This window comes from Narcine bancroftii, chromosome 8 (genome assembly GCF_036971445.1).
Source record: "Narcine bancroftii isolate sNarBan1 chromosome 8, sNarBan1.hap1, whole genome shotgun sequence".
Classification (NCBI taxonomy): Eukaryota; Metazoa; Chordata; class Chondrichthyes; order Torpediniformes; family Narcinidae; genus Narcine; species Narcine bancroftii.
The window spans coordinates 35,440,956-35,513,044 of NC_091476.1; the positions used below are offsets into that span (position 1 = coordinate 35,440,956).

General features: G+C 41.2%; 2 long non-coding RNA genes across 5 annotated transcripts; one reads left to right on the top strand and one right to left on the bottom strand.

Moving 5' to 3' along the window:
* Positions 1-23,656: 23,656 nt before the first annotated feature.
* On the bottom strand, positions 23,657-25,806 carry LOC138741711 (uncharacterized). Its single transcript, XR_011343691.1, has 3 exons — positions 25,761-25,806; positions 24,493-24,700; positions 23,657-23,743 (listed from the first exon to the last, which is right to left on the bottom strand). It is a non-coding gene; the product is annotated as an uncharacterized lncRNA (long non-coding RNA).
* Positions 25,807-25,899: 93 nt separating this feature from the next.
* On the top strand, positions 25,900-60,676 carry LOC138741712 (uncharacterized). Of its 4 annotated transcripts, XR_011343695.1 has the most exons (6): positions 25,900-25,989; positions 27,676-27,756; positions 30,536-30,633; positions 33,929-34,038; positions 49,299-49,375; positions 60,335-60,676. It is a non-coding gene; the product is annotated as an uncharacterized lncRNA (long non-coding RNA). The 4 variants fall into 4 exon arrangements; XR_011343694.1 differs by lacking the exon at positions 49,299-49,375 and having other exon boundaries at positions 25,900-26,072; positions 27,696-27,756; XR_011343692.1 differs by lacking the exon at positions 49,299-49,375.
* Positions 60,677-72,089: the final 11,413 nt, after the last annotated feature.

A 72,089-nucleotide genomic window follows, 5' to 3' on the forward strand; every position in this document is an offset into this window, starting at 1 on the left:
AGCTATTCCTTAATTTATGAAAAGCCTATATTCATAGAAAATATTTCAGAAAGTGAACAAACATTAGTTTCCATGTTTAAACTGGTTGCATCTCAGGCTCAAGAATTCTGTTCAAAATACACTTAAAAAGAGATTTCAATTATCTGAAATAATTAAAGCTAATTTTATTAACAATCAAGGATTAAAACAAAGTAAGCTCTGCAAGATCTTGGAGGGTCCTGAAGTGGTAGATTTTGAGAGGAATTCTCTGCCCACTAAATCAGTAGAGACTTTGTATCTGGCTTTGAAAATATAGTAGGGGGATAGCCAGGGAGATGGTGCTGAAACCATGGCCAGATCAGCCATTATTTTACTTCAGATTTCATATTGCAGATTTTTTGTCAGAGTACAAACATGATATCACCTACAACCCTGAGATTTTGTTCTTCTGCAGGCACAACAGAATTAGTGCAAAAAAATAAATAAATGGTGCACAGCGCCAACATAAAAACAAATAAAAGAACTGCACACAGATAATGAGTGTAAACAAATTGACTGTGCAATACAGAGAGAATAAAAAAAATCAATAAAGTGCGCAAGTAAGTATCCTTAAATGAGTCTCTGATTGAGTTTGTCATGAAGGAGTCTGATGGTGGAAGGGGGTAGCAGCTGTTCCTGTACCTGGTGGTGCGAGTCTTGTGGCACCTACACCTCTTTCCAGATGGCAGCAGTGAGAACAGAGAGTGTGCTTGTGGCGGGGGTCTTTGATGATTGCTGCTGCCTCCGACAGCAGCGTTCCCTGTGGATGTACTCAACAGTGGTGAGGGTTTGCCTGTGATGTCCTGGGCTATATCCACTACTTTTTGAAGGGATTTATGCTCAGGAGTGTTAGTGTTCCCATACATGCACCCAGACACCACACTTCTGTGGAAATTTGCCAGGGTTTTTCGAGTCATACCAAACCGCCGCAAAATCCTGAGTAAGTAGAGGCACTGACGTGCTTTCTTCACAAAACCATTGGTGTGTTGGGTCCAGGAAAGATCCTCCAAGATAGTGACTCCCGAGAACAAAATTTCTCACCCCCTCCACCTCCAATCCACCAATGATCTCTGGATTGAATACCTCTGGCTTTCCTTTCCTGTAGTCAACAATCAGCTCCTTAGTTTTGGTGGCATTAAGTGCAAGATTTTTGTTGGTGCACCATTTAGCCAAGTTTTCAATCTCCATCCTGTGTGCTGACTCATCCCCTTCCTTTATACAACCCATTACCATGGTTTCATCAGCAAGTTTGTAGATGGTGTTAATGTCATACTGTCGTAGGTATAAAATGAGTAGAGTAGAGGGCTCTGGTACCAATAGAGATTGTGGAGGAGAAGTTCTTACTGATTATGGTCTGGGGGTGAGGAAATCCATGATTCAATTACAGATTCGAGTGTTAACTCCCATTTCTTGGAGTTTGCTGATCAGCTTTGAGGGGATGATGGTGGTAAAATGCTGAAATATAATCGATAAAGAGCATCCTGATGTATTCATCTTTGTTGTCCAGGTGTCCCAGGGCTTTGGAATATTGAAAGAAGGGATATTGAGATGGCATACTGAAATGTATAGCAGGCTCGATGGGCCAGATATCCAACTCCTGCTCCTTATTCTTATGTTTTTATGTTTTCCTTGGTGGGAGAATCTATGTTGAAATAGAGGTAAGTATTTCAAAATAAACATCACCCATTTAAGACAGAGATGAGGTGAATTATCTCTTTCTCAAACTATCACTGACCTGGAACTCTCCTCCTCAAAGAATGATAGAGGCAGATTGTTCTTTAAGGCAGATTGTTAATTAGCCAGGGAACATGGCATTGAGGTTACAATCAGATTGATTAAAATCTAATTCAGTGATCGGACAATGTCGAGGGACCAACAGTGGGCTGATTCCTAATTTGTCTCGTCATATGCAACTTGTAATGGTGGCTCATTAAGCTGTGTGACAGCAGAGGACGTAAGAGGCAGAGATATCACTGACGTTCAAATGTGAATTGTGCTGGTGGTAAATCTGAGCATGATGGATTGTTAAAGACTGTATTGCCAAAGTTGCATGATTTCACAAATTTCGAAGGCCAGCAAACGCTCACCTTTTGCACCGATTATTTACATTCACAGCCGAGTATTAAAAATTCATCATAATTGATGATTTGCATAACATTAATTAATAGAAGACTTTGTGCTTAACTTTCGATATTTAGAAAGATATTGAGGTCAGTTAATATCTGAATGTTTTATTTCTGAACGTTATCTCTTTTAAACCAAGGAAACTTTTGCCATGTAATGAAGTATATTGGCTATGTATGAGTGAAGTGTAAAAGAGATGAAACAGCCTGTGAAAGTTCAAGATCAGCCAGAAATCAGATGCAGAATGGCTGGTAATGGCAAGTATACTTTATTTTTCATCTTTAGCTGAAAATTAATTGCTGATTAAATTTTTAGATGTGCTGAAAACACATCAAGCAAGTTGGTTTCCTGACACCAGGCAACTGATTTTCTAACAATAGGTATACCAAAATTTCTTTTTGTTGTGATAAGCTGAAGACAAATAGAAGATTTAACATTTTTTGTGCACATCATCTGGGTTTAATGTGACAAATGTACATAAAAAAAAAACATTTGGTACATGGTTTCTGTGACAATGGCCATTTCCAGTGGATGGCCCAGCTTTGGGAGATTAGATGGGGCTCTTCTGGGAATTCTCACCTTGGCAAGGCTATGCTTCTCCAATGCACGTTTTGTGATATAAGCAATTTATAATTTCCAGTAAAACAAGGACATGACAGGATAGGATATTTATACTCATGGGAGAATCTTCAACAAAGGAATAGAGTCACAAGATAAACTTGATTTGAGTGTATTAGCTGGAAGTGAAGGTTAGAAAAACTTGAATTGCTTTCTTTTGTGCGTTGAAAGTTGGGGTGGGGGAAGTGGTGCCGTGACAGAAGTATCGTGACGATAGTCAGATTTACAAGGTAAGTACTTTACACAGTGAGTGCTAGGAGCCTGAACACATGGCAGGGGAGGTGGTTGAAGCAGATATAGCAACACTGAAGAGGCAGAAAGGTAAACGTGAATGAACAGGGAAAAGACAAATAAAGACTGTGTAACGAGAGATGGCATTAGTTTAGATTGGCAATGTGGTCAGCATCGAGACATGAACCAAAGGGTCTGTTCCTGTGCTTTAATGTCCTACTCTTTTTTTTATTCAGGTATGGTCTTTTAAGATTGAGGTGCTTAGGAATGTTCCTCGCAGAGGCGAGTGAATCTGTGGAATTTTCTACTTTGGAAGTTGTGGAAGCTAACTCTATAGGGGTATTCAGAGAAGAAGCAAATACATTTTTGAAAGATCAAGGCAGTGGGATGGGTGCAAAAAAGGAGAAGATGCCTGGGGAAGATCAGTTATGGTCACATTGAATGGCAGGACAGGCTTGAGGTGCTGAATGACCCACTGCTGCACTTATTCCTTGTGTCTTGTAGTGTAGGATTTAATGGGAACAATGTGTGTGGTCGCATTCACTGTGGACATGTCCTCCCCCTCCCTATTAATTCCCCCCACCTCTGCACTGCAACTGCCAAAAGAAAGATTATTTTAGTCTGTGACTCATTTCCCATGCCATCCAGTGCTAAGGTGATGGCAGATGACAGATGATATTTAACCAACTCCTCAGGCGTGAAAACTACACTCATGATTTTTTTTGAAGGTACCTTTTCCAAATGTTACAATACTTTGTCAGTCCTCTCACCGAGAATGAGAACAACAGCAAGCCTTACTTGTTGTAGCAAATAGAAGTGAAACCCAATTTCTGGATAAAAGTGCTCTACATCGCCTGATTCTTCAAGTTAGAACTGCTGCCTTGTAAGCATCAGTGTGGCCACAAGTGGGTTATCGTCTGCATTCAACTAATTCAATGGTTTCCTGAATCCATCACAGTCACTCTTCAAGCATTAAGATTCTATATAATTGACTTAGCTCCCCCTAATGTGACTCCGAGGAATATGAAAAAAAACATATTTAAAAAATTGATAGCAAACAATATTTGGCCCCATGTGTGTTATTACATATAAAAATTGTTTTTCCATTTTTTTCCCACTGGCGAAGAAGTCAGATCCATACTTCTGCAAACAATAAAACAGGCCTTTTTATTGAAATTCAAGGAATAAAATAGAATTACTTACAGTCTCCTTCAAAAGAAGCATAATCAAGAAATTAATCAAGGAGGATTGTAGAGTCATTGAGTCATACAGCACAGAAACTGACCCTATGGCCAAATGAGTCTGCACTGATCCACCTACACTCATTCTGCATTATTCTCCCCACATCTCCATCAAATCCTCCCTGATTCAACCAATCACTTTCACACTAGGGGCAATTTACAGTGGTCAATTATCCTTCATATTGCACATCTATGGGAGGAAACCTGCACAGATCATGATGGAAAATGCACTCAGAGAGCATCAGATCTCAGGATTGAACCAGATATGTAGGCAGGTTCTAAAGTTAGGGGGAGCGAGCACATTAAAAAAAAGGAGCCATGATACATGCCAGAGGGTGAGTCAGTGATTGAATGGTGGGCGTTATCGGAGCGGGGGGATGACAACGGCGGTGAAGTTGGGAGGGGTGGCGTGGCTGGCAGCAGACCGAGTTGGGGGGGAAGTCACCACTTATGAAAATTGTGCTCAGGGAGAGCAGTCGCTTCTCCTGCACCTCCCTCCCCCACCCCTCGTTCCCAAATTACACCACTGGATTGAACCCAGGTCACCAGAGCTGTGAAGTAGCAAGTCTAGTTGTACTAATGTGACCTTCATAAAACACAAAATAGTACAGTACAGGCCCTTTGGCCACGATGTTGTGTTGGTCTGTATAAACCTACTCCGCAACAATCCAAGTGAAACATCTATTCTTGGTGATGTTGTTGAGTGTTTATTATCCGATGTGTTAATCAAATGTACAGACACAATGAAATTCTTCCTTGCTGCCGCTGGACAGATATATATAGCACATGAACAAACAATTAAAGTCAATTCAATTAACACAATGTGTAAGAGAATTAAAGATAATAAATATAAAAGGATAGATCAATATACACAGTGATGAAAAAAATTGATGATTCAATGATGCACAGAGATCCTTCATGGGCTTGGAATGATGTTCTGGTTCAGGTGGTTTAGGGAAGTTTCAGCTACTCTCTGAGGAATGCATATGAAGAGCTATCACATTGGTGTACTTTGATGGATGCATCAACTTTTCCAATATCTTGTCTACATAGCCATTCCACTCTTTGTGAGCAAGACCAGACAGTATTTTCAGGAAGGCTCTTCAATTATCACGCTTTCATGCAGGTGACAGAACCTGCACTCAGGCTAATAATGATCTAAAGTGAGAAGGTTGCTTATCTTGTAATGTGAAAACAGTGGTTATAATTTCTATCACCTGCCCCGTTATCAGATGCATTACAGTATTATGAGTGATCAACTAATAATGAAGTTCAGTGCTTGACCATTTTCTGGCCAGTTTATGTGATTCGGCAACACTGCGGATGTAACAGTATTGTTGACCCACCACCAAGAAGGAGGTACAAAAGCATCAAAATCAGGACTGCCAGGCTGGGAAATAGCTTCTTCCCGCAGGCTGTGAGATTAATGAACAGCATCCTGTAACCAAGTAAATCATACCAAAATATTTATACAGTATATATTTATTTTACATTATACCTTTATGTATATACACAATTATTATGTGAGTAAAACATGAAAGTCTGTAGAAACCATGATTGAAGTAAAAACATAAGGCTGGAGAAACTCAGTAGGTCAAACAGTGCACTTAATATACCAAAGATAAAGATACAAACCAACATTTCAGGCTCGAGCCCTTCATCATGAGCAAAAATAAAGTGCTATATAAAGTACACAGTTTAACCTGCTGAGTTTCTCCAGCATTGTGTTTTTACTGTAAATATTAAAATATTATGTGTGGTGTATTTTGTGTGTGTAGATGGTTCAGAGAAATACAGTTGCATCGAGTTGTATATCTACAGTTAGTTGTTAATCAACTTGAACAAGTCATGCACCACCCACAGATATGGTTTTGATATTTTTAAAGGAAATTCCTTGTTCATGTCCTAAGTAATTTCCTTTGGCACTGAGGTGCACAGCTGTCATCAGGGATAGTTTCCTTAATTATCTTTACAGCTGCAAAATATGGAGCCCTGACATCGCAATTATGTCTCAGTGCAAAAGCATGTGTACTCAATGGATTTTCTGAATTGTAGAATATAATAATTAGTAAACAACAGAACAAGAGTTATGATTTATGATAAATGAGAACCAAATTTAAAATGGCTGGCTCTCCATCACCCGAAGCACCTGATTTTCCTATTTGCATGCATGCGCTGCAATTTTTCTTCCACTATTTGAGTTGCAGAATAATTTTCACCAAGCCCAAATTAATTTTGAACACATCATATTCTTAAGAGTCCTTGTGTTGACTTGGGGCCCATTTTGTGGAGCACCTGCACTCTGTCCATAACAGCCATTTTGAGTTACCAGTTACATGTCATTTCAGCTTCCCATCTTCATTACCACTCCACAGCACCTTGTATTCCACTTTGGTGGGCTACAATCCAATGGTATGAAAATTGAATATTTCAAATTCAGGAAAGCCATGCATCTTGTATTCCTCAACCCCCACCCCCCTGCCACCTAGTTCCATTTTCCCATTACCCACATACGTATCCATCTGGTTTTATTCTCATTTGCCTCTGCAATTAACAGCTCCAGCAAGTAAGAATGTTAATGCATTTGTACATTGTGGAATGTTTTTGACAATAATCTCATTATCATTACATCATTTAAAAATGTAGCTTGGATAACATCTGTCTGCATCTAGCCATACTGTGGAGGATGCCTGTCTGCCTGCCTATCAATGTTTTGTTTGTCTGCTTTAAGTGCAGAAAGTGGAGAGAGTTTGGAGTCCAGGACTTCTAACCTCCCACTCAGTGCTCCACACAGTACTGAGTCCAGCAGTGGACTACCCTGAGCAGAGTAGTGTGTGGAGATCTGGTCGAGCTTCAGGGAAGGCTGGCTTATGAATGGGAATCCCATTCATTTGAATGGGGAGATTAATTCACTGGAAAATGCGAAGTAAATGCAAGGTTACATTTGACCTCACTTAATGTTTATCTTAATAACAACATCACTTTAAAATTATTTTATTTCTTTTACTAATTTAGAGAAATACAGAAGCAAAACAACTCAGAGCTGGAATCAATCTTCAGCCTTTTTATCTTTTCCATCGTTCTAGATGACAATGTTTGATTCCCATCTCCTTCCATAACCCTTGATGCCTTTTGTGTCTATAAATCTACCCACCAAATCCTTGTATCTATTCAGTGACTCAGTTTCAACAGCATCTGTGGAGGAGGACTCCACTGGTTCATCACCCTCAGACTGAAGGAAATTCTTCTCATTATATTCCAAGATAAGTTACACCTTGTCTTGAGACCAAGATCCACAGTGCTGGAGAAACAGACAAAGTTCTGGAGTTAACTGACTGGCAATATACCTGTTTTATGTGCCTGGCAGTGGACGCTTGTGGCGTGAAAGTTGGAGTATCCATTCAGGAATAACTGTTCAGGTCGATCATAGCAAAATTAGGCCCTAGTCCCAAATAAAAGAGAGTGAAGTCAGTTAGTGAATGATATATTGCATTACATAAAGCAATGTGTGAGGCTATTGTTACAGTTAAGCTCACATGAACATTAGAAATAGGAGCAGGAGTCAGGCATCTAGCTCATCGAGCCTGCTCGACCACTCAGTAAGATTGTCTGGTTGTAGAATCAGCTCCACCTACCTGCATTTTCCCTATAACCCTTAATTCACTTACTAAGCAAACATCTATCTAAATGTCACAAATAGAAACTTCTACCACTTCCTTAGGCAGAGATTTCTACAGATTAATTACTCTCTGCAATTGCTCCTTATCACCATCCTAAATTTACACCCATAATTCATGAGGCTATGTCCCCCGAGTTCTCGTCTCACCTACCAGTGGAAACAATTTTCCTGCCTCTATCTTATCTTACGGGGAGTCAGAATGTATTGACATCTTCACAGACTTTGATTATGAGGAGATACTTATTAAATGACAGCAATTTTTCTAAAGATAAAGGAAAGAGCTGGAGCTCAAATTCTTTTTGCCTGTGATGATGGACACTCTGGTCATATAATGACAAAGGACTTTATACACAATATGCCATGAACAGCACTGGTGGAGTTTGTACATGTCCCCAGTGGCCTTGTGAGTTCTCTTGGTGTGTTCCAGTTTCCCAAATATGTGCGCATTAGGTGGTCCACCAGCCATTGTAAATCGTCTTCAATGTGTTGGTAAAATGGGAGTTACAGTGTGATCTATAACCTGGCTCAAATGGATTTAATTTTCACACCAATGCACAACAAAATCGGAACACTAAACTAATAATTATTTATTTTGCCTTACTGCACTCAGGGGTGCAACCCCGAAGTAAATTTCCAATTGCATTACTAAGACTCCTAATTCTCCCTCCATAGTATATACAATTCTACCCGTGCAAAGTTATTAAAATCCAAACTTTGTTCTGTATAAGCTATAGACTTGACTATGGCATTGAACTCCTGCTTGGCCTATGATATTTAGCATGGGGTCATCCAAATCTCTGTTGCTGTAGTCCCAGTATACATCCAAACACCTCTGTACTTGTTGCCCTAACTTAAGTCCAAATAAAACTATACTTGAAATTTTAAATTCTTGACTTTATTTTCATGTCCAATCTTGGATGTATTCTATATTTATATAACCCATTCAAGGTGATACCCAACTGTTCAAAGTTCAAAATGTTCATATTTATAGATTGTTTAATAACAATAACATATTGTTGGAGTATACACTTGACACCACATACAGCCCTCTGATTCTTTTACCTGCAAGCCAGGCAGAATTTCTACTTATTGGTAACTGTAAACTGTTCTTGAGAAGAGAGATATGTATACAAAAGAGAAATGTAAACAAAGAAATGATGTAAACAGATCAACTGTGGAAATGCAGAAAAAAAATTCAGTATAAATATTGTGTAAAGTAAGAATCTTTAAACGAGTCTCTGATTGAGTCTTTTGTTCAGGAGTCTGATGGTTGAGGGGTAGCAACTGTTCCTGAACCTGGTGGTACAAGAATTGTAGCACCTACAGCTCTTTCCTGATGGCAGCAGAGAGAACAGAGCATGTCCTGGGTAGTATGGACTCTTGATGATTTCATAATTTCTGCTTCTCTCTGATGGCAGCATTCCATGTCGATGTTCTCAATGGTGTGGAAAATTTTGCTTGTGATGTCCTGGGCTGTGTCCATTACCTTTTACAAGGATTTCTGCTCAAATGTATTGGTGTCCCCTTAACAGGCCTTGATGCATTCGGTCAGCACATTTTCCACTACACATCTGTAGAAGTTTTCTATAATTTCCAATGACATATTGAAGATCCACAAACTTCTGAAGTAGAGGCACTGATGAGCTTCCTTCATGATAAAATTGGTACGATGTGTCCAGGTAAGGCCTTCAGAGATAGTGACTCCCAGGAATTTGCATTTACTCACACTCTCCACTTCTATCCCCCAGTGATCACTGGATTGTACACCTCTGGCTTTCCCTTCCTGAAATCCACAATCAGCACCTTGGTCTGATAATTAGTTCTGATCTTTTAAGTATTCTCTTTCTGCGTTTGTCAGTTCTGACACTCTTTTTCTTTCTTTGAGACTCTTCTTAAGATCTGCTAATCTTTGAGTCATCAGGCCTTACACTTTCTCCAGTTGTTTGGCATCAGGTTTTTGAGGAATATGACTTTTTGCAGTGTCTCAGAATGTTATTTTTGAAAATACAAAATGTTTCTTCTGTTGTCAGTTTGAGTGGACCTTTGACTGACAAACTTACTTGGTCTCTGAGCTATACACCATTTGATAAAATAGCTTCAATTCTTCTAATGTGAATAAAATTGTGTCAAAGGTTTATCTGATTTCATTGATGCAACTAATGCAATCTTCAGATCTCTGAGCTTCAACGATAAAATGAAGTGTCCCATTAAACCAAAATATTAGTACTTTGTTTCTGCCTGCACACTAGATCATTGCTGTCATATGCCTCCAAATGTTGGGCTGGCATTTAGGGACATGCCTATATGGAGCCATGCTTGTGTTTCCAGTTCACTTTAAAGTTATTTTCTTCATGTTTTGTATTGTTTTCTTTTCCTGATTCTCAGCCTCAGCTTTTTGAAATTACATTCACCAATCTATATTCCGATGTGGAGTATCAAGAGATAAGTCGTTAAATTGCCCATTTCATCACTAGAGATAGTTCATTTATTTTTGGATTGCAAAACAAAATTAACTTTTGGTTTGGACTTCCTGTAAAGCTGAGAATTAGATTAATTAGATAGTCCTTTCCCTGACTGTTTTTCACATTTGCTTTTACAGAACAGTTGGAACTCACCCAGTTAACCAAATATGACAATTTGTTTGTATTGTAAGCTTCCATTTCAAGATTTTTTTTTTTTATTTTGCTTCCCCTACCTTCAAATTCCAATCTTAAATCTAATTTAAACCCAAGATTTTTCTTTTTTTGTCCCAAAGGGCCTCAGGCACTGAAGGCTTCCTGATCGTGTTGGAGGTTTGGATCTGGAGTTCAGGTTACCAATGAATCTGTGTAGCTGCAGTGGTTGCGTGAGTGTTGGAGGAGAAACCACAGACACTCAGTTGCTCTGAAGAAGCTCTCATTTGTTCCATTTTCTCCAATTGTTAAGGGAACTGAGCTCATGATGACTCTTTCCCTAAGGGCATACAAAAGTTAAAGTCTATCATGTATGCTACATTTTCAGTGTATTATTACAAAACAATAAAATGAACCTTGAACTTTGTTCACTGGCTCACCCCAACTTGTCCAAATGACTTATCTTGATCTTTTCATTCACAGCACCCACCCGATCTCCCAATTCTACATTTTGATTATCATATCTCCATTGTGCCCTCTTAGCTCAAAGCAAAGTAATCCAGTTTCTTTAGTCTGCCTACATTATATCTCACACCTGAAATCATTATTTTATTTCTCCCTTGAAGAATATTGAAGGCTTCGACATCTCAGAATGTATTAAGACCAGTTGGGACAAACCAGTGGTTTAGCATCAAATCCTTGCTTTTTTTATACCTTAACCCTTTATTCATGACGCTTAGGATTTGGAGTGAATTTAACCCTTGTCAAATTGTTCTGTCAATATTGGAGATATTGAATTTATTTTTAAAATTTTTAATTTTGAGATACAGAACTATAATGGGCCCTACAAGCCCACAAGCCTGTGCCACCCAAATACACCAATTAGCCTAAAAGTCCTGTATCTTTTTAGAGGGAGGAAGGAAACTGGAGCAACCGGAGAAAACCCATGCAAATACGAGGAGAATGTATCTACTCATCACATACAACACCAGATCTGAATCCGGGTTACTGGCACGGTAACAGCGTTTCACTAGCCACAATTCTAACTGTGCCACCAAATACAATGATGTGGTTTTTTTTTCAGTCACTCTTGGAACAAGAGTTAAGAATCTCATTCTCTTGGTTGCCACTTGCTAATTGTCCTTTGCCTTTCTCACGATAGTTTAGTATTTACCGTTTCAAGCACTGAACTGCCAAACTTTGACCCAAGCCAACATTGAACAGCTGCTATTTACATCAGAAGATATTCATATTGTGCATCCATGATATACTGGCAGCATACATGTTAACTTGGCAGTTGCCCTAATTTGTGTTCTCAGTGGATTGTGTGCTACTGTTTTACAGCTGACCAGTGTGCTTAATGTATCTCAAGAATCTAAATGGCTGACTGGAGCTGCATAACAGCAATTCAACAACACCACTACCAGCAGAATACAGAAAGGAAAAATCCTGACACTGAACACAGGAGAGTAACTTCAGGAGACATGGTGCTGCTTTCAATACAATGTGCCTTACAAAGAAAAGCACATGAACTTATTTGATAAAAAAGGAGTTATATGCATTCTTCCTCCTTCCCCTCAGGAAATGTAGAAATGCATCGAAGCATATTGGTATTTCCAAAATCCTAACAGAATTACATTAAATTCCAATTTAATTGAAGTTGTGAAGACCTGAATTGAAGAGGAGACAACCCATGGGATGGTGACTATGACGGCAGATCAACGAGGGGGCTCTGCAGCTGAAAGGCGGGCTGCTGGAGACTATGGTTGGGGGAAGCGGACTGGTGGAGACTGCCTCAAAACTGGCTGAAGGGGTACCAGATATTGGAACCAGGATGCGAGAGGGTGCAAAAGGCACTGAAGGGTTCCTGAATGTGTCGGAAATTCAGTTCTGGAGCTCGGGTTGCCAATGTTTGGATTGGGCTCTGTGTGGTGGGAGAAGTACTGGAGGTGAATCTATGGACACTCGATGACTCAGGGAGACTATCTTTGCTTCTCTTTCTCTGACTGAAAGAGGCGCTTCAGGGAATTTTTGCCAATGGCGAATCTGTCTGCCTTACAGCAGGCAAAAACAATTTTGTGTAATATGACACTGTTTTATTACGTGACAATAAATTGCATCTTGAATCTTGACACTCTCAAGACTAATAGTGGGATATAAGAGCAGAGATCCTCCTATTTGTGAAATCCTGTGAGGCTCAACATTTTCCCAATCACATGGAGAGATTTGTAGGTCAACACTTTAATTCTACTGTGTTAGAAAGCACAAATAGAAACATAATGAACAATGTCAATAAGATGCATAGGTGTTAATTTGCTGAGTAAGTCATTACGTACCTGGAATAAAACAGGAAAACCAGGCCCTCAAAGCTATCCTGCCATTCAGTATGATCATGGTTGATTTCATAGGTCAGCACGACATGCTGAGCTGACGGACCTACACTGTGCTGTAAAGTTCCATGTTCTATGTTAATCTTGCTGGGATCAACCTTTCTCCTGATCCACTTCTCCCATAACTGTCAATTCTTCATTCTTTAATTTATCTCCACTTTAAATATTTCTAATGCTCTGGCCTCTATCACCCTTGGATTCGTTTTACACCAAGAACAGAATTTTCATGCAATTATAATACCAAGCCCTCTCTTTAAACATATCTCCTGTTCATGACTCTCCCACTAATGAAAATATCTCAATATCAAGCTCCTGTAGAATCATATATTCATTATATTAATCTTATTTGACTGAATAAGGTCAAACTATCCAAATTCTCTTTATAGGATAATCCCAGGAATTGGCCACGCAAATCTCTTATGGACTGTGTCCAAAATGCCATAGCTTTTTTTGGTGGGTGGTGGGGGGTGGGGGAGAGGGGGAAGGGCAGCAAAACTGTGCACCTGAGTTCAGTGCCCTGGCCAAGAAGAGAAAGAGAAACAAAAGAGAGTCCCTTCAGAGACATTGAGTGTCCTTAGATCTCTCCACCTTGCTGCCATCTCCTGTGCTCCCATGACCCCCACAGCCATATGGCTTCTCATGCAATCCAGCAATGAACCCAAGCACCAGGCTACCCTCCTTGGCCCAATGTTCTAAACCAAGGCCCTATGGCCTTCGACAGCCTCTCTGTCAAATCTCTGTCCCCATTATCTGGATTCCACAGGCTGGTCTCCAACACACTGCAGCCTGGTGCAAGGCTTTCAGCTGCTGAATGCCAAGCTCGTCCACTCTTTCAATTTTAGCCTTTGTGATTGGAATTTTTACATTTCTCCATATTATTTAAAATGAGCCCATTTATCAACTTGAGGATACTTTCAGTGACCTCCGTAACGAAGACAGATGCAGAAATATTTTATAACTGCCATTTTGTTGTTTCATTTTACTAATTCTCAAGCCTTATTCTCCAGATGTCCCACACTTACCTGAACTATTTTGTTCCTTTTTATATATTAATTGAAACTTTTACTCTTTATTTTGATATGACACATGAGATGCTTTTCTCAAAATCAACTTTGCCCTGTATGAGCTCTTTAGTTTTGCGCTGCTGGATCCTACAAATCAACCACCAGCACTTGCCACTTTATGTACCCTACTTTTCAATTGAATATTTCTACGGCCTCTATCAGCCTCCACTTTCTCTTGAATCCTCTTTCTAATTGGGTTAAATTCCTGCAGAGTGTTAAGATCCAGCTAAATGAATATCTGCTGTTGTTTACTGACTGACCTATCCCTTCGCTTAATTTCCCAACCTACTTTAGGCAATTCCCAGCTTCATTCTATTTTAACAGTCCTTACTTCAGTTGAAGATAGAAAGCTTTAGTCCTCTAGTGTTCACTCTCAAACAACTCGTGGAATTCTATCACATTACATCTACATCCCATAGAGAGTTTTAACTATGTTATTTTATTAATGCTTCCTCATTACACATGTCCAAATCTAAAATAGCCTCTTCCAAATTATGTTCCAGAACATACAGTACTGACACACTCCACAAATGCTTATCCCAGCAAGTTTAGATGAAGCTTCTCCCAGTGGAGCATAGAACATTACTGCACAGTATAGGCCCTTCAGCCCTCAATGTTGTGCCGATCTATATATTCATACCAAAAAATACTAAGCTCTTCATACCTTGCAACCCTCGATTTTTCTTCCATCTATGGGCCTGCCTAAGAGTAATTTAAATGCCTCTAATGGTTCAGCCTCCACCAACATTTCCTGGCAAGTCATTCCAGGCACCCACAACTCACTGTATAAAAAGCTTACCCCTGATGTCTTCCTTAAACTTTGTTTTCCTTTCACTTTGTACATAAACAGTATATCCTCTGGTGTTTGCTATTCCCACATTGGGGAAAAGGGGTTACTGTGTGCCTGATGCCTACTGTCTCAGAATCTTGTATGCCTCCATTAAGACTCCTCTCATCCTTCTTCACACCAAAGAGATACATAACTCTGCTAATCTTCCCTCATAAGACTTATTTTCCAATCCAGGCAATAGCCTTGAAAATCTCCTTTGCCCCCTCTCCTTAGCTTCTAATTACTTACTCTCCTTACAAGATTCAGTGTCATATTTCATGAAATTTCCCTGAACCAGGGACCTGAAATTAGCACACCATCCAGGAGCCTAGATCTCGTACACGAATCCTTCTATCTGTTTGCCTAACTAACAAGTCCCCAATTACCATAGCTTTCTTCTTCTCCCGCCTTCCTTCCTGAGTCAAAGGGCCACAACCTGTGCCAAAAACATGACCACTATGATTTGTCCCTGGTAGATCATTCCATCCAACAGTTTCCATAACATTATTCTTATGGTTGAGGGGATTGACATAGGGTACATTGTCTACCTGTTCCCTTTCTCTCTCTTAACAGTTACCCAGCTACCTACCTCTTGGCTTTGGAAAATGACTTTCTCCCTGATGCTCCCATCTATCATCCCCTCTGCCTCCCAAATGATCCAGAGTTCATTCAGCTCTTGCTCCATTCCCCTAACACTGTCTCTAAGGAGCTTCAGTGGATGGACTTCTTGCAGGTGTAGTCATCAGGGACAATTGTGCTCTCCCAGATTTCCTACATCCTGCAGTAGTGGCATTCCACTGCCCAAGCTGCTATCTCCATTACCTATTCTTGTTAATATACAAATATCTTAGCTGCCCTGAGCTTAGCTGAAAGAAGCTCGTCCTCAGACTCTCGAGCCAAAGCCTCATAGTCCCACTCCTGCATTGAGCTGTTGGGCTTCTCTCTATTTAGTGGAGCTATGGAGAGATTCAAAAGAACATTTACCACTCTCGCTGCCTTTTTATCTGCTTGGGACCTGCTTGCTCCGCCTCTCACTTGTAGCTTGTACCCTTAGTTCCCAGTGCTGGTGCCAAGTGTCACATGAACAAGAACCCATATCTCCCACACCACATTTCCAGACCCCTGCCAGTTTGCACAGGGCTCAATTAATAACCTGGAGATGATCAGATTTGAGGTTCTACATCTAGTTCCTTATCATCCCTCAGCCTGGACCAGACAACTGGATCCTCCTTGTCCTCCAAATTTTTCTACAGACCAGAATAATAAATGATAATAAGTTTCCTTTCTTATAAAATGTACATAAACAAAAAAATTATTTAACCTCACTTTAGCCTAGAATGATGGAGGGATGGGAAGAATGGGGGAAAAATGCTCTTCAGTTGCTTGCATTATTATCCAAAAGGAGGAGCTAGATTTTTCACCTCTTTGGACATCCATTCATCTGACAACAACTACTGATTAGAAGTAGACCTCAACATGCACCTGCTGTGTGATGGAAGATGAATTTTTACATCTGTCTACTGAATTATCAGAGCAGGCATTATCATGGAGGAAGGTAAATCTCCACTGCCAATTATTCATGTCTTTTCTTCAATCCACTCTGGATTCCTTCACAGATCTGTAGTCATGATTTTATCAACTGGCAGGTGTACAAGAGGGCTTGAAAAGTTCTATTTCTTAAGTTTGTAAGCCTGGGAAATTTCTACCACACTGTCACCAAGCTTAATCCATCATTTTTTATTAATACCCTTCACTCTTTTTCTCTTTTTATATTCATCTTTATTTTTTCCCCTTTCTTTTAAATATTTCAAATGTCTTTCTTCTCTGTGTTTATTATTCTGTTTTAGCCCTGCAGTCTCTATGCACAATTTATAAATGGTCCAAGATAATTGAGGGAAATGTTTAAGAAAAGCTATTGAGACAAACCTGAAGAGGATGTTTGTAAGCATGAAAGAAATACAGGTGAAAAAATATGAAATATTAAAAATTTAAAAATGCAGACAGTAAAATAAAATTTGAAGGATGGTGATAAAAATATTCTAAATTTTGGTTATAATGAGGTGAAAATTAGAAAGTGTTATACCCATGAGATTCCTTCTTATATTTCTGAAGGAAGGATCATCTCAGACTGATCAATCTATTCTCATGGGAAAATCTTCTAATCTAAGGGGTCAATCTACTCCAAATGCATCTTTCCTTTGGTAGGGACACAAGACCTGTGCTAACATTCTGATTCTTGCCTCAAAAGGGATCAAAATAATTTAAATAAAATGTCTTTATTCTGCTTCTCAAATCCACTTGCAAATAAAAGCCAACATGTCAACTTTCCAACCTCTCTTCTCATTTTTTTTAACCAAACTATATGTTCGCCAACCCCACTTTATATTCCATGTCACATTCATTGGCATGGACTTTTTCCAATCTTTTCACAATCCTTTCAACCTCCTATGCTTTATCATTCCCAAACTTGGATGTCACACATGATTGCCTTATAACTCATTGAAACCTTCTGTGCCAAAAATGATCAATTCATTTTTATTTTCTTCTGTTCATTGACTAGTCCATAAATGAGCCCAGTGTACTCCCTCCCAAACCTGTACTTCTATTTTATTCAATAATCTTCTCAATGTTCATTTATTAGATGACTTCTCAAAGTTCAAATGGGCTAAAACCGCTAGGTTTTCTTTATCTATATCAGGATTTCAAACAATTCCATTAAAACCATAAACATAGGAGCAGAAATAGGTTATTCAGTCCATTGAGTCACTACACTATTTACTCATGAACTGATCTATTTTCCCACAGCCCCCCTGACCTGCCTTCTCTTTCTTAACCTTTGATGCCCTAGCTAATCAAGAACCTGTCAATCTCTGCCTTAAAATACACCCAATATCCTGGCCACCACAACTGCCTGGGGCAACAAATGCCACAGATTCACCACCCTCTGGCTGAAGAAATTTTTCCACATCTCTGTTTTAAGTGACACCCTTCAATCCTGAAGTTATGCCCTCTTGTCCTAAATTCTCCCACCATGGGAAACAACCTTTCTGCATTTACTCTTTCCATGTCTTTCAACATTCAAAATATTTCAATGAGATCTCCCCCTCATTCTCTTAAATTCCAACAAATTAAATCCAGCATGACTTTTTTTACATAAATCCATTGCCAAATTTTCCCAATGTGATTAATATATTCTCTGTGAGTTCCTTATTTTTTCTTGCATTTTCCCTATTACTGATGTCTTGCTCACTTATCAACAGTTTTCCATTTTTGCATCTTCCCCCCCAACACCCCTTTCCATTCCATCATAAACAGCGGGGTCACATTTGTCAACTTACAATTGATAGGCCCTGTCCCAGAATCCAAATCATTTTAGAAGATGAAATCATCTTCTGTCCCCATTGCTAACTTTTCCAAAACCTGGAATGTTGGTTCACTAGGTTGCAAACATTTAATTTGTACCTTACTGCACTATCAATGGATTCAATAACTTTTTTAAAAAGTTAATGCTGCTTCCTTTCAGCTCCTCATTATTTTGATAAGGTTCGCTTGAAGACAGATGTAAATATTCAATTATTTACCATTTCCTTATTCCTTGACATATTTTTTTCCCCCTCAAAGAAACTGTGCACATCATTTCCTTTGATATTTTCACAAAAGCTGTTAAAATTTCATATTCTACTTTCTCCATCTATCCATTTTACTTCTTCTTTGGCCATTTTGAAAATGTTCCTACTATATAGGGTCAATGCTCTTTTTATCAATTCATACAACATTTCTGTTAATCCAATATTAAGTGGTACTAGATACTGGAACCGGGATGTGAGAGGGTGCCAAGGGCACTGAAAGATCCTGATTGTGTCAGAGGTTCAGATCTGGAGCTCGGATTGCCGATGTTTTGTACTGGACTATGTGGCTGGGAGGGTTATGGGAGCACTGGAGGCATATCCATGGACACTTGGTGACTCTGGGGAACTCTCTTTTGCTTCTCTTTTCTCTGACTTTAAGAAGCACTTCATGCAATTTCTGCTAAAGGAGAATCTACCTGCCTTACAGCAGACTAAAGCAAATTTGTGTAATATTGCACTGTTTTTGTAAGATGATGATAAATTGCATCTTGAATCTTGATCATGACCTTATTGAACAACACTTCCTGATGGGCTTTCTTAATCTAACTCTTCTACTTAAATTAGTTACAAAAAATGTACAAACGCTTCACATCTTAGCCATTATAAGCACAGGCCCAGGGTGCTCAGAGTTATCACATGAAAGTCTACATTCACCTACTAGTGTGTATCCCATCAAAGAAGATATCTGGAATCTGGTACAGATTCATGTCTGGGGGTGGAGGGGTCATAATAGAAGGAAGATCAGTATTCAGGAATCACATTTATGATGTGTCAATAGTTAAGAAGTTTGGAATCAGAGATTGAGTCAGTTGGGGTGGGTGAGGATGGCAGATGCCATTTGGGTTTTGGAGACGAGATTCATGGCTTTGTGAAGGTAGTTAGTGCTCATTGATGGGTGAACTGGAGTGAAGGGGTGGGTGGCATTTTCTCTTCAAAAAACTCACAGAAAACAAGGGAATCAACAAAGAGCGAATTGTCACTGAGCAGCATTACTAAAACCATATTTTTGTCAGATTGCCTATTTAAAATGCACCTCAGGACAACATGACCAAAATATTGTTCCAACAAAACTTTATCTCTGCAACTCCACTTGGATTTACGCAAGAACCATTTGCAAACTGAATCACAGGATGGTATTTCCTTAAGATGTCCCAGAAATTCTCATAATTGCATTCTACTCAAGGAAAAAAAAAGCAGAGCTTTATTTGAACTTCTGGGCTACTCCTTTTAATTTTGAGTGGCTTCCAGTGTAGTCAAGATTCAAATGTAATGTTATATGAAATTTCCTTCTGCCTCCTGACAGGTAAAGAGTCAACATTAGTATTACCTGGTGCCCCTTACAGTAAGAGAGAAAGAGTGGCAAAAGAGAGTTCCCTTCAGAGACACTGAGTGTCTGTGGATTTTCCTCCAGTGCTCCCACAGCTTCTGAAACACCACAGACCCCTGTTCGATCCATTGGCAAACCGACCTCCAGATCCAAAATGATATGGAAGATTTTAATGTCCAAGGCCCTTCAGAAGCCTTTTTTTTTCCCTCACCACCCTCATAAATCCTGATTCTGTGAGTCCTTCAACCATGTCGCTGATGGTCTGTGTGTGTGTGTCCTTCAGCTGCTGAACCCCTTGCTGATCGGCTGACGTGGTCACTGTCCTGTAAGCTCATCTCCTCAGCTTTCCTTTCTCTATGGATGATGTTCTCCCCATTGCTACTGCCCTGTGCTGGTCCACTGCTCCACCACAGTCTGCAAGCCCTCATGGGTGTTTCCAATTATATTCACCGCCATTTAGGATTTTAGTTTAAAGCACCATTGGCTCCTTCAATAGCCATTTAAAGCTTGTTCTGAGCAACCAGCATTTGAATCAGGTCTCTCTGTTCTCCCTGTCAGTCAATCATGCTTCACAACTCTCCAGGTCTCATGTTCAGCATCTCCCTTCCCAACATTCACCAAAGGGTTCCCGTCAGCAAGACAGGTGGGTCAAAATTGATATTTCTTGTGGAGTGATCTCCCTGTAAGGATTTACGATTGTGTAGCCAAGGCTTAGACGCTGACCCTTGGACATCTTCCATGCTTGTGTCATGAACACGTGCTAGGAAGGCAAGCTGTGTCTTTGGCAGCCTGAAACTCTGGGGATAATTGATCTTGGAATGAATGCCACACAATATTGCATTTTCCACATTGTTCCACTATTTACTGCAACGGGGAAATGGTAAGGCAGGATGCACAACAAGCATTGCACCTAATGCCACCAATTTCCCATTCACTGGGTAAAATTAAAATTACCCAAGTGAGTCTGGACTCAGCAAAGGATCTGATCATCTGGCAAGTTTAGTGGAGATCTCAACCCTGTACAGTTGGCAGCACTTGCTGCATCAAAAATGTTCCCAGTTATTATTTATGTCACCTCTGATCCCTCTTTTTCGATGCAGTAGCATATAACTAGTTGATGGGTGCTAAAGCTGGAAAATGAAAGACAGAGAAGATGATATCAAAGAAAGGATTGCTCCTCTGGAAGTTGTGGGCTGCTTGTGTATATGACGATGGTTGAATTCACAACTACGTACCTGGCAACTTCTGAAATGCCAGATCTTCCTGGATGGCTGTGGAAACACTTTGAGGAAGCTTTAAAGTAAACCCTAAGTTTTGAACTTTGGTATTCCAACCAGGATTGCATTCAATACTGTGAGTCAGAAAGGACAACTTTGAAATGCAATGGCAAGAACATCAATCAGAAATATAGTTGCTGTGGAAATAGCTTCAACACCATTTGCAGAAAGTACCAAGTAATTGCAGTGTCGGAGTACTGTGAGAAGCCCTTTTGTCTTATTTCTGGAGCTATGTAGCCACAAACAAGCATAAAGAATGATATTTACTTTCTCCAGCTCACCTTTGAGCACACTACAACACAAATCAATCATGAAGAAAATAACTAAAAAGGTATAGACAAAGGTGAAAGAACTGAAATGTTGCTAAAGACATGAAGGGTTGCACATTGCATGACATTTTATGATTGAGTGTTTAATATGTGTCTTTATCAAATCAGCTTGGAGTTGACTCCAGTTGCACAACTTTTATCAATTCAGTGTATCCCAATAATACTATTTTTCGAAAATATTCTTTTAAGATCATGGTTTTATATGCTCAGTTCATCCTCAATTAGCATAGTGATGGAAGGTATCATCAACAATGCTATTAAGTGATTCTTTAATTGGCCAATTTGGGATTTGCTAAGGCATTCAGCTCTGGATCTCATTACAGCTTGGTCCAAACATGGAAACTAAATATCTGCGATGAGTTCCTGGTGATATTCCCTGATATCAAGGAAAGACTTCATCATGAGCTGCTCCATGAAGCTTGGGCAAAACTGTTAGTAATCAGAGAGAAAGCATTCAAATAGTTGGAATTGTACCCCACTTGAATGGAGGTGGTTATTGTTGTTAGAGATCAATCATCCTAGCCACACGTCACCAAAAGAAACTCTTTGGGAAAAATGCTGGGTCTGTCCATTTACATCAATTACCTTCGTGAAGTCAGGAATGGTCTGTTTCCTGATAGCAGCTCTTCAGCAAATGAAATGGCTCACATAATCTTGTCTGCGTTCCTTGATGAGGTGGCGAATGGTGAGTCACAACAGCTTTGGATGACAGCCATCATTAATCGAAGAGAGTCAAAGCACTTATCATTGATATTCAATGATATTCAATGCAGTACCATTGTTAGGTTCCACATGTTCAGCATCCTGGTGGTTGGCATTGACCAGAAGTTCAGGTCAACCACATAAATACCAGGGTGATGAGAGCAGGTCAGGAGCTGGTTGTCCAGTCAGCTATTTCCAGATGCTCCTGAGCCTTTCTAGATTGCAATCAGGTCATGGAAAACTTTGCACTCATATGGATGAGTTTAGTTCCAGCAGCATCAAAGGCTGAATACCATCAGGAGAGAAGCATTCTATCATGCGAAGCATTATTTCCCTCAACCACTAGTGCACACCGTGTTCAAGTGTGTCTTCTGGAAAAGGTACTGCAGTGCGTTCTTAGGCTACTCCAAAGTCACCTCCCAGATTTTCCACCACTGAGGCAGATGCATGGGAGTCTTTGTACCTGTGAGTTCCTGCCAAATCTAACTCAGAAGTAGGTTAGTCTTTGATTGTTGTTGGATCCAAATCCTGGAAATAGCTCCACAACAGGAGTATGAAAATCCATTACTTCAGAGGATCGCTGCACTCCCAGAAGATGGGACACTACAAACCTTATTGACCCTTTGGACCCTGGTCATTTTTAACCTTGCATAATACATACAGGTCGAACCTCTATTATCCATTGCTCTATGGTCTGACAACTCCCATGGTCTGGCACGTTTTGAATCTGCCACCGTTAATACAAGCTCCTTACAGACAGTGTAGGATTCAAACCCCGGTCGCAATCAGTGGCACTGTAAAAGTATTGCACTAACTGCTACGCGAAACGGGGGTTGATTTGTGATATATTTGATTCTTTTAGCTCAGAAAATGGATCTGATCGAGACACTTTCTGCACCTTTGATAGCTTTTTTCTGTGTATTTTCTATTTTCCTGCATTTTTGATGGTCCAGCATTGGCCAGGTCTCGACGTCACCAGATTAAAGAGGTTCAACCTGTACTCGGGACTGGGTCCAGGGATAAACTACAGTATGACACCAGCACATACCAACTGGTGGTTGGATATAAAACCAATCCTGGAAAATGGGGACATGGAGTATAAGCACTTGTTGGTAGTCCCTGAAAACAGAGGCACGGAGTTCAAGGGTCAATTAAGGATAGGGCAATGGATGTCAATAATGTCCAGGTCCCCAAAGATGAAAAAAAAAGTTAAAATATCAAGACCATGCAATTTGCTCAAAGGCAAATGTGAAAGGGAATGAAACATTGGTTTGAGATATTTTCATGTGTGGCTTCAGGTCAAATGATGCCTTTGTCCATTGTGCTTTTTCCTCATGTATTTTCAAATCAAACTAAAAACTACATTGTGCCAAGTCAAATGCTTTCCTTTTGTGTCCACTTGCCTCATTTTATACGTGGTCTCATTGTGCAAGCTGTTCATCCTGATAGATGGAGATTGTGTTTGCCAGATGCTGCTGTTCACCATTGCGATGTGACCTGATTCCACTCAGCTGGAGGATCATTAAAACTTTGAAAATCCATTATTTACAAAGATACCAGCAGAGACATCAAATTAAAGTCATTTATTTTTAGGTAGAATCGGTATGCTTTTGTCTGTCCAGTGGTCTGGGATTTCATGTATCTTAACATGTGGTGAACAATGCTTCCTGAAACTTGTAAAAAAAAATGCTATCAACTTGCATTACTAAATCAAATCAAAATAACCTTTTAGATTCTGAGGCAAAATTGGTGATAAACCTAGTAACTATATGACAGACAAATGTTCAATTTAATATGAATAATTTTTTTTATGCTGCTTCAAATTAATTCACCAATTTAGCTTGCTCATAATACATTCAGAAAGCTTTCATTATGGTATACTATATTTACATGTAGGTTAACTACAATATATTTATTGTTTGGAAATTAAGTTGGATCGATTTGAACAAAAAAAGTCAAATTGATAATTTTGGCAGCTGCATAGATTTAACTGCATTCATTAATTGAAATATATTTTCAATGGAAATTGATTGGAGATTCTCATTCACATTAAAGTATGACTTCTTTTATCAAAGCTTCCTCATATAAAATTCTGTATCTACTAATTTGTTAACATTTCTCTGCTTTTTCATCAGTGATAAGTATTTGTGTCCATTATTTCTAACAGAACTTGTTTCTTTAGTTATAATGATAAATTTGCTGCAAAATAACATGTCTGCTGCATTGGAGGACAATTCTCACAGTGCTAATCTGATATCCTTCTAACAACACAATCAATGCTCATTGACAATGATGTGAACAAGAAAGTCTGCAGGTAGTGATTATAGTTAATACAGGTGTTCCCCAACTTGCGACCTATATGACTTGCGTCCATCCACACATACGACCAAAACGTTAAAAAAAAGAAAAATGTAAAATTTACGCCGTTATGGTGAAAATCGGGCCTATCCATGGAAAATAACGCTTCTTGCTAGAGCTGGCTGGTGGCCAACCTCTTGGTGGCCAGCATGTTGAAATAGTTTACTGCATTTTAACTCCTTGTGTCCTGTTTTTTTTCTGATTCTGTTGCTCAGTATTCTGACAGTCAGACAGATTTTAGAGGCCAGTCAAGTCCACAGGGTGCTCAGGGTCTGGAGTAAGAGAGAGAATGAGAAGGATTCTGAGATAGAGAACAGAAGGAAATCAATCGTTTTACTCTTCAGTATCACAGGTATGGCAATCCTGACAAACATCCATTCTGAGATATGACTGATCATCCAGAATGGAGCAAGGGCATATGTCAAGGAATACCTGCACACAAAAGTGCTAGAGAAACTCAGTGGGGCCTGCAGCATCCATAGGAAGCAAAGATGCGTAACCAACATTTCGGGCCTGAGATCTTCATCACGGTAAGTAGGTGCCTCAATAAAAAAAGATGGGAGCTGGAGGAGGAGCACAGACCTGGCTAAGAGAGCAGGACAGAAAAACTGAGAATTGATTGGGAGAGGGGGCAACTCCTTGAATTCAGAGCAACTGCAAAGGAGATGGAGAACAAGGGAAAGAGAGGGAGACAGGGCTGGAGGAAAGGATTACAGATATCAGATTTATTGTCAGAGTATATACATGACATCACGTACCACTCTGAGATGCTTTTACCTGTGGGTGAGGCAGAATTACTATTTTCTGCTCGTGCAAAAAAAAACGTACTCCAAGTACAGATGTAAACAAATAAAGAAATGTAAACAAAATGACTGTGCAATATAGAGAAAAAAAAAATCACTGAAGTCCAGAATTAAGAAGGAAGATGAGAAGCAGGACCTCCAGCATGGTAATCTCAGGAAAAATCAGCGAGATCAGACAGATAAATGCATGGCTGAGAACTTGGTACAGAGGTTAGGGCTTTTGATCCTTGGATTATTGGGATCTCTTTTGGGTAAAGTATGACCTATATGAAAAGGATGGAATGCGCCTGAACACAAAGGGGTCAAATCTCCTGCCAGGCAGGTTTAATATGGCTGTTAAGGAAGATTTAAATTCATTTTGCAAGGGGATGGTACCAAAGTGTCAGAGCTGATGAAGGACAAAATTGAAATAAAGAAAGAGTACAGCAAGGATAACAAGCAGGTGATGGGACAAAATATCTGCTGGAGGGATGGCAGAGATAAAATGCATTCAAAAACTGGTCTAAAGATATTATACTTAAATACACACAGCATTAGAAACAAGGTGGATGATCTTGCAAGTATAGTTTCAGATTGGAGGATGCAACATTATGGCCATTATTGAGTCGTGCCTAAAGGCTGTGTGTCATTGGGAGCTGAGCGTCCAATGATAAATGGTGTATCAGAAGGGTAGATAGGTAGGCAGAGGAGGTGGTGGGGCTCTGCTGGTAAACAACACTATCAAATCATTAGAAAGAAGTGACAAAGGATCAGAAGAGGTAGGATTTTTGTGCATTGAGTTAAGGAATGATAAAGGTAAAAGGATCCTAATGGCAGTCATATACAGGACTCCAAGCAGCAGGTGAGATGTGGTTGCAAAATACAACAGGAATAAAAAAGGCATGTCAGAAGGACAGCATTACAATAATCATGGGGGATTTTAACATGAAAGTAAACTGGGAAAGTCTAGTTGGTATAGGATCCCAGGAGGAAAAATGTGTGGAATGTTGGGAAGTGTACAAGAAATAGATGGGGAAACTATTATTTAGGTGGGGAGAAATTTCAAATTTCATAAGTACAAAGGGACTAGGGAGTTCTCGTGCAGGAGACCCTGAAGCTTAACCTCCAGGTTGAGTCAGCAGGTGAAGAAAGCAAATGCAATGTTGGCTTTCATTCCTAGAGGTTACAAGAATAGGGATACAATGTTTAGACTCTTTAGGGAGCTGGTGAGACCTCATTTGGAGTAATGTGTACAGTTTTTGGGGCCTTATTTGAGAAAGGATGTGCTAGCATTGGAGAGGGTTCAGAGAAGATCTACTAGCATAATATCAGGAATGAAAGGGTTAACATATGAGGCTCATTTGTTGGCTCTTAGACTGTACTCATTGGAGTACAATGAGAGGGGATCTCATAGAGACATTTTGAATGCTGAAAGCCATGGGCAGAGTAGATGTGACAAAGTGGTTTCCCCCAGTAGGGGAGTCTAGGACAAGAGGCCACAATTTCAAGATAAAAGGGCATCAATTTAAAAGAGAACCACAGAGAGATTTCTTTAGCCATAAGGTCATGAATCTGTGGAACTTATTGCCACAGGTGCCAGTGGAAGTGAGGTCATTGGGTGTATTTAAGACAGAAATTGACAGGTATTTGATTAGTCAGAGCATCAAGGGTTAGGGAGAAGGCTGGGTTATGGGGCTGAGTGATAAGGATCAGCTCATGATTAAATGGCAGAGCTGACCTGATGGGCCGACTGGCCTACTTCTGCACTTATATCTTGTGATCTTGTGAACTTTGGACCCAATTCATAATGGTTGAGCATTTTTCTTTGCTGTACTATATTAGATTTACTTCTTGCCAACCATAAAGCCTCTCACAATATTGGCTTCCTGTGATATGGCCATCCACAAACAGTACAACTGATGTTAGCTGAACACATAATTTATTCAAAGATAGAGTGCTGAGTTGGCATACTGTTTGTGTTGCAAACTTTGGGCATGACTTAATCATGTACTATAATCCCTTTGCTCACTTTTGAGACCATCCAATTTAAGCCCTATAACTCAGTGCTGCCACCTTACACTATTCAAATTTAGCTGCACCAGTTTGAAACTGGTAGCTGGAACACAATGGACATGCAATAAGCTTCAGGACATTGATCTCATACATGGGATTTACTATAAACAGTTTCTGAGCTGTTGTTATTCCAGACCAGCTTGCAGAGTGCTTTCAATGAATATTCCCCATTTAAGATGGACTTACATTTTCCATTTGCCAGATGTGTCAAAAGAAAATTACATTCAAGTCAGCTAAATGGCAGAATACATACATTATGGGTGATTCCATTTTGGATTTCCTACATAAAGCAGATCTATAAATTATATAAAACTGATTTCAAAATAAATTCTGGTGAAGTGTGGCAGACGCATTGAATGAAACTTTGCTATCCTGCCATCTTTCATTCACAGCTTTCTCTCCACAATCACAGAAAGAAAATCTTTCCTGTCTCTGAGAAAACCCACTGGTAAAAATAAATGTGAACTTACCAGGTAAGTAAGCTTTTTTATTTCACTCATGGTTTTGACACAGATAAGAATTAAGTTTTTGCGAAGAAATAAATATTTAAGACTTTATTAATCAGAGCTGAGTTTCCATAAAATGGATGAACAGAATTCAAAAGGGGATGTAGCCCAGCAAGCTCCAACTAGCCTCTCCGACTCTTGCTCCCACACATTAGTATTGGCAGTGTGTCCCAGCCGTTTGTTAGTCTTCGAACGTGAGAGAGCTTATTTCCCTTTGACTACTCTCTGTTGAATTACAAGGTCTCTGAAGATGTGAAACTGAGCAATTTGATTGGATAACTGCTCCACAATGATTTACTATGTCCAATTGCCTCCTTTTATATAGCATTGAAACCCTCAGAAGTCTTTTTTTAAGCAGGGCTCTGAAGTCTTGTCACTTCTCTCATTTACAAAGTAAAGGCATTTAAATTGATAATGTCTTGGTCTTGGAGGGTGATTTTTAATAGGAAAGCTTTTTGTTTCTGCATTTAAGGTCTACGTTGAAATATTTTGCTGATAAATCTTGGATGAAAGGCTTTAAATTGTTTGTTGGTTGAAAGTCATGGAGAGGGCAAATATCTGTCAAATCCCTGTATCATTTCCAGATATCATTACAGAGCGAACATTTAAATCTATGGAAGGATATCAGCAGACTATTATTTATACACAACGCCTCATATGCACTATATTGTGATATATATATATATATATATATATAACTGTATATAATATATGTATGGTATATGTATATATAAAATATATATTTTGTAATCATATAAAATGATTTTAGATTTGAAATATATATCAATGTATGCAAACCAATCTTTTTATCTTTTGAGGGATTTCACGTTTAGCAAGTGTATTGGTACGTGACCCACCATTACATATAAATCAAAGCATGATTCCACTCAAATTTTATTTTCATGAAGTACAAAAACATTTTTGAATACAGACTGAATTTTAATTACTTTTAATTACTTTTCAGTTACACTTTCTTAGATCTTGGCCTTGAGGTCACTGCAGCTTTGAATTTCCACATTTCCACCTGCAACTACACACCCACATCACAGGCAAAACCCTCCCCACTCTTGAGTACATCTACAGGGAGCACTGCCGTCAGAGAGCAACAGCAATCATAAAGAATCCACACCGCATAGCACACTCTCAGTTCTCACTGCTGCCATCAGGAAACAGGTATAAGTTCTACAAGACTTGCACCACTAGGTTCAGGAACCACCCCTCCACCATCAAACTCCTCAATGACAAACTCAGTCAGGGACTCATTTAAGGACTCTTACTTGTGGACTTAATTGATTTTTTTTTAATTATCTCGACATTGAACAGTCAGATTTTTAAAATTATTTTTAGGTAATGCTCATTGGTTCTCTAATATGAGATCCCATCTGCACATGTGCAGCCAATTCATCTGTTTGGCTTGCAACACTCAGCACAGGCACTATTTTGAGCACCAACAAAAGGTCGAAAAAAGTTGGTAAATCGTGTTTAAGACGATCCAACCAATGTATGGAGGCTGACTGCAAACCCCAGGGAGGCTCTCCCTCGAAGGAGGTGAGCAAAAAGCGATCCAGGGCAGCCAGCGGAAAGTTCCCTGGCCCTGAGATGGGGGAGGAGTGTAGCAAAAAGTCCTTGAGCTCACAGAGCTCCTACGGTGTGACCAAAATACCGAAGAACCAGTGCGGCTGGCAGAGAACAGTCAACTAATGCCGACCTACCTCCGTTGGGGATGGGGTCCGGCAACAGCGGCCTACCCTCATGGAGGTTGGGGCCCATGTCTAGCTGCACTGACCTAGCTTTGCTGAAGTTGGGGTCTGACATGTCTGGCAGTGATACAGAAACATTGCCACAGGAGGCGAACTAAATGAGGGCACATCTCCTCAGTTCTAGCGGCAGTGAAGAGGAGGTGCCTTCACTTAGTAAGACAAGGCCTGGCCACTCTACGATCTGCTCAATGGGCAAGGATGCCCACTAGCCACACTAAAAGCCTGAAGAAAGGCAACATAAGTGTCTCTAATCCACAGGCATCTGCTCAATCGGGGTCCATCACAAAAGCCTGGCAGAGTGCAGAGCCTATGACCAATGAGGAGATCTTGCTAAGATTGGACACGTTGGATGGCATGATATCAACAATCCTGAGTAAACCACAGGTGGCCTTCTGAGTAGGGGGAGGAATCATATTTCCAATATGAATGGGACAAGGTAGAGCCCAAGGGGCCAGACGTGGAAATTGAGTCCACTAACCCCCAATACACTATTCCCATTGGTCGGGATGAGAGAAAAGTTCCATCAATTGCAGCAAAATTTGCAGTATCAGAGGGCACTGGGAAACCCCTCAATGAAGAAATTGCGGGGTCAGTATCTTTTCTGGTATCTAATGTCTTCAAAGACATGGTGCTAGAGGACTCGATTAAAAAATACCCTGCCCAGCCAATTGCCCTCTGCTGGATGTACCAAAAGTAAACCCCACAATTTGAGACAATTTGAACGTCCCCACGAGAGCCAAGGGGTTGAAGCTGCAAAGATTACAGGGTTCTCTGGTTAAAGGTATCACTGTGTTTGCCCAAACACTGTCATCAGATATAACAGAGATGCAAAAAGGTGCGGTGGGGTTGCTCTCCCATGCCTATTATGAACATAATGGCTTATGGAAGGAATTGATGAAGCCAGATCTAAATGTTTGCTATGCTCATTTATGTGAACCCACAAATCTTGTCACTAAATTTCTCTTTGGTGATGATCTGATTAACAGGTGAAGGACCTGAATGAGCAGCTGAAGGCAGCGGCTGGAGCGGTTAGAGGCTCGGGAGTACAGGCAAGAGCAACTGCTATGTTTCATCCCTATTGCAGGTATGCAGGGGACTTTAAGAGAGAATATCCCTCTCAGGTGGCACCACCACACAAGCATATTTTAGGGCAGTGCCCTCTGTGGAGACAGCGGCAGCAGAATTTTCCAGCCCAAAGCTCTTCGCAGAGGTCGAGCCAGATTGCACAGCCATGCTGGCCAAGCACGCTGATAAATGAGCACCACTTATAGAGAACTGAGTGCATTTTCTAATTATGATGATAAGATTGTGGGCGATTGATTAACAATATTCTTTAGCCAATGATGTAATCTTACTACTGATGCTAATGTATGGCATACAGTGTCTCGGTATCAAATTGAGTTTGACCCACAGAAATTCCCTCTGGTTAGGAGAAAGGCCTTATAATATTATATACACAGCCCCCAGCTCATGGAAGTTACACAGAAAGAAATTATGGCTTTAGAATCCAAAAATGTAATAGAATGCTTCTGCCGGGAAGAGAATGAGTTAGACTCAAACTCATTCGCAAGACCTAAGAGAAGCGGGGGAACAAGAGTGAGCTTAGATTTATCTGACCTAAATGAGCATGTCTTATACTAACATTTTTAAATGGACACGATTCACTCCATTATGCCTTTATTATGTAAGGGCTATTTTATGGCATTCTTATTATTCAGTATCTATTCACCTGCTCTCCAGAAAGTACCTGAAGTTTATTCGGAAGGGCGAATTATGGCAATATAAGGCAACATGTTGGATTTAATTCGGTGCTCAGAATATTTACAGAATTGCTGAAACCGATTTTCTCCTGGCTCAGAAAGGAGGGACATATGGTGATTGGTTACTTTAAAAACACCACAGTGATCGGCAGGTCCATGGGCGAAATACAGAGAGTAGTCAACTATGGCGCTGCTACTGGAGCTGGGATTTATTATACATCCAGAAAAATCAGTCCTCAGCCCAACCAGAGAAATTAAATTCCTCGGGTTCCTCTTAAATATGGAATCTATGAGAATAACCCTGCCAGAAGGTATAAAAGGTGGAAATTCTTCAGGCTTGTCGTGCTTTGATTGCAGAATCATGTCCCTCAATACGGAAAGTAGCAAAAGTAATTGGAAAATTGGTGGCTGCTTTTCCAGCCGTTCAGTATGGTCCGCTAAAATATAGATTCCTGGAAAGAAATAAAGTACAAGCCTTAAAGGTCACCAGGGGTCATTTGATAGACCTATAAGCTTAATGCAAGAGGCTAGAGCAGAACTGTGTGGTAGATGACAAATGTATCAGAGGCTTATTGACATGATAGAGACTAGAAAGTTTGATATGGAACTCCATCAGATGCTAATGGTGAAGGATGGGCCGCCACAGACTTAACTACCTCTGCTGGTGGCAGATGGACTATTCAAGAAATTAGACTGGCATCAGCATTTGGCATTAACTTCCTAGAAATGTTGGCAGCTCAGTTGGCATTGAAGTCACTCTGTGCAGAGAAAAGTGTTTTACACGTGTTTATGAAATTAGACAACACCTCAGCAGTAGCATACTTGAATAAAATGGGAGGTTTGAAGTTCCCATCATGTAACTGGCTCGCAATACAAATGTGCAGTTGGTGCATCAAAAGGATTATCTGGATTACAGTTGCGTATTTGCTAGGATGGCTGAACGATCAGGCAGATTTGATGTCTAGAATGTTCAATGATAGAATGGATGTTGATAGTATAAAACTTTGGGTTGTCGGAAATCAATCTGTTTGCATCTCATTTAAATGCCCAAGTGCCAAGATATGTATCCTGGTTGCCAGACCCCCCAGGCAGAAGCTATAGATGCCTTTATGATTGATTGGGTAGAACTGAATTTCTATCCTTTTCCCACCCCCCGCCCCCTTCTCTTTAGTGGCCAAATGTCTACACAACGTTTAGGAGGATGGGGCCACTGGACTCCTGGTGGTACCAAATTGGCCTTCCCAGTCTTGATTCCCAATGCTGAATTGGATGCTGCCAGAACAGCCTTTAATGTTGAGAAGGAGCAAGGAACTGATAGTTCAACCAGTATCTCTCCTTCCTCATCCTCCCACTCAACTCAATCTCTTATGTTGCAGGATTGGCGTAAAAGGATTTCAGCTAAAAACAGTCGACATTATTTGTGCTTCATGGAAAAAGTCAACTCAGAATCAAAATGCCACTTATGTTAACAAATTACAACTGTTTTGTTTTAATGAGCGTTTGAGTGTTAATTATGTTTCAGTTTCAGATGTTTTGCATTTCTTCACTGATTTGTTTTATGTTCATGTAGCCAGTTATGGTGCTATCAATATGGTCAAGAGTGCTTTGGTGGCTTTTCTGACTCTACAAGACACCGAACACTCTGTTGGGAATCATCCCCTGATTTCAAGATTCATGAGGGGAGTATTTCACTTATGTCTGCCTACGCCACATTATCACGCTATCTGGGATGTTAAAGTTGTGTTGGATTTGTTGCGACATTTGTCGCCAACGTACACTTTAGACTTGCGTGACATTACGGAAATTGCTCATGCTTGTGGCCTTGACTTTGGCCCAAAGAATACAGACTTTAACTTGTTTACACTTGGACTACATCATTTGGGAAAATTTTTGTTTTTGAATTTCATGTTCATGATTTGTTGGAACATAATAAACCTAGTATTGTGGGAACAAGGTTTAAATTCCACGCTTATCAAGAGGATGAAAGATTATGTGTGGTGTGGTATCTGAGACAATATATTGAATGTACTCATGATATCAGAGGGGAAGAGAGATTCTTGTTTATATGTTACAGGAAACTGCATCAGCGGGCATCTTCTCAGACTTGGCCAGATGGCTAAAGAGGACCATGAGGTTGGCCAGAGTGAATACCACTTAGTTTGGGGCTCACTCAACCAGAGCAGCAGCTATATCTACTGCTAGAAGGGTGGAAGTCCCTATTTGGGATATCATCTATCAGGCAGGATGGTCAAATGAAAAAACATTTAACAGGTTTTACATTAAACCTCTGAAAACAGAAGGACAAAATTTCACTGCAGCAATTTTGTAGGCTGCCAATTGAATTGTACCACATACTGGAGGTCTATTGATCTACCCTATGGCCTTTCGGACCATACATAAAAGAGATCACTGAGCTTTGAAATCTCATATTAGCAAACCAACGAGCATTACGAAAAATAATGAAGCATTAAATGAGAACTTACCAGTTCGAAGTTTGATGATTATTATTTGAGTAATGGGAGTGGTGAGATAATATTCCCTTCCGTAATTACTTTGAACGTTGTTAAGGTAGTTTCTAGTGTTGCATGTATGCCTCACAAAAAAATGCTCTTTTGACAGAATTTTACCAGTGGTCATCTTTTTTGATATTCAAAGATTGGCTGCAGATGGGATCTCATATTATCTCACCACTCCCATTACTCAAATAATAATCATCAAACTTTGAACCGGTAAGTTCTCATTTAATGCTCCATTAAATATTGGTTTACTGTTCTTTATTTGTTTATACAGTACTTTTCTCAGTATCTGAAGTTCTGAAAACCGAAAAGATCCAAAAAACAGAACTAAACATTACGTCACAAGTTGAAAAAAAATCACCCAACTTGTCCATGTGGGGCCCTGTGCTCTGTTGGTGCCATTTTGACAATAGCAGAGCTCCCGTGCGTTGTACAAAGATATAGTTGCAAATGGCAAAAAGGTCTGCAGATAGTCTTCTTCGACAAAAACCGTTGTTAATGAGGCAAATGACACTGGAGGAAATATTTGAAAATGTCATTGAGGCGAATTTCTAACATTTGGTGCCGTATTTAACTTATTTTGTAAGCAGAGATCATTGTTTTTTGGTATGTATTGAACATAATTTCATTCTCGAAAAACCTGCCATTGTTTAACCACTGATACAAGTATTCTTCCTGATGGTACTGAGCTGCTTAAAGCCATTGTTTCAATAACAGAAAAAAACACAATAACTGAAAAATCTCCAGTCACATTGTTTGGGATATGGAGAAACATACTGTATATGTGGTGTGCGGTTTCTTTTGCACTTCCTGTAAGTGGTGATTCTGCCACTCCTGCAGGGAGAAAAAAAAATGTCTGGATTTTATGTAATGTCATGTATGAACTCTGAGAATAAATCTGAAATATGTTATCAGCAATAAAACTGATAAAAGCCCAGGCCAGCTAATCTGATGCTGGGTGGAGAACACATTGATCAGCATTCTTTATCCGGATTAAGATCTTTGTCATTTTCCAAGTGATTGTAGCTAGAACCTCCCTTTATCTTCATGACTTCTTTTTCATCAGATTCAGAGTTTACAGTTTTTTTTAAATTTTCCTTAATCTATAACCACTTTGATTTCTCTGAAAGTTACCAGAGTTGTGATGTTTATTCAAAGAAATAGAGAAACTTGGGGTTCTTTTAAAACAACTATAGTTTATTAGCTAAAGTACCCAGGGCATGTGGAGGCATCCATCTTGAATCCCTGTACTGCAAAGAAAGACTAGTCTTGGACTCCCACTAGTGGTCAAGAGGATCACTAGCACTCTATCATTACATCCCCTTTCCTTAAGATGCCTGACAACATGACACACTAATGCAGTATTCATTTCAATTTAAAGTTCAACACAAACGTAAACACAACATCAGCAGGACAAATTTTAAATGTGCAGTTTTTTGGTAGTGATTCAGTCTGTCACACATGGATCTTCTTAACACAGGTGTTTGTGTCGACTCTGCAGGTCCACAACTGTCCAACACCATTGGTGTTTCCTCTGTTGCTGTGCAGGCTGGATCTTCTGCATTTGTCTGTTCCTGCAGTGTCTCTTGAGATTTTAGCAAGCTCTTTTGATTCCTTCTCAGTATTTGACCATCCTTTGTTCTGACAGTGTGGGATCTTGGATTTACTAACTCCAGAACAGTAACCTTTTTTGATCCAAGTGTTGGAATCTCTGAGTCAATGTTGTGCCAGTGACCCTAAGCTCCTTGCTGACTTGTCATAGTTTGTTATTTGTCTCCATTGCTGACACTTTTGTTTATGTTCGACAGCTCTGCTCTTGTTGGGTCTGCAGAGTAGGGAATTGTTGTGTGTAGCCTACGCCCCATCAGAAGCTCCGCGGGTGACATGCCATGTTCAAGTGGCAAAGCTCTATAACTCAGCAGAGCCAGATACAGATCTGAGCCACTGTCCAGTACTTCCTTTCTCTGCTTTACTGTTTGTAGATGCAGAGGACTGGAAGTCACATGTCAAAAATCATCCTCTTCTTCAAAGTTCTGGAATTCTCTACAGCTGTAGCATGCTCCATTGTCACTGCAGACAATTTGAGGAATTCCATGTCTTGCCAAGATCAATTTCATGTACTTAATCTCACAAGGAGCAAACAAATTAGGAAGCAGCTCAATCTCCAGATCGTTTAATAGATAATCTATAGCTAGCAAGTATTGTATTTGACAGCATATAGTACTCACTGGTATCTAGGACCCCCCATTTTCAGGAAAAATCTGTTTTAGTGGATTTACCTTTACTCAACTCAGTGGAATCCCTCCAGACTTTCATGGCTAAGATGCCGAAGCCTCCTTGCACCTGATCAATAGCAGCAACACATCCTCCTGCTTGCCCATATGCCAAGGCTCAGGCTGCTTCCCTCACACCGTACAACTGCCTATTGATTGATAGGTGCACTGGGACCCATGGGCACATGAGGACGGGAGGGAGAGAAGCCAGGACAATGGGCATGGCCCAGAACAACCATTGTGGGGAGCGATCGTTAGATCACTTGCTTTGAGGGGCGCACTGGGCCTTGGTGATCAGGCTCCACACTAAGCATTTGTTTGATGAGTAAGGCTCCCCAAACAGATTGAATGTGTGCGGAGGAAGGTGACAGTGAGCTGAGCTTGACAGGCCACTCGCTCACTGCCATTTGCCTCCATGCCCCATACAATTGGCCTGGGGGCTGTGTTTGTCGCACAAAGCCTGATCATTGAGACCGAAGGCTCCCCTCAAAGCACTGTGGGAGAGAGCGAACGAGTGAGTGGGAGGGAAAGAGTGAGCGGATGGGATCGAGCAAGTGGCCCTTCTTACTGGGAGGAGTGAGCGTGACGACGACTCTGGAAAGCATGGGCCACCCAAGGGAAAGTGGTCCGTGAAGCTGTGGGCCCACTTCCTGGACACCCGCAGCATCTCCGTGGACTTCTTGATACTGGATGAGTAGTTTGAGTGCTTTCCCCCCGTCGCAATCTTGTGGAGAAAAGCCTCCACTGCATTTGTATTTTGGTGCCCAAAATGCTGGCACCAAAATGGCAGCACCAAAATGTCACATTTGCTTATACGATCTGGGGTGATCTTTTGAGGCTGTTTTTTTGGGGGAAAAGGGGGTCCTATAATGCCATAAAATATGGTAATTATTTTCATCCATGTGGAACAGATCAGTCTCAGTTTCTGCCATGGTTCTGCTGGTAAGTCAGTATTAGCATGGCTTCCTTTGTCTGCTTTGTGTGATGATTCAAACAGTTCTCAACGTCAGCACTGACCAATAAACAGAAGTTCTAGCCCTCCTCTTGCATTTTTTCATTCCAAGGTTCCCCTCGCATCTCTTGTCACAGTGATTGAGGAAGGATAATTCTACTCTGTAGAAGCCCATTGACAATACTCTGCTCAGCTCTGATGTAGCATGGCTGACATTCATCTCTAGGCCATCCTTCATTCAGATTCTTGATGACCTTTTCCTGTTTGAGCTGCAGTCTTCTTGGATTTTATGTCAGATATGGGAAGTGATTTAGCGATCAGATTCATATGGAGATTCACATCTGTCTCATTGTGTGCTTCCCTCTGCATCATCTAACACAATAGGTTTTGCTGGTTTTGCTGGAGTGTACACCAATTCAAAGTCATTAGGTTGTAGCTTTATCATCAGTCTTTGGATTCGTGGCGACATTTCACTGAGGTTTTTCCTGATTATTGCTATTAATGGCTTGTGGTCTGTCTTTGCCATGAATATTGCTAGACCATTCACACAACTGTGTAATTTCTCAAGTCCATAGACCAGACTTAGACACTCTTTCTCGATCTGTGCATATCAACATTCAGATATTGGCATTGTCCTTGATGTGTATGCTACTGGCCTCCAATCTTCTCCCACAGCTTGAAGTAGGACGGCACCTATTCCATTATTGAAGCATCCATAGATATTTTTGTCCTTCTGGATGCAACAAAGATTGTCAAAAGCACTGGTTCTTTCGTTAGAATGGTCTTCAGTCGTCCACATTCTTCCTCATGGTTGTCTGTCCACTTGAATTCACATTTGTACTTTAACAACTTCCTTAGATACATGGTTTAGGAAGACAGGCTTGGTATGAATTGACCAATGAAATTGATCCTTCCCAGAACTCTCAATATATCTTTTTTTGTCTGTGGTTCTGGGCATCTCTAAAATTGCTTTCACATTGCTCTTGTCTGGCTCCACACCTGGCTCTGACAGTTTATCTCCCAGAAAGGTGATTTCTTTCACACCAAACAGACATTTTTCTCTGTTTAACTTTAATTCATACTTCTGAATGCCTTGTAGCACTTTGACAAGCCTCTCACATTGTTCTTGTGTATATCCCTATAGGATCCTGTCATCCATGTACACATGTACCCTATTTCTATCCCTATCTTCTAAGATATGCTCCATTGTTCTGTGGAACTCTTCTGGTGCTGAGGAAATTCGAAAAGACATGCTTAAATAGAAGTATCGGCCAAATGGTTTATTAAATGTACAGTATTTTGTGCTATCTTCATGATTTTTTATTTGCCAGAAGTTCTGGGATGCATTCAATTTTGTGAAAAACTTTGCACTGTTTGGAATCTGATAATGTTCCCTCTTTATATTGGCATTCAAGTCTTTTGGGTCCAAGTAAGCAAGTAGGTCACCATTCATCTTTTTGACACACACCATTGAATTCACCCATTCTGTGAGCTCCTCCACTTTCTTTATGGCCCCCTAGTGACATCATTCAGTCAAGTTCCTGCTTGAGCTTTTCTTTCAGTGGTGCTGGAACCTGCCTGAGGGCATGCACTACTGGCTGTGTGTCTTCCATCAACTGTATCTTATAGGTGAATGGTAGCACTCCATACCCCTAGAAGATGTTTGGGATTGATCCAGTATTTCCTCTAGGCTGTTCCATGCATGTGCTACACCCTCTTGACTAGGTTTAAGTTTTCACTCACTTTGTCACTATGCAGTGATTCATATCCAACTGGGACCACTGTGAACCTGAGGTTGTGCTCTTTATCTTTAACTTTCACCTTAAGTTTACATGTATCTTTCATGTCGATGCTCTGTCCATTGTAGGCTTTGAGCTGTACAGGATATATGGCTTTATCTTCATTTCCCTGATGTCACATTCACAGTTCAAATTGACCTTTGCCGCTGTGTCCACCTTGAAAGGAATATTTGTTCCATTTGTATGCATTTGTCCTGCTCGACTCTTTTCATGCTTGACTGTTCAGTGTCTGTTAGTTTATTGTCTTTATACACTACCGTTCCCAAGAAGAATATATAACAGAGCGCAGTTTCTTCTATAGCATGTACAGTTTCACTTCTGTTTTGTTTCCTTTTGGAAGAACATTACTCTTTGCAATGTGATTATGCGCTTTGTACTTATTGCAGACTTTTCCATAAGATGGGCATTGTTTTTGTGCATGTTTAGTACCACATTGTTTATAATTGAATGTCTCTCCATCTATTTGTTGTTTCCTATATTTAATTTTTTGTTTATGAACGTGGATACATGCAGTGTTTATGGCTATGCCTTCATTTTCACTGGCTTTTGCACTCTTACTGAATTTTTTAAGTGTGGCATATCTTCACAGCTCCAACTAAGGTCAGCTCTGTCTCTCGCAGCCACCTCTCTCTACTTTCTTATCAATAATCGTGAACTCACTTTGTTCGCAGATCATTTAATCTTGCAGCAATCCAAAATTGCATGTTCTTGCTTTTAATTTCATGTGCATTAAAAAAGTCTCAAAGCTCTCTCCCTGCAGCTGTGCAAGTGAAACACGTACCTCTTGAATGTTTCATTTTTATTTGGGGAACAGAGTTCATTGAACAACTCAATAACCTTGTTGAACTTGCCCTGGTCTTCTGCCTCAGAAAAAAAAATGTATTAGAATCTCTAGTGCTTGAGTTCCTGTCATGGTTATTAGCAGTACAATCTTCCATGCATCTGATTTGCTATCAAGTTCAATGTCTTGCAGGTACTGCATCAATCTTTGTTTGAACAGCCTCCACAGGAATATTTACACTCTCCATATCTCTGCTGCTATATTGACCAATTCTCACTTCTGTGTGATGTTTCTTTTAAGCAATAAAGAAACTGAGGTAATTTGAGTTATGTGAATGCAGTCCCACTTCTTCTTTCTTTGGCTTGGCTTCGCGGACAAAGATTTATGGAGGGGGTAAATGTCCACGTCAGCTGCAGGCTCGTTTGTGGCTGACAAGTCCGATGCGGGACAGGCAGACACGGTTGCAGCGGTTGCAGGGGAAAATTGGTGGGTTGGGGTTGGGTGTTGGGTTTTTCCTCCTTTGCCTTTTGTCAGTGAGGTGGGCTCTGCGGTCTTCTTCAAAGGAGGTTGCTGCCCGCCAAACTGTGAGGCGCCAAGATGCACGGTTTGAGGCGATATCAGCCCACTGGCGGTGGTCAATGTGGCAGGCACCAAGAGATTTCTTTAGGCAGTCCTTGTACCTTTTCTTTGGTGCACCAATGTCACGGTGGCCAGTGGAGAGCTCGCCATATAACACGATCTTGGGAAGGCGATGGTCCTCCATTCTGGAGACGTTAAAAAAAAGCTCTTTTTGAGCCTGCTGGATTGAGAGCAAAGGCTCCTGTAGCACCTACTGGATGGAAAAAGAGTAAAATGTCCATAGTTAGGGTGAAATGGGTCCTTGATGATACTCTTCAACCTGCCGAGACAGTGTTCCTAATAGATATTTTTAATGGTGGGCAATTGGATGCTGATAATCCACTAGGCAGTTTTCATGTGATGGACCAAATGGCCTCCTTCTGTGCAGTACATATTTGATGAGTCTATATTTGCTGTGAGGTACATGCAAATTTATATTTAATATTTAGAATATAATTAATAAGTTAAGCAACATTCTGGATTTCTGTACTGAGAAGTGAATTGATTCTGGCATTACATTTCTCAAGCTCTTCACAACTTTTGTTGACTGCACAACTTTTTTATTTAAAGGAAATGTCTCAGTAGTTGCATCTGTAGGTGATCAGACCGGTATACTGGTTAGCACTTTTGTAGTCATAGGTAATTATATTGAATGATGCATTCTCTTGAAATAAAGTACTTCAGTATATTTATTCTAATCATATCGCCCAGCATCTCCATTGATCAGTGGGGTGTAGATACATTGTTATCAGTGAGGTTCATGAATGGCTACCTCAAGTTCCTCTCAGTTCAGGTAGCCAACGTTATGAAACTAATTCAAGATTCCATACATTGTCATGCACACAACATTCTCTCTATTCGTCTGTCAAGTCCCACAAAGAGTCATGATTAATCCAGTGCCATTATCAGAACATGAAAAAGAAAGTCCCCACAGAGACATCGAGTGCCACCGCCTCCTGCGTCTCTGTAACCATCATAGCCACCTGACCTCCTGAGCTCAAGGAATCCTCGACTCCTGGTACCAATCCCCCGAAGCAGTTAATTCCAATCTCATTAAAGCGACTGCGCTCAAAATGTGTAACACTGAGGGTTTTTCTCCCCATCTCCTTCGCATTCCATTTCATAGTAAATAACAATGGAGTCGATCGTTCATACAACTGATCCAGCTGAAATACCTCTCATGCACCTAATCAGACAAAACAGAGTAATTTGCACAGAACCAAGGTAGTCCCATGGATGGAACTGATCGTCAATAATCTTCTCTGGGTAGCAAGTGCCCATTTGACACCTGCCAAAATCATTTGCCTCTTCTCACTGAATCACAATTCATTGTCTTTTGAAACTCATCATTCACAGGCACTTCAGTGTGCAGCGTCTAGCTGTGCTGAACTTGGCAAAGCTCGAGACTGACAGATTACTAGCTTGTTCAAAAACACTGGCTGTGAAATCAAGCTGTTCATTGAATCTAATAAAAACAGAAAATTAAACTGTTTCAGATTGCTAGTTGAGAAAAAGAAGCTCTTCCACCCAGTCTTCTTAATGTACTCTACCAAAAGTTGTGAGTTTTTTTTCTGTGTGTCAAAGCATAAAAAGGTGATGTCAATTGAACTGAGCTTCTGACAGTTCTCAAGTACTGCTGAGAATGCTTGAAGATCTCAACAGATGAGGAAGGATAATCCAATTTAATCCTTTGGGTCAAACATCCTTCCGTAGATCAGTAAAATAAGAGAAAAAAAGTGAATTTTTAAGAGTGAATGAAGGTGCGGGAGTGAGATAAAGTGAATATTTATGAGATTGGTGATTTTATTTTTCTTATTCTCTATTCCCACAGTCTGACCTGCTGTTTGTAACACATCACATGTCCAGATGTCACATACTTGAGGAAATCCTGGTCTGAATCTGTAACTGCTGTTTCCTTTATCTTATTACCTATCTCTTTCCTACCACCTTTTTTCTCTGCATATTTAAACTAACTTCTTTCTTTTCCCCAGTTCTAACAGAGTATTTGGCCCGAAATATTAAATCTATGTCTCTTTCCACAGATGCTGCCTGTATTTCCAGCATTTTCAATTTTTTTTTTGTTTTGGATTTCCAACATCTGCATTTTTTTATATTAACTCTTGATTCTCAAGAATAAAGTGGAACTGTTCCTTTGACATCATGGTGACTAGGATTGTCTCATTACATGTGATCTGTGGCCATATTAACTTTAGACAATTGTGTAAGATGCGCAGCAATTGAATTAACCACCCATTATAAACTACATTCAATTTTCTATAAAGTTGAAGGCAATGCAGGAGAAATCTTATCTTGTGACAGGCTCAGCAATGCAATCCCCAATAGGATTGTATATTGGGGGACACTATAGGTCCCATGATTAACTCCCTCGTCTGTATACAGCAAACTGTAGGACTGAGGGCCAAAATGAGTTGTCTAAACTTTTGACAGCTCAGAATTAACTGCTAAGTGGTGTACCAACAGCAACTTCTATTTTTTACCAATAGTATGTGAATCATGGATACATTTAATTTTTATTAACTTCATTTTTTTCCCTAATATACACAATTCAGAATTCATCTTCTATAACAAATACAAGATTAGATTTGCTTTCATTTCATAGATACAGTATCAATAGTATCATATTTTTGATGCCCCCCCTCCCCCACATGCAATATTCTATCTTTGAGTACCAGGTTATTACATTAAGTCAGCCCTTTAGATTCCATTGACGTGAGTACCCTATAGATTTTCTATTCACCATAGACCCTTTGTGGCAGCTGCATCAGGCTTCAGAGTGTCCTTCAACATGTGGAGTGTGCCGATATGCAGCCTTTGGTTGCAGACAGTTTATTGCAATGAAAGTTCATGATTCAGTACGTTGCACCAGATTGATGATCAGCAGTAGTCAAGGTTTGTCTCAGTAACAGCTGTGTAGATAAGGGAGACCTAGATTATTCAGATGTTTGGGATGAAGGTTGGTAAATGACAACCATATGACAGGATTTACATCTTTTCTCACAGCATCTCAAGGACATTCCATACAGACCACTATTTGATTGATTTGTGATTTTTTTTTTGCACAAAGAATTCTATGAGTAACTCTCATAACGTGCCATAATTGAATTGAATGGAACATTCTTCAGCTTTATGGTAACTCCCATCCTTTGCAATGCAAAACGTTCACACAGCTTGATGCAGCAGCATGAGAAGGAATCCATCAGAATAAGGGCTATGTTACGTATATTTCTCATCCCTTTCTCTGAAACCTGGAACATTCCATACTGAGGACATGATCTGTTTTCAACCTGCGGATAATGTGGAAGATGGTGCGGATGAGTGTTGCAGTGAAGGAGCAGGATATGTGCACAACTGCACACCTGATCCAGGTAGAGCAATATCTAGGTCACCTCACACCAGGTTCTTTCTATCAGTTTTGACATCGACTGTTGCTTCCACATGTTCACTTTCTGATTCAGGCACTCCACCAGCCCTTGCTACATGTCCTAGCTCTAATGAATCATTTTCACAGATGTAAAGGTAATCAGACCTGATGGCAAAAAAAAATAAAGCATTGGTCAAACTAATTGCCAAAGAACATGACCTTGCTTTTGCTACAATTGATTCAGCTCAAAGCAAATACAAACTGTGCAATGTTGTCAATGTTTGACTTGAGTCCCTTGCTGCCTGTAATAATCACCCCTCTTTACTGGTGCCATCTATCATCAATCTGGAACATTTGGTACTTCTGGTCACATGCCTTGAAGTTGTCAAAATCCAATTTGCTCTTTGGAGATACTTTCTTTCCTCTCACCTCCTGCCACTCTCTGAATGTTTTTCTTCTTTTTCTTCGTCTAATACCTTTGTTATCTGTGGAAGAGGATGGGTTGTGGAGGATGTGGATAGGGGGCTTGTCTTTGAGTTGTGACCAGGCTTTCCTTCCTCTAGATCAGTGGTTTTCAAACTGTCCCCCTAACTCACATCAAGCAATCCCTATGCTGTAGGTCCTCTGTGATTCGTAAGGGACTGTGGTAAACCACTGTTGCATGTAATTGTCTGGTCAGGCACACCTACTGACCAATTGTACCTGTGGCCCCTTCCCCACAGGCTCCTGTATAAAGGTGACTGTACAACAGCTTCCTCCTCGGTGCAGGACAGTTGAACAGTATGGATGTGCCTTTGTTCTTAAGTGAATAAAATCTGATTGGTTTCTCAACAATAGCTTTTTGAGTAATTGATGATGGATCAGGGACTACTTAAGGTGGTATGTGAGTGGGAATGGAATGTTGAGAACCACTGCTCTGGACCCAATTGTAACTAAAATAGTTTGCTTAAAAAAATTGTCATTGGCCCTTTTCCTTTTGAGTTATGAAACTGTGCACCTAAGGAGTTAATTAGGTATGATTAAAACAGTGGTTTTCAAACTTTTTTTTCACTCACATTAGTAATCACTTACTAATCACAGAATACTTATTCCATAGGGATTGCATAAGTTGGAATGTGGGGCAGTTTGAAAACCACTGCTCTAGACAATTGGGAGAAGAAAATAGGATGAATAGAAATGGGCACTTTTTTGTTCCAGAGACTTGGCTGACTGCTGGGTCTGTGGTTGTGGATGAATCCATGTGGAAAAAGATTAGGTTTGTTGAACATGGGCACAGCAATAATTTCTTACTATTTCCAATATCACTTTGAAGAGTTTTAACATGTTTATCATGATCATCCAATCCTTTTGCCCTGAGACTTAAGCGACAAAGTTAACCACCTTGACCATCAATAGCTTCTGCTAATGGTAGAGATGAAGTTATTGGGATAGGACAAAATAAATAACTCATCCTGCCTTGTTGCTGCACTTTTGGATTTTTTTTTCTTTTTGAAGGTCAGGTGATATTGCATTCCCTCACAAAATTAATTTTGTGGAATATTCTCAAGACCCATTGCTGGCCTCAGCTGAAAGCATGGGGAAGGTTACCACATTATGGGAGGAGTGACGTGCATGGTTCACATCTGTTTCTCACGTGTCAAATTGTTGTTTTGGGGAAAGAGCCATTAAACTGAGCATGCTTTTAACCAGCATATTAAATTAAATGTGCGCTGTATTTCAAGGCAAACACTCGCCTTCAGATGAAACTACTACAACCTGAGATGTTTGACTCTGACACTGTGAACATTTTGAGGAAGATAAAATGGAGACACAAGAGAATACAATGAGAGAAGCTCATACTGGGCTTGTAGGCTGCTACATTGTTTGACCTGATATCCCTTCCTGAATGCAGTGTTCCTCTGACATTAATTAGCCCTTTGTGCTTCTGCATATTTAAATACCAATTTGTTCTGCAAACAGAAGAGGGAACCATAGGAAAAGGCCACAGTACAAAGACAATGTCACATAGCTTCAGGGGCTATCTAAAACACAAACCCTAGCATGCATGCCAGCCAAACTCCATTCTTTGAGGCCGGTTAACATAGTTATATGAGACCACAGCGATCAGGATGAATGACATTAGCTCTCAGTCCAAGAATTTCTCGGCATTAATATTTTCATCTGCATATTTAAATGAATTCACATCCTCCACCCTCCCAAAAATATGGTGCTCTTTGATTCCAATGTCCTGAGCAGCCAATTTCCTTGAGAAACATCTGCCCGAACCCTAAACACATTTTATTCTCCGATGAGATGTGTATAAAATTTCAGCATGATCAAGGAATCAGTCATTTGTCCTAACATTTCCTTATCTGGCCTTAGAGTATAACATACTCTGTGATTACTCTCAGGTGAAATGATGTTGCGATCTTTCATTGTTAAGTTTGGCACTTGAATGGAAATTGCTCGTTTGTAATTTGGTTCAAACTGTGCTGGACTCGCTTGAACTATTTTGAACTCTCATTATATACTCAAATCTTTCCATGAATAACATTTAATAAATCATCTTGTGTTGCCAGTACCTCTTCTAGTGAGACTTTACCACTGGATATGCAAGCAATGATTTATTGAGGTGAACATCAGAGTAGGGGCTTATTTCAGTGGCTCTTCTTTCACTCCAAAGGGCTGAATGATATCATCGGGAGATGGAATGAAGGAAATGCACTGAGAAATTTAGTTGCATTATATCTTTCATCTGGTGCAAACAGAAATAGGTTTATTTTTCAATTAAAGCACAATAACAGGGCACATTTAGCTGTCTTTGCTCCACATCAAAACAAATTGACATGGTATTTCCTGTCCTGAAGCTCCTTTGTGACCCCAAAGTAATCTCTGACAAAGCTTCGGACCGAGGTGATCATGTCAGATCCAATGCAACACAGAGCATTGGACAGGAGCTTAGAGAACGTGGCATTGGGAATGTCCACCACTGGATAATATGGAGTTTGAATCAAAGTGCTGATCTGGGAGATCTGCAGGTTGAGTAGCATCATCTTAAAATAAAACAGTATGCCAGATATAGCTTGACCTCTAGCCTGCCCCAGATCCTCTATTCTGCAATTCACTGACCCAATGATTTTCTCCCGAGTGCTTCTTACTTCCGTCTTGACCATGCTTCCCCATCATCCTCCTACTCCCTCCCCACCCTCACTTTCACCATTGACCTTCCACTCTCTTCTTTCCCCATCTCCATGTTGCTCCCACCCCTAATCTCCCCATCTCCATACTGCACACATTCCTATACACTCTAATAATCAACTGCCTTCACCCCATCTCCATACAACTTCTATTGCCATCCCTCAACATTATGTTGCTCCCACTCCAACATTCTCCCATCATGCTGCCTCCTGAATTGAAAACCATGCCAGAGCTGGATATCAAAATATCTGAGTGAATTCCTGTAGAAGTTCCAATATGCAAGAACACAAGGTGGCAGGTTTAGCACTGTGGTTAACATAACACTATGACAGCACCAGCGACTCAGGTTCGAACCTGTTGCTGCCAATAAGAAGTTTGTATACTTTCCCCAAGACTGTCTGAGATACCTTCGGGTGCTCCAGTTTCCTCACACCCTCCAAAAACTTACGGGGTTTGTAGGCTAATTGGTCTATTTGGATGCCACTAGCTTGTCAGCCAAAAGGGCCTGTTGCCATGCTGTATCTCTAAATTTCAATCCCGACCCATCATTTAGTTGATCATGGCCAATCCATGTCGGCCTCAACTCCTCTTTTTGACATTTCTCAATGTAGCTCAATCTATCAAATATTTATTGACTTCCTCTTTAACTATTTTTAATGATGGAGCACAGAGAATTCCAGAGATTTACCACAATTTTCTATTTGCCTTAGTTATAAGTGGCTGGCCCATTGTAGTTATGTTCCCTTGTTTAAAACTTTCCCACTGGTGAAAACATTCCAGCCTCTCTGCTGGAGACCCAAGAGTTGGTTGTATCTGGAATCTGGAGAAATCAAACTTCTGAGGAATTCAGCAAGTCAAGCAGTATCTTGGGGAGTGGGGGGGGGGGGGGTGCGTGTGGGGAGGAATTGTCAACATTTTGGATCAAGACCCTGCTTCAGTTTTCAAATCTTCAAAATTTCCTCTGGAATTAAGAGTATTTCTTCACTTTGAACTTGACCACTTTCAAACCCAATGCAAAATTGTGGTCAGCCTTCACCAAAGTCACCTTGACAGCAACATTATTAATCATCTCTAGGTTGAGACAGATAAGGAGAGAGACAAAAAGGGGATAGGTGGAGACTCAGCTGCAGATACTGGAATCTGATAAAAAAAGATGACAGGTGGAACCAGATCAGGAAAGGGAGACAGGCAGATGGAATGAGCTTCTCTCATTGTAGTCTCTTGTGTCTCCATTTTATCTTCCTCAAATTGTTCACAGTGTCAGAGTCAAACAGCTCAGACATGGCCCCTTTGACCCATGAAGTCCAATCTGATCACCAAGCACCTATTTGCATTGATGCAAATCCCATTGATCACAATGACTCCTCCCACATCCCACTACTCACCTGTATATGAGAAGCAATTTAAAGGAGCCAGTTAGCCATACATCATTGAGAGTGCCCAGAGGAAAGTCATAGGACCACAGGGAGAAAGCACCAATTCCACAAAGACAGCATGGAAGGTCAGGATTGAATGTTGGCCGGTAGGCAGCAGCTTTTCAAGCTGTGTCACTCTGCCCGTCATTGTGTGAGAGATTGACCTGGAATTTTTTTTTCAATATTTAACTATTTTTTATTTCAGAATCCAGGTCTTTTCCTTTATCTAGATGACATTGTTGGGACCAGAATTTTCCCTTGGAGACATGGCAAATGTGAATGTGTGTGGCTTTACTGTATGGTAGAGTGCTTTCTATTCAAACAGGTTGCACCTTGTCACAATCCTGTTCTTCCTTGTTTGTGGTTGAAAACTGGGAAACTTTTAAAGTATGTAGCATCTTCCAAGATGGAACGAATAAAATGGTAGCAAAGGTATCTTTCTTGTGTGCTTGCTTGCCATATAAACTACTTGTTGGCTTAACAAATTAGCAGTATTTTTGATTACATATCCCACTGGATGCAGCCTTTACCTTTTTGCAAACTCTTCTCATGCATCTTCCAGTGCCAGATGCATCTTAAGTAGGACATGTGTGGGAATTAATCATTCACAATGGTGCACTTTCCTTCTGTGATGTTTCTGGTATTAAACCAATCAGCTTTGACTTCTTCCTTCAATCTAGGAGGCCCCATTGCAAGTATAATTACAGAAAATACTAATCCTGGGCTTGCCCATGTTAATTCTAGGGTTTTAGCATTTGCTTATTGTCTTTAAGTGCTAGTTGCTGTGGGTGATTCTGCTCTTTCATTAAATACAAGTATAGCCATTAAAACAAATTTATCCCACCACCTTAAAATGCTTAAAACATGGGTCAACAATCAAAAAGCTTAAATTGTGCTCAGTTAACCCTTGTTTAGTGCAGAGAAAGTAACCCAAAGGCTAATATTTTTCTTTGACACAAAATAGCAATTAAAGAAAATAATTAGCTTTTAATGTGTTACTTATGGTTGCCAGGGAATAGTTGGCAACACTAATTTAGAAGGAAAGTCACGATAAAATTCACATCTCTACTTTACAGCTGCCATTTCCAGTAATTGGGAAGATGGGATGAGGAACCATGGGATATAATTTATATCTCCCCTGCTGGCTGACCTGGTGAGTAATGAATGGATTCTAATCAGTGCCTGAAGCCCAAGGATTCTCACTGCAGATTCCATTATACCCCATGTTGAGCATTAAATTACAGGTTAGGTACATTTTAAATGCTAGCTATACTGGTGCACGAATAGGCATTGACTTTGGAAATGTCACTGTAATCTCGGTCTATACACCTTTATTACTTTTCATTGTGATATTTTCGTCAAGTACTAAAAAAAAAACAAAGTATAAAGATTTGTATGTTTGAGGGAATTCAGGATAAACTCTGTATTGGACTCATTATATTTATATATGGTCTATTATAGTGATAACATGATATTTCAGCATCTGTATCAGTTTAACTTATTGGAGCGAGCACGACGTTTCGAGTGACTAATTATCTCCTGATTACCAAAAGTATACGTCAGTTCATAACTTGCTATGAAAAAAATCCAACATACCTACTGTGTGTTCGGCAATGATGGTTCACCTCCATTATCATCGTCATTGAGCATTCCTTAATCCGAACCTTCAGGCAAACTCCTAATGCAACATTACTTGCTCTGCATGAGAATGTGTTCTTTCTCATTATTAAGTGGAGTAGAAAACCAATGGCTGGAGGCAATGATAACTGTAGACACTAAAAATCTGCCATTCTTTACAATCAGGAATTATATAGGTAGCTAAGGTGCAACAGCAAGAAATCTCATTGGTTCAATGCATAATCCAACCATATTTTTTTCACTGATCCTTGATTAGTTCTATCTTTGCAGTTAGATGGATTGATAGTTTGACAACTGTAAACCTGGCATATGTTTTATTAGGAACTGCAGTGCGACGTTTCGTTCCATGGGTTGCCAATTCTGGTTCCTCACGTTCGGGAAGCTTCATCATGAATCTTCCAGCCTTCAGTCACCTCCAGCTTATATAGCTTCATGTTACTAGACTAATGGAAAGCAAACATATTCTTTGTTACCTGAGAGGATGATCCTTGCAAACAGATTTCTTCTCTTTATATAATATTGTACTTTCTCATGCCCCTTTGATGTTTAACCCACATTGCTCACAGCAGTGTTTGGAATTAATCCTCATTTGACGGAAGGAAGCTTTGCATTTACATGGCACTTTTCATGACCTAGGGACATTCAAAAGCACTTTAACACCAACATATTTTACAACCAATAAAGTGCTTTTGAAGTGTAGCCAAGATTGTAATGTAGGAAACATGGGAATCACTTTGCCTTGGCATGCTTCTATTAATAGCTTTGAGATAATGACCAGATAAACAGCTTTAGTAATATGGACAGAAATAAATGTTGACAAAGACATCTGAAAACTGAGCTCGAAAGATCTTTCTGATGATATGAAGTAGATTCAAGATTCAAGATTCAATTTATTGTCAAAACAGTGTTCTGTTACATGGAATTCCTTTTTGTCTTCTGCAAGGCAGGTAGATTCATCACCAGCAGAAATTGCTTAAGTGCCTCTTACAGTCAGACTTACAGAAAGAGAAGCAGAAGAGAGATCCCCCCCAGAGTCACCGTGTCCATTGATTCACCTCCAGTGCTTCCGCAGCCTCTGCAACTACCCAGAGTCCAGTCCAAAACCATGTGTAACCTGAGCTCCAGATCTGAACCTCCGACACAGTCAGAGACCCTTCAATGCCCTCAGCACCCCCTCTCATCCCGGTTCTGATACTTGGTACTTCTCTGGCCAGATCGAGCCAATGTCCAGCAGTCCACAGTCTGGCGCGAGTCTCCTGACAGCAGTCACCAGCAGCCCACAGCTTCCGTGGGTTAATCGCCTCAAGTTGCCAGCAGCTCACCATGTGCACTGGCCTCTCAGCCACAAAGCCCCTCACTGGTCCACTTCGGTGGTCACAGTCCCATGGGTCATCTCTTCTGCTTCTCCTTCTCAAACAAGGGCGAGGAGTGGGGGAGGGGGTGATCTTCCTGTCCTCTGGTGCCCTGCTCCAGCCCTCTGCTTCCCTGGAGTCTGCAGCCCCTCATAGCTGTTGCCATCTTGGATGCAGACCCCAAGATCACAGGATCTCAAATAAAACCACCATCAGCTCCCTCAACGGGTCGATCCAAGCCCATGCGGAGCTGATGGCAGAGTGCTGCATGTCTGCTCCCTCGATCCCCTCAGGTCTGCACCAGCCACAGTGCTACCACAACAGTGGCTCCAGCAGCATTGCTATCATGTAAGTACTTGAACTTGGATCATGTCAGAGCCATTCTGTCTGTGGATTTGCTGAGAGCACCTGAAGAAGGGCTCTGGTATGTACTCAGACAACAGTAATAGAAATTCGCCAAGACAGTTATATCTAAATATTTTTTTATCATTAATTACTAATAAAATAACACCTTATCTAACATATATAAACTTAACCCCCAATTATGCATAAATATACTTGTGCATGTGTCCGTGTGTCCATGTGTCCGTGTGTCCGTGTGTGTGTGTGTGTGTGTGTGTGTGTGTGTGTGTGTGTGTGTGTGTGTGTGTGTGTGTGTGCGCGCGCATGTGCGGGCATGCGTGTGGAAATATCCTAACTATTACGGCTTAGGCACAATTCTAGAATATCAGTTCAAAGTTCAGTCTCAGAAATCCAGTGTTGACATGAAAACTCTTAAATTGATGCAAGGAAGTGATCACGAAGTAGGTGGGAGAGACAGGGTGACAGACTGTTGTAAACTCTCAAAATCTTTGTTGAGTTGCTTCCAGAGAAATACCCTTTCAGACATATCTCCTTTTCTTGGCCTGGGGGCCATGAAGTGAGTGACTTTCACAAAGCTTCCAGACCATTTTGTGGGTCAATTCAAGTGACCTTTTCTTTAGTCATGGTGGGGTTCAACAATTCCCTTCAAAAGTGACCTTTCCTTTGACCACATGAAGCCACTTCAGCACAGAATTACTCAAAGAGCTGCTGCTCCAAGTCCTGCTTCCTTAAAATGGCCCCTGATCAAACAGTGTACCATTTCTTTAATATGTTGGTCACATGGTTCTGCACCTGTGTTCCAGGGGCATTTCTTCTCTCTTCAAAAGTAATGAAAATGAGTATACGCTGTCCCTTCCTGTCAGGCCACAGTCAATTTTCAAAGCTTGCAGGGTTTGCAGCTTGATTTGTTCTCTTAAACAGACAGTCCCACTCAAATGAAAATGAACTGGGAGCACATAATACGTGCAAGGTGCCTCTTTGCATAAATTGAAAGATGAGGACTCAATGGACATGATGAGATGGTTCCCTGAGCAGACTGTCCAGGTCATCTAGTAGAATGCCTCATCATCAGGGCTCATGAACAAGCGCCAGGACTTGTCCTGGCTTGCAGTGAGAGGAGTCTTCCCAGACAGATTCTTTTTGTACAACAGGAACATCGCACACCACACACATTGTTTTTGAGATGACTGTGGTGGTGTGGAGACAGTCTCCCACCTCCTTGCTGAATGCACATTCACTAAGAGTGTGTGGAGAAGGATGCAATGGTCCTTGTCAGTTTATCCCCAGGAAAGCACATAGAGTCAGACATCTAGACCTCTGGAAGATCAACAATTCAGAGGAGGATGCACTTTGGTCCACCCTAAACCTGTTGGTCTTTCAGCACATAGAGATGTCATTGAGGGAATACTGTTGACTGGCAGGCGGTAGGCATACATGCTGAGGGACACACTGAGGTTTGGTGCTGCCAACACAAGGGCGCTGTGGGGAAGGACATCAATCTAAAGTCCTCCCATTACTGGGCATTGAATGGCTGAGACCGAGAGGAAGTCCCTCAAAGTACAGAGGGGGAGAAGCGACAAGTTGCCATGGTAGTAATGGTGTAAATGGAATCGACTGTAACAGGGCACAGTGAGGTGAATGTATGGATATCAAGATTCAATTTATTATCATAGTAATAAAACAGAATCATAATACATTGTTCTTTTTTACTACCTGCAAGGCAGACAGATTCGCCACTGGCAGGAATTACCTAACCACCTCTTACCATATTACAGTCAGAGAAAGAGAAGCAAAAGAGAGTTCCCCAGAGTCACTGAGTGTCCGTAGATTCACCTCCAGTGCTTCTGCAACCCCTGCAGCCACTCAGAGTCCAGTCCAAACCATTGGCAACCCGAGCTCTAGATCTGAACCTCCTACTCGGTTAGGAATCCTTCAGCGCCCTCAGCACTTCCTCGCATCCCGGTTTCCGATACCTGGTACCCCTCCAGCCAATTCAAACCAGTCTTCAGCAGTCCACAGCCTTGTGTGAGCCTCCCCACAGCAGTCTCCAGCAGCCCATATATTCCGAGGGTTCCTAACCTCGAGTTGCCAGCAGCCCGCTGCATGCACTGATCCCTCAGCCACGGAACCCATTCAATGGTCCGTCACTGTGGCCACCATCCCCACGGCTCATCTCCCCCACTTCTTCTCAGACAGCGTAGGGGTGATGATCTACCCATCCATCCTCTGGGGCCATGCTCCAGTCCTCCACTTCCCCAGAGCCTCTGGCCCTTTGTGGCTGCTGTCGATTAATAGACACCACCATCTTGGCTGCAGACCCGCGGTCGTGGAATTTTAAATTAAACCACTGCTGGCTCCCTCAATGAGCCATTCAAAGCCAGTCCGGAGCTGACAGCAGTGGTCTGGGTGGCTGGACCCCATGGAGTGCTGCATCTTTGCTCTCTCACTCCCCGCAAGTCTGCACCAGCGGCTGCTCAGCTCTGGCAGTGCCTGCTCCAAAATGTAAGGGCGGGGACAGTCTCTGAGCAGTTTTCCTTTTGTCAATAATTTGTTGTGACTAAAGTCTATTGGGGGGGGGGGGGGAAATAATCATCTCATGCAAATGGATAACAAAACACTTTCCAGAGAACCCGTGAAGAGGGATATCAAGTGCTGCTGTTAGATCATCCACTTGGTGAAAGAGAATCTTTAATCAGCTTGAAACTTGTTGGTTAGTGGGTTGCCTTTGGGGAAATGCTGCCATCTAAATCACTCTAGTTTGCAGGACTAGATACTGTGAAGCGCAATGAACTCTGTTTTGTGGGGAAGGATCAAAGACCAGGACTATTCTGCCGAGACCTGCTCAAAGAACAGAAGGTCATACTTGGGTGTGTGCACCATGAGGATTTGCAGACTCCAGGGCAGGAGCAGACAGGTGCAGGGCACCAGAAATGGGGCAACACCCCCCTCCAACCCCATCAAGAATGAGAAACCTGGGGAGACCATGCTACAGGAAGGACCAGCAAGGGGCTCAGCGGCTGAAGGATACACACAGGCTGCAGGTTGCTGGAGGAAACGAGGTATCCGAACTGTGTTTCAAGAGGATGCTGAGGGCAGGAAGAGCCTGTGGTGCTGAAGGCTTCCGGATCATTATCGGAGCTTTAGATCTGGAACTTGGGTTGCCAGTGAATTTAGCAGGAGTCTGAGCAGCTGCAGCGGTAGCGAGAGAACTGGAGGTGAATCCACGGACACTCAAGTGTCTCCGAAGGGAACTGTTTTGCTTTTCCTTCTCTTATAATTGGGGGCACCAGGCAATGCTAATGTTGACTCTTTATTTGCTTTTATGGCTGGTAAAAGTTAATGTATGTTATATATTTTGTATTATTATATTACAATAAAAGAAAGCTTGATCTTGAGCTCCTCAAACAGAAGGGCAATAATGATGCTATGTGCAAAAAGAGAATGTGTTCCCAGTATGATGTACAGAACTGGTAGCTGTTAACGCAGAGAATGAAGAACATTAACAATGTAAAGAGCAATGTGTCTTTCTTTTTTTTGTGTGAATGAAGTTTATGTTTGACATTAAAAAAATAAATGTCTATATTTGTATTACCTGCAATTCCTTGAAGAAAAGCACTAGAGGTTCCAAATATCAAAACTTCAGTGACCATAGCTGTCTGACGTTTGGTCAAACTTCTCGCTATTGACGCGATCTAAACAAAAATGACTCCAACATGCAAGTTGTTGCCCACTGGTTAATTTTATCTGGATCTGGTGAAGTAATATAAGTTGTGATTTCATTCATAACTTGAATTTCTTCACCAAAAGAGCACAAAATATTGTGTCATTAACAAAGGGAATAATGCTTTTAATGACCTCACACATGCAGTTGATGGGAATAAACAGATTCAAACACCTTCTGGGCAGAAATTCTTGCAGATGTTTAAACAAAGTGATGATTGTTTCACAGTCAGTGAAGTGCTTTTTGTAAGGATTATTATTGTTGGGCAACTTGTCCGTGAACTACTCTTTGCAGATGATGCCGCTTTAGTTGCCCATTCAGAGCCAGCTTTCCAGCGCATGACGTCCTGTTTTGCGGAAACTGCCAAAATATTTGACCTGGAAGTCAGACTGAAGAAAACTGAGGTCCTCCATCAGCCAGCTCCCCACCATGACCACCAGCCCCCCCGGATCTCCATCGGGCACACTGAACTCAAAACGGTCAACCAGTTTACCTACCTCGGCTGCATCATTTCATCTGATGCAAGGATCGACAAAGAGATAGACAACAGACTCGCCAAGGCAAATAGTGCCTTTGGAAAACTACACAAAAGAGTCTGGAAAAACAACCACCTGAAGAAACACACAAAGATCAGTGTGTACAGAGCCGTTGTCATACCCACGCTCCTGTTCGGCTCCGAATCATGGGTCCTCTACCGGCATCACCTACGGCTCCTAGAACGCTTCCATCAGCGCTGTCTCTGCTCCATCCTCAACATTCATTGGAATGACTTCATCACCAAGATCGAAATACTCGAGCTGGCAGAGTCTGCAAGCATCGAATCCACGTTGCTGAAGACCCAACTGCGCTGGGTGGGTCACATCTCCAGAATAGAGGACCATCGCCTTCCCAAGATCGTGTTCTATGGCGAGCTCTCCACTGGCCACCAAGACAGAGGTGCACCAAAGAAGAGGTACAAGGACTGCTTAAAGAAATCTCTTGGTGCCTGCCCCATTGACCACCGCCAGTGGGCTGATCTCGCCTCCAACCGTGCATCTTGGCGCCTCACAGTTCGGCGGGCAGCAACCTCCTTTGAAGAAGACTGCAGAGCCCACCTCACTGACAAAAGACAAAGGAGGAAAAACCCAACACCCAACCCCAACCAACCAATTTTCCCTTGCAACCGCTGCAACCGTGCCTGCCTATCCCGCATCGGACTTGTCAGTCACCAACGAGCCTGCAGCAGACGTGGACATACCCCTCCATAAATCTTCGTCTGCGAAGCCAAGCCAAAGAAGAAAAGAAATTATGGTTGGATGGTAGAATAATGGCCAGGGAATTCATGCAGAAAGATCCCATAAAACCAATGTTATAATTATGTTGACTTGATTGAATTGTTATTGCACATGTACTGAATCACTGTACATGAAAAAAAAAAGGTTTGCCTGCTATCCAAGCAAGTGAACCCATACTTAAGTACAACAGATAATGAATGCATCAATAAAGAAAAAGTGCAGTTCGTCGTGAGCAATTTCTGTTGATGGCAAATCTTTGTCTCCCTTGCATGGTAAGTGGGCCAAAGAGCCTGTTTGCATGCTATATGATTAAAGGAAATTTGATGTAATATCACATTTTTTGTTTTATTACTGTTATGTCACAGACCAACAGCAATGGAAATTCATCAAAACAATGTTATATTCTTCTTTTAAAACATATTTATTAAAATAACTACTAATAATATAACACTTTAGTCAAAACAACCCCAACTATGTGCGAATGTTCCTGTGTGTGTGTGTGTGTTTGTTTGTGTGTGTGGATACCGAAACCACTACAGCTTAGGCACAATTCTGCAAAGTCATTCCAAAGATCAGTCTTAGAAATTCGTTGTCAACACAGACTTTTAAACTGATGCACAGAAGTAATCACAAAGGAGATGGGAGAGAATGAGTGTTGAAAACACGAATCCTTGTTGAGTTCTTCCAGAGAAATATCCTTTCATATGAATTGTTGTCACAACTCCCCTTTTCCTTGTGTAGGGGAAATGAAACATGCGAGTTCAATAATTCCCCTGGAAGGGAGAGTCAGCCAAATTGTTCATTATCACACAGTCATTCTTGCTCTGTGTTCGATGAGATGGCCACTGGTCACTGGAGACCCTTGCCCTTGACCATCCAGCTTGGCGCAGGGAGATCACCACAGGAGCCTGTGCAGCTGAAGTCAGGCGCATCATCGAGGCCCAACAAAAGCATGCTGTGCGCAAGGCCCAAGCAGCATCCACTGCCACGACAGCACCCACCCACTTGTGTCTCACATGTGAGCGAGCCATCAGGGCCCGGATTGGCCTTGCCAGTCACCTTTGGACCCACAGCCACCAATCTCCAATTTAACTTTGAAGCCATGGTCATCTTTGACTATTAAGGACGAACAACAACAACAAACAACAACAACTGGTCATAAACTTCCACGCATGACTCTCTCTCTCACCGTCTGCGACCCTGGAAAAACCACCCAATGTTCTTGTACAAAGAAAGTAGCAAATTTGGGTACACCACCCAGTCTCTCCAGAGCTGTGAATGGTTGTAACCTGTACTCACCCTTAAAGTGATACTCACACTAAATGACAATAAAGACATCTAGCCTTGAATCAAAGACAATGTGCAGGGTAAGGAAAGAGAGATGTCCCCAAATGCAAATGTACCAAAACCATCCTTCCAAGTGAAAGAACATTTCACTTGTGAATCTGTTGGGTTCATTTACTGCTTCTGGTGATCATGATTCAGCCTCTACATCAGGGAGATTAAGCACAGACTGGGAGATCATTTCATTGAGCACCTTCACTCTGCTTGCTGCAGCATCATGGACCTTCTAATGGCTCACTATTTTAATTCTACGCACTTTTGACACAGTGACATGTTTGTCTATATGCTACATGGTTTGGTGCCAGATCCATTGCTGCCTGTCATATGCATCACAGATTTTGATAAAATTGTACATAGCATGCTTTGTAAATCTGCAGATGACAGTAAAGTGTCTGATATTGTAGATAGTCTAGATCACACATGTCAAACTCAGGCCCGCGGGCCAAATTTGGCCCATAATATAATTATATTTGGCCCGCAAGATCATATCAAATATGTATTAGAGCTGGCCCGCTGGCCGCCGCGCCAGTATAGCGCGTGCACAGCTAATACTACAAATCCCAGAATGCTTTTGCAAATGCGTTGGCGCCAGCCCGCCAGCCCGCTAATCACCCCCACCTCTTCTCTTTACCTTTATTAGCATCTGCGACCTGTCGCCCAACTCACATGTAATAAACCCCTTATGAAAAATGGCCAAACGAAAGACAGAAAACAGGACCTTTCAAGACAGGTGGGAGGCAAACTATATGTTCATCATTTTAAAAGACAAACCTGTTTGTCATTGAAGCAAGTTGTTATTTTTTTAACTTGTTGACTTGTGAAAAAAAAACATTTAAAAGGAGCTTAAAGGCTATAGAGAAATATTATTTATTGAATATTTTATTTCTCATTTGTTAATGCTTCTTCTGGAAAGAGTTTAACCAAAACTATTATTAAACATTTATTTTAATAAGAAAAAGTTTAACATTACATATGTTGAAAGAAGAGAAAACATGCAGATGTTGTTGAAAATTTTCAATAAATATTTAGTTTGGCCCACGACTTAGTCCAAGTTTTTAATTTTGGCCCTCTCTGAATTTGAGTTTGACACCCCTGGCCTAGATGGTTGGGGGAAAAAAAAAATTGAAGTAGGATCTTGATCAGTTGGGTAGAGAATGGTTAATGGAGTTTAATACAGAAATTTGGACAGATACATAGATAACAGGGACAGGTGGGACTATTGTGGGTGGAACATTTTGGTCTGGGTAGGCAAGTTGAGCTGAGGAGCCTACGTGGCTCCCTGACTATGATCTGAAGTCCTTACAGGAGGATGGAGTTAAGCTGACGTGGACTTTTACCCCCTCCATAAATCTTCGTCGTGCGAAGCCAAGCCAAAGAAGAATATACTGTATAACTTCATGAATAGCACTCGGTGTCCAGGATCTGATTACTAATTTCTGCTCCGATATTCAAAAGTGATAGATTCAATTTGTTTCTGCCTGCAATTTAATTTTGAATATTCAAAAGAGTAGAAAAGATGTGCTAAAGGGAAAACTATAGGCCATTAAATTGTATATAAACAGGTCATTGCAGGTTATATATTAAAGAAAATCATAGACAATTCATTTTTATTTGATTGTTTTAAACAACACAACAGGGTTTGATTTGTTTCTATTTTTTTGCTCAGGGAATATTGTGTTCCCTAAACAGAAAGCTACATCAAATGTTATTCTTATTCAGGCCATTACAACCCACCACCTCAGAATAGTTCATGTGAAACAGATTTCTCAAAAAATGGCATGTCACCAAGGTCTTGAATGCAGTCAGATCACATTAGGAATGAGTATCTTTGAGGGATGGACTGAACTGCCCTGCAGTAATCCTCTCTCCGCTTGGTTTTGTACAGATCAGCATTAGTACAGTGAATTGTTGTTGCTTGTCGTATCAGTCATGGCTATGTCAATCTGCATCTTGTCAAGCTGAAGGTGTGAAGACTATAGGACAAGTGCAGCCAGACTCTGAGAATGTTTTGTCCTTTAAAGATTCAGAGTTCAATGCCTTCTATGCTCACTTTGAAAGGGAAAACAATACAGAACCCTCAGGAGCCCCCACAGGCTCATACACGTCCCCTTGTTACACAAATCAGAAACTGCTCTGACACCACAAAAGGATTGTGTGCAGTATTGCAGTTATATTTTGCACTTGGATAAATGTTTATTATCTGTTTTATTTTGCACCATTTTTATTCAATTAAGTATACTATTGTAGTTGCTTCTGTAGTTCTTTACAAAAGTCCCGTTCAGCTGCAGCAAGTTAGAATTTTGGTGTACATCTACATTGATGTGACAATAGACTCATTACCATTTATTTTCCAGATGAACAGTTTCTTGGAGAGATTGCTTTTTAATACTATATTAAACCTTCTGTCCATTTTCCTATAGGATAGAAGTGGAGAAGCATCTAATTCCAAGACAGGGAAACAATGCCCTCCAACTTACTAGATCATCCACTATTCATTCTTCACTGGCAAAATGGTGGAAATTTCCATAATCTGTTTATCCATCTTATCATCTCCTGCAAAAAAAGGGGAAATAAAGGTGAGAAATTTCTAAGGAGTGCAAAATAATCATGGCATTTCTCCCGTGGTGGTTTGATTTCTGATGAATCCTGCGATAATCTGGAATTTAGTTTCAAACAACATACAAACCAAGCATTCATGGACAAGCCTCTAAATATGCAGGTCATGTACAATCCTTTCAGATGTGAAAGAAGAAAAAAATAAAGCAAACATGAAATTTCTTCGCAAACAAATAAGTGCAAAGTAGTTTGTAATTTCATTAATCAGATTATTTTTTGTTTGATTTTGTTCCCATTCCAAATACATCAGTGACTTAATGATGCCAAAAGCGATTTTTCATTCATCCTTAAAAACTTTGTGATAGGTTAGGATACTCTTTTAAATAACATGCTAGATATCTGCTTTTCATAACTAAAATGATGAGCCATTCAGATGTATACACATGTTACCAATGCACAGTTGAGATAAAGATCAAATCTGTGAGGGAAATGAAATAGCAAAGACAGTGCATCAAGTGAGAGATGGACAGGCAGAATGGTAAGCTTCAGCTTTTACAACTGACAGTTAAGAATCCAAATCTCAGGGAACAACACCATAGCTGTCATTAGTGTTTGTCTGTCAATAATGTTTGCCATTCAACATTCACATAAGCCAATTGCCTCCCTTTGAATGAACTGCCAGTGCTCACAGATCACTTCAGCTGTTCTGAATGCTCAACAGGTGTGCGAGGAATTTAAATGAAGTTTTACACTCATGATATAAGAAGATGAGCCCATTCACTGCACACAAGAGGCTTACAGACCCCAAACTATGCAAAGTCTGAATAACCTTATCCAGCTGTGAATTTTCAGATGCATTCCACACACTGAGGAGGATTTGCTGTATCTCTTGCCTTTAACATCAAAAATGTAAGAGGCTTCCAATTAATCCCATCCAGCTTTATTCATCACTCTTTCGTTTGCATTCAGGTAAATAGTATCTGAGAGAACAAAAAAAATGAACATGTTTGTGTTTTGCATGTGCAAATAGACAAGCATAATAAAGAAAGAGCTAGCACTTTGCAATCAACATTTTTGGGATCTAATTATCCTTGCAATGCCAGCGTTAATTTGCTGTCCCCAATTGTCCCAAACTTTAATGCTTCTGATGGAAGTAATGCCAACATTTTGTCCATACCTTGATGAAAGGCTCAAGCCCAAAATGTTGGTTATGTATCTTTATCCTTGATAAATAAAGTGCACTGTTTGACCTGCAGTGTGTTTTTACTTCAACCACAGTGTCTGAAGACTTTTGTGTTTTACTGATGAAAGATGAAGTGGTTGAGAAGGAGAATCAGGAATTAACCATAGGGATAATTAAAGAATGGTGATATATTTCCAATTCAGGATCTGGGGAATGTGCAGGTGGCGGTGTTCCCATGTTCCTGCTGCCTTACCTTTCTTGGGGATAAAAGCCATACTTTCGAGACCTGTTGTCAGAGAAGCCTCGGTGAATAACTGTGGTGGATTTTGTAGATAGTGCACACTAGAACAATTGTATTTCAGTGGGGAGCAGTGAATATTTAGGATGAAGGGTGAGCTGTCAATCAAGTGAACTGCCTCATCCTGCTAGACATTGAACTTTTTGCATGTTGCTGGAGTTCCATTCTTCTGGACAAATGGAGAATCACTCTTCGCTTGAGCCTGAAGTTATATGAAATATCAGAAGATGTCATTTGCCTCTGACATGCTTTCGCTACCATTGTGTTTCCCTGACTGTTCAGATAGAATTTCAGGACAAATAATTGTAACGCCAAAAATAGTTGATGATAGGGACCTCAGTTATAGCAATGCCATTGAAATCCAAAGGTAGATATTTGGAGTCTTTTAGATGAGATACTATTTATTGTCATGTAATACAACAGAAATATAATATTACACAAAATTCCCTTCAGGCAGACAAAGATTTGTCATTAGCATTGCTCGGCACCCTCTACAGTCAGAGAAAGAGGAGCAAAAGAGAGTCAGTCCTCTGAGAGTAATTGAGTGTCAATGGATTCACCTCCAGCACTCAAGCAGTCTCTGCAGCTGCACAAGACTCCAGTTCAGTTCAAACCATTGGCAATCCAAGCCCAGATCCTTGGACGCAATGAGGAACCCTTCAGTGCCCAGGGCCCTTTAGGAGCCATTCTTGTCCTCCACACTCTCTTGTATCCTGGTTCCAATACCTGGTTCACATGAACTAGTCTCCAGCAGCTTGCAGCTAGGTGTGAGTCCTTTGAACTAAAGTCTCCAGCAGCCTGCAGCTAGGTGTGAGTCCTTTGACTAGTCTCCAGCAGCCCACAGTCTGGTGTGGGTTCGTTAGCTGCAGGTCGCCAATGGCTTACTGCCTGTGTGTGCCCTTCAGCCACAGAGCCCCTTGATGATCCGCCAACATGGTCACCATCCTTAGGATTGTCTCATCTGCTTCTACTTCTCAACAGGGGTATTTTCCCTATACTGATATCTTGTGTATCTGTTGCTTCCCTGGAGTCTGCAATCCCTATTGGCTGCTACCAAAAACAAGCACTACCACCTTAGGCCCTGTGGCACGATTTTACATAAACTATAGTCGGCACCTTTAGCAGGCCATTTACGCCTTTAGGACTAGTCGGAATGACCCTGTGGGGGTGTGCTGTGTCTCTGCTTCCCGCTATCCCCATGTCCACACAGTGTTGCCATTACAGCAGATTCAGCTGTGCTTCCATTTTTTTGTGTTAGTGTGATGTTCTTGTTGCAGATGGTCATTGCAATGTGGCATGGATGTGACATAACCTGCTTTTTTTTTTTGTTATTGTTTTCTCTATCTCACTGCATGCAAGCTTGGGCTGCTTGATGTTTTGAGTAGCTGTATGTTGGAATTGGTCATGGCTGTCAGGTGACAATACTGCCCCCTACCTAGTTGGAGGACATGCCAGCTGCCAATTAAGGCTTGGTTACACCCCACCAATTTGTGCACACCTTGCTATTTGTTTCCATGCACTGGACTCTCCAACCTGCCTGTACTTGGCCTTGGCGCATTGGCTGTTGTAATTGGATTAACCCTCCTGGCACCAAGCCATTGGTCCCCGCTAATGACCTGGGCTACACCCACCAGCATTATAGAGTTGCTCTCTGTTCTCTTTGCCATTAGCAGGCACCCTGCTTCACTCCAGGCTGAGGAACGTGGAACAGTGATGGAGAAACTGTTGGTGAGCTGTGCACTAAATAGGGTTGGGAGCATTGATTATTCTCCCTAAATAGCACAAGGTAGGGGATGGTAGGCATCATATTGACTTTTCTCTTGATTGTTTGTGTGTATATGCAGTTTGTTCTCATGTTCATTATTAATTGCCTGCGTGTGATTAATCACTTACTGACTTTTTAACATTGATCACTAATAAACTACGCGTCGTTCACTACCAACCCGACTTTTTCCCCACGATCGCTAATAAACTGTAGGCGTTGTTTCACTGCCGCTACCTTTTTCCCATGGCTCCTGTAAAGTGCGTGTGTGTGAGTGTGTGTGTTGCATCTGTTACCATTTCCCACACTTACCTTCTGTAAATAAAATCCTTCACTACAAAAACCTGTGTTCAGAGTCCTTGCCTTAGAGACCCACCAAACCTGTTCCCTCACTCACAACAGGATGTGAATAGAATTAATTAATATGTGAGCATCCCTGCTTATGTTCTTATAAAGCATTTGTAGGTGACTGGGTTGAGGACACTGCCCCAAGAAACTTCTGTCATTATGTGTGCAGAGGTGGAAGCAATTGATCGTCTTTTATGTGCAAGGTACGACCAACCAATGGAGTGTTTTCCCCTCAATGACTTCAATATTATCAGGGGTTCAGACTCAGACAAAAGTGGCCTTGATGTCAAGGCCAGCACGTGTCAAATCAGTTCCAAAGCAGATCTTTAGTATATGTTTGGCCCTGGCTGTCATGGGCCACATTTTTCTCCACTTTTCTGTCTTTGTGTGCCTCTGTTATCACTTTTCCTCTAACCCATCCTCCTCATTCTCCACTCTTTCCACCCGTGGTCTCCTCCCCATCTGCTTCTTCACCTCTTTCACCTTCTTCAGTTCCCTCCCAGGCCTTCCCATTCTCCCCTTGTAATATTTGATATCTTCCCTTCCCACTTCAGACTTGATGAAGTCCTCCAATTCTAAATATTGACTGACCATTCCTCTGACACCGCCTGACCCGTTGAGTTCCTTCCTGTTGTAATGTAAGCTGTTTTGAAAGTGAGGCTGGGAGGGGTTTACTTCCGGTCTGTTTTTTTTAAAACTTCCTGTGTATAGCTTGGAGGCCATGCTGTGTGTAAGGTAGAAACAACAGAAGAAGACGCGCGTGTGTGTACATGGTTTTGTTCTCTTGAGCTTGAAGTTGTTGAGTGGTTCTTTCTCAAAGTAGAAGTCACTCAAGATTCCAGATCTTCCTTCTTTACCCAGACAGTTCACTTTTGCAACAGTGGCCAGGTGAGTTTGTCAGAGGGTAATTTGTTTCACTTTGAGAGCTATGTCTCAGCAAAAGCATAATGTCATACAATCAAGTTCACTATCACTTTTAATGAACCAACATGATGAAGCCCAGATGATGTCAAATTAGTTGATTTCTTCTGGTTGAGTTGTTTTCTACAGTCATTTTGGTTTTGGGTTAGTGTCCAATATACACAATAGGGTGTGGGATATTGGGAGCAAGTTCAGTCAGAAAAGTACTGCCCCTCAAACACCCTGCCACATACAGTAGGGTTGGGAAGACAATAATGAATGGATTTATATTATAGAATGGAGTCTACACCACAAGAGAAAGATGTTAACATCTGTAAATTAGAGGCAGAAAAAGGACAGGTATGAAATAGGGGAGTGCAAACTTTATTTTACATCTGAATGAGCTGAGGAGATTGATGGCAATACTGAAATTGTGTAGATGATGGGTAACTTTTCCCCAGAGGAAATTAAAAATAGAACTGAATGGTTCTTGGCTGGGTCCATGGCCAGATCACTATTGACTTTATTGAAAGGTGGTACAGTCTTCATGGTGCAGATGGCCTACTCCTGCTCCAGTTTCTTAAATGGACCAAGCGCTGTTCAATGAGATCAGTGACCTGAAGGCTCTTGAAGACTTTTGAACAGTGACCTACTGTTGTTCAGAGTAAGTCCTTAATATTAGGCGCAAGCTTTCTTGAAAACACAGTGAAAGGGGCAGAAGCTCATTTTATCTGACAGGTCCTTCACCGCTCCTTCACAAGTCCTGAAGTAGTTGGATTATTTTCTGCTTCAGTATGCTTGCTACTATTACAGTAGTTACAGTAAGGGGTACAATTATATGGAGTTTTACACAGCTCCAGGATATCTCAAAGTGCTTCCTAGAAAAGGAATTTATTGGAACCTAATTACTGTTGCAGTGTAAGGAACATGGGTATCAATTTATGCCGATCGCCACCTCATGAACAGGTATAAACAGAACATTTATTTTAGATGGCAGCTGGGAGATTGCTTTTCTGCAGAGGAAATCAGAAGCACAGAGCTGAGACCACAGCAGTGTCCTCTGCATGCTGTTGCTGGGGACAAAGAATGGGCAGTTGCTATGATGGCTATCATGGTGGTACAGGGCACAATTGTCTAGAATCAAATCATCATACAGTATGGGCCCGTCAGCCCAACTTGATCATGCTGACCAAAATGACCCACCTGCCTGTGTTTCATCCATATCCCCCCAAACCTATCCTATCCTATCCATGACCTATCCAATGTTAGTTAAACATTGCAATCATACCTGCCTCAACCACCTTCAGCAGCCCATGTCATACACTCACCACCATCTGTGTGAAAAAATTACCACTCAGGTTCCTGTTAAATCCCTGCCCCTGTCATTAAACCTACCGTATATATGCATGTAATAGTCGCCACCGTGTGAAAATCGATCTTCCTATTTTTCTTCCAAAATCTCCACATATCATGTGTAAAGTTGACACCCCTTATTTTTGGTCCAGCTGCCCTCCCAAACTCTCACCGAGGCCTCGCCGCCTGACCACCAGAACTACTGATGTTCCGACCGCAGACTCTCACCTGGGCTCCAGCCACCCGCCCATCCAAACTTGCAACACCCTGACCATGAACTCTCACCTAAGCCCCGGCCACCTGCCTATAAGAACTACTGATACCCTTGACTGCAGACTCTCACAAAGACCCTGGCCACCCGCTCATCCAAACTCCTAACATCCTGACTGTGGACTCTCACCTGGGCCTCAGCCACCCTCCCATCCAGGCACCTGACACCCCGACCACGGACTCTTGCCTAGGCCCCAACTGCCCGCCCATCGGAGCTCTTGATGCCACAGCCATGGACTTACCACCTGATCCTGCTGCCCTCCCATCCGATCTCCCAACACATCGAACAACACAGGTATCACGGTAAAAATAGTATGCGTATAATAGTTGACCCCCCCACTATATTTTACCCTAAAAATGGTCCACAATGTTCAACTATACTACTCGTGTATATATGGCATGTCTTCTGGGTACTGATTCCCTCGACTGGGGCTGCGTTCACCTGATCTATTTCTCTTGTGATTTTGTATGAGATCAAACTACCTCCCGCCCTCCATCCTTTTGTTTTCAAAGTAATAAAGTTCTGACTTGTACTCACTATGCAGAAAGTAAACCTGCACTGGGACTGGGTCAAATAGACCTAGAAAATGATTTAAGGGAGGACACCTTGATTCGCTCACCTTGAACTAGTCAACATACCCTTTATTTACCAGACCAATATGAGTTCAATAGTTGGCTGAGGAAAAGAGCTATCCCAAGGCACTGTTCCTGAAACAAAGCTTTAATCGTGATTGTCACATGGGTGTAATGTGTACTCCAGCATGCTTCAAAGAAGATCTCTTGATTCAGTGTGAGCCGCTGCATCCTCGACAACCAGGTATGGATTCAGTCCACACTAGCAACTGCACAGCAGCAGCACCCTTGCTACGAGATTGAAGCACAGGAGATGATAACAGAAGCCCTTTTTTGATGATGCTGGCATATAGGCAATAAGTGCCAGTGGAGCATGAAAAATAAGAGTCAGTCATATTGGCAACAGTCTGGGAATGAAGCAGCTCTCTCTATTTTAGCAAATTTTGGACAATAGTCACTCTTGGGTTTGTAATTAATAAATAAGATGCATGTCTCAGTAATAACCATTTCCAATGAAGGGGTGCAGGTGAGATTTTGAATGATAACTTCTCATCTGTATTCACTAAGTTGTATGAAGTATCTAGGGAAAGGCAGTGAATTTTTGGAGCATGTTATCATTATATAAGAGAAAGTATAAAATATTCTAATAGGGTTAAAGGTGACCGATTTACCTGGGCCAGATGTGACATACCACAGGATGCTCCAGGAGGCAAGGGAGGACAGATATGTTTCAATTGGTGCCGGCCACATGTGAGGTGGTTATTGACTGGAGGAAAACAATTCTATCTCTTTATTCAAGGGCACCAGGGATAATCCAAGAAATTACATGCCTGTGAGTCAGTGGAATACATTTAAGATAAGGATGACAATTAGCCGTTTCTACTGGATAAGAGTGAATCTGAAGAATTCTCTAACCAATGCAGCAGAAGAGGCTGCCTCATTAACAGAGATTAATACACATAAGATTTTTGATTTGTAGGTTTATTTAAAGGTTATAGAGAAAATATGGCATTTTAAAACATTTAAATATCAAGTATTTATTCTTCTGCAGTACCTTTATCCTGTAAATCTTTGACTGCTCCACTACTTTCCAAGCCTTGGCTTCAGTTTACCATCTTATCCAAAAGCTGTCACTCCTATTTGTATAGCGTTCTCTTTCCTTACTGCACTTAATTTGGATCATATGATTGTCACATAGTGTAACTTCCTTAAGTTATGAGTTAAGGTCAAGAGAATACCATTTGAGTTAAGGTCAAGAGAATACTAATGAATCAAGACTGGCATCTTAATTCTTCTCAATCAGCTGGTGCACATCAGATCCATCTTATACATTGGATTGCAGCACTGCGTCTGTTTGTAAACTGTTAGCTGGACAGAAATTGGCACACAGAAATTCAATTCATTACTTGATAGAAGAACCCATTACTTGCGCTGATGAAAAGAGAAAAACATATTTATTTTCACACTATCTTTGATGGAAAGAACCACCAATAAAATGGCAAAGAGCTCAGGTTCAGTTTGTTTCCAGAGATGTAAGTTAGATATGTACCAACATACATTTTGCAATGTGTGTTCAGTTCAGATTGCTGCCCTGGACCTTATTGGGTCTGTTCCAACTTACTAATAGAGTGAAGATTCCATTTAGACAATGGAAACCATAACTGGCAGTGCCATGAACATGGAAGACAAACATTTTTAAAATGGAAATAGTGCTTTTAGCTGCTTTTATAATTGGAGAGAAGGAAAAGAACAAATTTCTCTCAGCATTCTGAATGAAAATCATGATATTGTGATATTAGTTATTGTGATATTTCATGGTTCTTCCATCAGCATTCATTGGTAAAGGGTTATTTCCTATCTGAGGCTAAAGGACAAGCTGATGGATGCAGGTTCCAAATTTGTTTCACTCTACCCAGCTATGTGATCATGCTGGGAATTGAAATATAAGAGTTGTCTGGCTGTTAAACACTGTGAGATCTGTCAGGTACAGTTCCAACATGTAATAAGGTACATCATTAAAAGCAATCTTTATGTTACTCCCTTTATTGGAGGTGTTTAGCCAAGGGAATCATTTAAATTGTGTTTCCATATTTTGATTTAATGCTAATTTTTCATCATGGAGAACATAAAATCTGTTTGGTCGGCAAGTATCCAAACGATTATTTAAAAATCAATTCAATGTACAAATAGGTCAAAAATCCTCTTGGCTTGGAAGAATGAATTGAAAGTGTGAAAATACACAATAACACGCTGCAAACCTGACTGCCACGAGCGAAATGAATCCCAGTATCAGCTTCAGAACGAACTGTATATCTGTCCTGGGAGACAATTACATTTACTGTTTAACTCGGAAATTTTCTTTGATAGCCTGTCCTATTCATTGCAGTGAATGAGACAAGAATTTGATTGAGGTCTCACTGCTACATTGAATTGCTTACTTGTACCATCAATCATGGTATCACGTCACTGTTCATTTCAGAATCGGAATCAGAATTTATTGTCATGAACAAGTCAAGAAATTTGGCGTTTTGCAGCAGCGTCGTAGAGCAAACATTTATATAAACTACTTTATATAATAAATTTTACAATAATTTTTTTAAAAAATGGACGTAAAGTAAGGCAGTGTCTTTGGTTCATTGATTATTCGGGAATCTGATGGCAGTGGGGAAGAAGCTGTCCTTGTGCCGCTAAGTGTTCATCTTTAGGCTCCTTTACCTTTTTCCTGATAGAAGCAGAGTAAGGAGGGCATTGCCTGGGTGGTGGGAGTCTTTGAGGATAGTGTCTTAAGACACTGCCTCTTGTAGATGTCCTCAATGGAGTGAAGTTTGGTGTCTGTGATATCACCTGCTGAGTTAACAACCCCTCTGGAGTTTATTCTTCTCCTGAGAGTTGGCGCCTCCAGTTGCAACCAGCCAGAACGCTCTCCACGGTACTCTTGTAGTTTTCTAGAGCCTTCGGTGACATTTGCCAAAGAAGAAAGCTGAGTAATGTCAAAGGGACCAGCACTAAACTGATCAGCTCTTCCAATCTGCAGCAATACCGTAGTCACATGGAACCAAGTGAACAAATCCCACTTGACAGCAAAGAGCAATGCAAATTTCAGTTGGCTCCAAATCAGCATGATTCAGTCATTTCTATTACATCTTTGAAAATGTCAAGCCTCCCCTGTTTCAAAATATGTGGAAGGGGTAAATTACAGATGTGCGATCAGCTTAAAACGTGTAAAGTTGCCAGAAATGTACATCCATTGCTTTTTGATTGAGAAACATGTGTTAATCATTCAAGAAGGACTTGTGTCAGCAAATTCTTTTTTTTGGGGCAATGTGCTTCTATCTAAGTGTTCATTTGTTCACACAAACCCTGATTACTGCTGATCATATATGTGAACCAGCTGGTATAGATGTGGCTGGGAGCTCACTGCTACCTTTCCTCTCACCATTGCAAACTGGTAATATTTGTGTGAAAAGAATATAACCGGTATATTGGTAAGATCATTGAATTGCAAGGCAAATTATGGTAATATGTATTTCAATAAAGTTGGGCTGCAAAGAGCAAAATATAAGAGATCCATGTTGTACCCAAATGAATAATGTTGCAGTGCTCAGCAGAAAGTTATTTTACATTTAAATAAATCAAAAGTCGACATAAGTGATTGCAGATTGAATGCTCAGACATAGGGGAGACTAAAGGTAAAGCTTTTAAAATCCAACATGGCTCAACACATGATTCTGCTGTGACTTGTCTCCCTCAGCTTCTCTAATATGAGGGGGATGCCGGAGCTGCTGCAGCGGCAGCGCTGCCACTGGTGCAGACCCGTGGGGAGCGAAGGAGCGGACATGCAGCACTCCCGTGGGGTTCAGCCGCCTAGTCCTCTGCCACCAGCTCTGCACGGGCTGTGAACGGCCCGTTGAGGGAGCCGACTGTAGTTTGAGTTGAAATCCTGCGACTGCTGATCTGCTTCCAAGATGGAGGCACCTATCAATTGGGATCAACAACAAGGGACTTCAGACTCCGGGGAAGTGGTGGACTGGATTAGGTCACGATAGGATGGGAAGATCACGCACCATCTGAGAAGGAGAAGCAGAGGAAACAACCCGCGGGGGTGGTGACCTCAGCAGCAGACCAGTGAGGGACCAGTGCATGCAGCAGGCTACAGGTAACTCAAGGTGACGAGCCGGTGGAAGTGTGGGGTGCTAGAGACTGCTGTTGGGAGGCTCGCGTGGGGCTGTGGACTCTGGAGACTGGCTCAAACTGGCTGGAGTTGTACCAGGTATCGGAACCAGGATGCGAGGATGTGCCGAGGATGCGGAAGGGTTCCTGACCGTGTCGGAGTTTCAGATTTGGAGCTCAGGTTGCCAATGGTTTGGTCTGAACTCTGTGGGGCTGCGTAAATGTTGAAGGCAAATCTACGGACACTCAGTGACTCTGGGGGGAATTCTCTTTTGCTTCCCTCTATCTGACTGTAAGTCTGACTGTAGGTGCTTTTATGCTGGGTCTCCACTTCAAGGCCGGCTCCATCCGCAGAGAAAAAAATTGAACTTACCTTTTTATGGAGCAGCCCCAAAAGGCTGCTTCTGCGCCACTTTTATGAAGAGCGGTGCCTCGTAAAGTCCTCTGGAGCATATGGAGGCAGGGCGAGTGGTGCAGCAGCACCGCCTGTTGTCGTGAGGTCTAACTTGCACATCGGAGGGACAGCGCCGGGCAGATGAGCTGGAAAAAGGATCGATGGCCATCTTCGTTACCTATAATCCCCCATTCAGCTGGAGATGCAGGGGGATTTTGGGTAAAGAAGATGGCCACGTCTCTTCGCTCCCCTCTTGAATTTATCGGACTCCCCAGCTTTGCTTCTCCACCTCCACTCCTCAGCATCTGTCCTCCTTTCTCCTGGGCTGTGGAGCTCTGCACCCAGGTCCCTTCACCCTCTGGTCCCGA